The 72,089-nt window shown below is 45.7% G+C and overlaps 2 protein-coding genes across 2 annotated transcripts; both read left to right on the forward strand.

Annotated features, from left to right (window-relative positions):
* Window positions 1–22,581: 22,581 nt before the first annotated feature.
* Window positions 22,582–24,808, forward strand: LOC311229575 (green-sensitive opsin-like; the record flags this gene model as incomplete). Its single annotated transcript, XM_084315651.1, has 5 exons — window positions 22,582–22,945; window positions 23,067–23,235; window positions 23,467–23,632; window positions 24,260–24,499; window positions 24,698–24,808. The coding sequence occupies 5 exons, from the start codon at window positions 22,582–22,584 to the stop codon at window positions 24,806–24,808; spliced, it is 1,050 nt and encodes a 349-aa protein (XP_084171777.1).
* Window positions 24,809–50,736: 25,928 nt separating this feature from the next.
* On the forward strand, window positions 50,737–52,820 carry LOC311229576 (green-sensitive opsin-like; the record flags this gene model as incomplete). The annotated part of the gene is made up of 5 exons (XM_084315652.1): window positions 50,737–51,100; window positions 51,227–51,395; window positions 51,575–51,740; window positions 52,091–52,330; window positions 52,710–52,820. The coding sequence occupies 5 exons, from the start codon at window positions 50,737–50,739 to the stop codon at window positions 52,818–52,820; spliced, it is 1,050 nt and encodes a 349-aa protein (XP_084171778.1).
* Window positions 52,821–72,089: the final 19,269 nt, after the last annotated feature.

Genomic DNA, 72,089 nt, shown 5'->3' on the forward strand with positions numbered 1-72,089 from the left:
CAGAAGTTCCTTCTGCTGCTCAAAACTGAGAGTCGGTACCCCAGCTGGCTTGAGAACACCTTTCTCCACCAACTCTGCCTTCAAACTGGCCTTGACTGCCACTTTTGACAGTCTAACAGGAATCTCAATCTCATACTTCTCAGCAATCGCTAACAACTGCTCCTTAGTACACTGATCAATCAGTTCCACTGATGGTGACTGCTCAAATTCCTCCACAACAGGGGTCATAATGTACCAGTGGCTACAAACAAACCAAACTGTCGGGACCATGAAGCGTGAACACCAATAATAAGACAGTCTGATCCAATGAACCTCCCCACCCTGACTAACTACAGGTCCTAACTAACTAACTAACTACCTCAAAACCTCAATCTTCGTGCCACTACTTGTAGGGGGTACTGATGCACTAGAACTCTCTGGGCAGAAAAAGTACCTGTTATACAGCCACTCCCCTGAGCCAGAGACGTGCTCCCGAGAGGACAAAAGCGCCAATGCCAGTGCCTGTCTCTGCCCACGATTTTGCGGCCGCCTAAAAAAGAAAATACCAAGACAAGTCCCCCTATTGGAAACCTGCCCTCTTCGCCTACCTGGGGATTTATGGTTCCCAAAACACACAGACTGTATTATTAAGGCATCAAACCCCAAAGCCACAACACAAGCAATAACAAACAAACAAACTGTAACCAAAACAAAACAAACAAAACAATAAAACAAAATAACAAATCTCTACTACAAGAAATCTGCACAAACAAACTGCTACTCTCCCCCAAATCCCAAACAACAAACACCCCCAAGAACAAATCACGTGCTAACTCCCCAACACTGGCATACAAATAATTAGGCCACAAACAAACTAGCCAACAGGCTACCAATACTAGTTGCAAACCTTAGGTCACAGACACTAGCCCAATTAAGCAGCCTAATTACTTCCCAAAATAGCCCTCCTGTACTCAGACAGAGCCCAAACAAATTGTCCCCACAGGACCCTAAATACCAATGCCAGCCAAATTACACAATACCAAATGCTAACCAAACTACAAATACCAAATGCTAGCATGAATCCAACCAAAAATGCAACCACACTAGACCAAATACAAACAAATTCACCAACTCCTACAAAAAGGCCCTACAAACGGACTGAGCCCCCAATTTGTCACAAACAGGTAATTTATGACAAATAGGGAGTCCACATGTGATAACAATTTAACAAAAAATGATTTATTTAAACCTATCTAAGCAAACAACAGCATAAGCACATGAACAATGGAATGTTTTGTATTAGAATCAGTGGTGAGTGCAGTGGGTGGATGAGTGAGTAAGTATGCTGTGGTGTGTGTTTGGTGTAAGTATCAGTGTTACAATATGTGAAAGGATGCAGCTTGGGTGTTGGTACAACCTGTGCCTGGGAGTGGAGAAAGCAGACAGAGAGGGAATTAGACAGAGACACATATATTCAGGTGCAGGCAGCTCTGCTCTGCACAGGTGAGTCTCATACAGTTAACGAGCCACCCACTCCACCATGCTTCCTTCCTGGTGAGTCAGGCCATGTCCTCACGTATATGGATATTTTGCCAAACGCACATTTTATTCCACGATTGGGCCTCTCATCCACACGTAAAGGGTGTTTTCAGAGATATAAACGGAGACTTTCTTAAACGCATTTTAAAGTGAAGATTTTCCAAAATATCCGTTCAGTGGATCTGTGCAGCCACTGTAAACGCATAGTCTAGATAAACGATGACGCCACAGCTCACTACGCATGCTCAGACTGTTGTTCCATCCATGGCAATACAATAGGCGCCCGTAGCCTTGAAGCGCACAGAGGCAATAAGATGGACAGCGCCTGGTGCTGAAATGACAGACAGAAATAGCATGTAGTTTTTTCCCCCTCGAATGTATATATTTTCTCTTATTGATCTCTGCCTCTTAAGCAGTACTGTATATTTGTATATCTTGTATATCATTCATGAATGTCTAGATGTAACAGCTACTGTATACTCCAGTGCCGACAGATTCGGCCATCAGACGCTGCTTGCGTGTAATAGGGATGCATCTGTTATTTAGTTATACTGGACATTTTTGTTTACATAAGTAGATTTTTTGTTTCTGTTTATTTATTAAGTTCATATAAACCATGTTTCGAACGTTTTTGAGGTTGTTAAACACACGCTTTTGATTTATTTAAGTGGCGAGTGGCGTTTTTTTCGTCCGCTTATTTCTCGAGAGATATCATACAATGTCATGTTGAGACCTTGAGATCACAATATCGCGATTCCGAAACAAAATAAGGCAAGGCATTATCACAAACTGTAGCAAAGATATTTAATGTTTTGCTAAACATGTCTAGTTTTGCGCCCTGCTTCAGTTAAAAGCCAAATTGCATGCACTAAATTCAGTTAATAGACTCGAGACAGAAGAGGTCTGCACCTGATGCGCTCTGATGTTGCGGATAGTTGAGGATGTTGGCATCACGCGTGAGTGGTCCCTGAATGACCTAATAATAACTTAACATTATTAGTTGAATAGTTACTGTACAGGAATTACAGGAATCATTTGAATATGTGAGTTACGTGAATATAGCTTGCCCGTGGACACAGACATTCATACGCATTAACAGCTCGACATTTGGTCGTCTTGTACTGTAGAGTTACTCAGCAGCAACTCCACCTCGTCATCTGTCCATAGAAAGGAATCACGTTTTGCTGTCTGTTTCGCCATAACTTCTTTTTTTGAGAGGTTTTTCTGTCACTACAGGATTTCAATTTGTAGTTGCCGGCGCCAATGAAAATCAGCTCACTACGCATGCTCAGACTGTGGCGGGCCGTAATAATATCTTGCCCGTCAGATTGTTTGGCGAATATTACTTTACTATTTCTCTAATATATATCAGACCGACTATGTCCTAAAAGAGAAACTACCACCACCTAAAACATCCTTATTACACCTTGTTTTATCCATATAGGCAGTAGCGCTTTGAAATAATAATAACTTCGGTGGATAGCGCCTGTGTTACGTATTACTTTCACATGGTGGAGGGATACTTACTGTCTGTGGTGCATATTCACATTGTGGTTAAGTGTGCTGTCACTAATTGGTGGTTTAATTGACACACTGTTTCTTCCTGTTTTGCTTGTGTTTAAAATGGCCGCTTTTTAATTGATCACAGGTGTGGTGATGAGGCACCACGCCCTACAAATGCAGAGTGCAGGCAGCAGTCAAGTCTCCCCCACTTCACAGGAGATGTCTCAGCGCTCCAGCGTCTCACCTGCTCTCATTATTTTGTTGTACATTCGGCTTGTCTGGGAGTCTGGAACACCCAGCTCCCACTATTTCTGTCCATTTAGTTAGTTGTAAATAAATAGTTATTTTTGGTAAACTTTTGTCCAGTGTCCTGTGTCCACCACGTCGCATTCAAGGCCTTGACGAGCCATATGTTAGGCTTGAATGTAACATGGGGGCTCTAGCCGGTCTACAAACAGGTAAGTATGCTCTTAATTTATAATTTGATTTGACTACTGGTATGCTTTAAAATATTTAGTTTAGTGGACACCACAGGTAGGTAATTTCATTGTTTTCTGGCTGTTGTTAGCCTCCTGTGTACCACGTACTCCTGGGGCAGTCAAAGAAGTGATTGGTATATGATCTTTGGCTGGTAGCAGGTGTGGTTGAAGAAAGCTAGGTCTACAGTGCATTAGCTTTCAGTATAGGTAGGTTAGGGGGCCGGGAAATGTAATTAGTGTGTTAGGACCTGATGTAAGTGTTTTTGTTAGATTAGACATGTGGTGGGCCTAGCAGTCTTTCTTTTGACTGCAGTATAGGTTTTTTAGAAGCTATTTGTGAGTCAAATCAGATTGTATGGAGCACCTGTTTGTATTATTAGGATTTGTTTGTTGAATTTGTTTGTTGAGTAACAAGGGGTTTTGCCTCACTTGGTTTGTGTTACTGAAGAGCGTTTGTTCCTGTATTTTGGGATAAATGCCTACCACAGGGTTAGTCTTGTGGGTGGTTCGTCTCAGCAGAGGCCTGTAGCTAGTGTCCAGTAGCAGTGTCTGCTGTGATTCTCTAGTATAGGATCTGTGTGCATTATTGAGCTTGACCTTTTTGATCCAGTATGTGTTATGCCGTGTGTCTTAAATACAGTGTGATTTGTTTTGCGTGCTAACATATAATGCCGTGTTTTGAACTACTGCTTGTGAGTTTCATTGCGTGCTGTGTTATGCAGAGTATCTTCAATCACTGTCATTTAATTACGTGCTACACCTTTTTGTGGATACAGGGAAATTGGAGTTTGAACCCCAGGTCGTAGGAACGGTGGGTGAGTTGCTTGTGTTTTGGATACTGAACTATATCCCTTGTTGTGGATTGATTGTAGTATTGCCTTGTATTAGTAATTAATTAATTGGTTGATTAATTACTTAATTACTTAATCAACCAATATTGTTGTATTCATTTGTTGTCGTTTACTGAGGATAATAGACAATGACGTTGGACATTGATGACTTTGTTGCAGAGCCAACACTGGCTAAGGTAAGAAAATGTTCAAAGGATGAGTTACTACAGGTGGCAGCAAGGTTTTCAATAGACCTCGATGCAGGCCAGAAAAAGGAGAACTTGGTAGGTCAATTAATTGAGGAACTGAGTACACTAAAGGTTTTTGGTGTGGCTGCAGGTAGAACTCTGGAGGAGGAGGGTGAAGGCTTTGAGCTACCGCGTGGGCGAGAAGTGGAGCTTAGAACAGCGCGTGAGCTTGCAGCTGTTAACAAGGCAGACCGTGAGGACCTTGAAGCTAGTGAGATAAGGAGAGCAGCTGCAGCAGCTACAGCAGCAGCTACAGCAGCTACAGCAGCAGCTGCAGCCAGAGCAGAACGTGAGGCCCAGGAAGCTATTGAGGTGGCACGGGAGGTACGCGCCCAGGCAGCATATGACCGGGAGATGGCGATGCGTAATGCGGGTGGTGCTGGTGCTATACATGTGCATCGGGAGCCGGGTTTTGATATGGCTAGGCAGAAAAGCATGGTTCCGTTTTTTTTGGAAAGGGACGTCGATATTTTTTTTTTATTATTTGAGGACATAGCTGGCAGTTGTGGCTGGCCAGCAGATAAATGGACTATCCTCATGCAGAGTGCTTTGCGCGGTAAGGCACAGATTGTGTATGCGTCGATGTATCCTGATAATAAGGATTATGCTTTGGTGAAACAGGCTATTCTTAAAGCCTATGAATTGGTCCCTGAGGCTTACCGCCAGAAATTTCGCAATTTAAGGAAACAGAACTCTCAGTCTTTTGTGGAGTTTGTGGGGGAAAAGCGGTTGCTTTTTGACCGGTGGTGTGCAGCAGAAAAGGTCACCACAGTGGAGGAGATTAGGGACCTAATCTTATTGGAGGAATTCAAGGTGTATGGTGTATCTGAGGATATTGCTATGTACTTAAATGAGAGGAAAGTCAGGACCTGTTCAGCAGCAGCGGTCCTGGCTGATGAGTATGTTTTGACCCACAGGACGTCTTTTGAGAGACAGCATTATCCTGTGCATGATGAGGGGAGGCCAAAATGGACTCCTAATAGGCCTGCAGGGTCCAGTGCTGGGGGTAGTGGTAAGTTTAATGGGGCATGGGGAAGCGATGATGCCCGGAAGTGACAGGATTGTGGGAGTGCAGGACATGTGATGGGAAATTGCTATCGTTTGCACCCAGAAAAGCGCCCGTCTAACCCACCCAGGCCGGTGATGTTGATAAATGCACCTGTACGTAACCCTGTTGTTCTGTCTCCACTAGATGGCAAAGGAGTGGATGACCTTTACACACCTTTCAGGAGTACAGGGTTTGTTTCATTGACAGAGGGGGGTCCTAAAGTACCGGTGACAATTCTCCGTGATACTGGCGCATCCCAATATTTTGTTCAAAGTAGTGTCCTGCCCTTTACGCACCACTCTGAGTTGGGTGCAGGGGTTGTTATTGAGGCTTTTGGAATGCACACGATGAATGTGCCGCTGCATAATGTCTTTCTTGATTGTGCCCTTGTATCAGGACCAGTGGTGATCGGAGTGACGGCTGGCAAACTCCCCATGCAGGGGGTAACGTTGCTCTTGGGCAATGACTTGGCTGGAGGTAAAGTACTGGTGATACCGGAGGTGACATGCGTGCCAGATTCTCGAGTGGCGGAGCAGTATCTCGTGGGCTTCCCAGCCTTTACAGTGGCTGAGGCCACGGACGAATTGGAGGAGGAGAATGAGGAGGATGAGAGTGGGCAGGATGTTGCTACTTCATGTGGCACAGTTTCTGACATTTCATGTGGCACCATTCTGGTTGAGGAGGCTACAAGGCCAGAATTGGGCTGCCGGCCTTCCTACAGTAGCTCTGACGTTCATGATGTCTCACTTGTCAGCAGTGATGATCCCAGTATGGTCAGTGTTTCTGATATTGATTCATGTGACCACACTGACTCTCTGCCAGGCACTGGGTATGCTAGGTATGCTTGTCAACCTAGTTACCTGTGTCCTGTACAGCAGGAGCAGTCTTCACAACCTTGTCTAATGGGTGGCAACCATTTTGATCGTGACGTAGTTGATATGTGTGCCACCATTTTGTGTCATGACAATGTAACTGTGTGTGCCACCATTTTGGCTTGTGACAGTAGAAGCAAATCGGGCACCTTTTTGTCTCATGACGCTGTTGCTGTCTGTGACACCATTGTTGCTCATGACAGTTCTGATTTGGGTGACACCATTTTGGATCCTGACCACGTTATTTTTTGTGACACCATTTTGAATGGTGATCCAAGTGCTTTTGTGACCGATGTGTTGCTCTGTTCCAGGGATGGTGAGGACGTGCCTGAGGCGGTACATCCTGCTCTGGATGTTCGTGACTCACAGTCTCATGTACTGACAGTGCCAGGTGGGGAGGAGATGGGCACTGTGTTGGTACCAGGGGAGTGTGCTGATAATTTTCCTGTTGGTTGTCCGGAGCGCGATGAGTTTGTTTTTTCTCAAATGTGTGATTCCAGTTTGCTGTCTCCTTTTGACAGGTCGGTGTCGGTGGAGCGGCCTGTTGATGTGGAGCCTGTATTTTGTTTTCCTGTTTTCTGTCCTGGGTGCAGTGAGCTGCTGTCTCATGCTGACTCCGGTTTGTTGTCTCTGTTTGTCAGGTCTGTATCGGCGGAGGGACCTGTTGTCGTGAGTTTTTTGTTTGGTGGTGATGTGTTGGTGGGTGGATTGGCTTCTAGGCCTTGCGCCTCAGTAGGGGCTGAGTGGGGTTTAGTGGCCCAGATGTTTCCACTAGCTCCGCTCCATCCAGGCCCGGCTGGATACATTTTGGTGGGGTCTCGCTTGGGCGGGTATCAGGACGGGGTTGCTAAGCGACAGTGTCGAATGTTCCTCAGTAGAGCGCATTCGACGGAGTTAAGGGTTGTGTTCGACAGGGGCCGACCCATTGTCACTCTGTGGTAGTGGCTCGCTTTGTGGGTCACAGTTTTTTTTGTGTACAGTTGAGTGTGACTCTTGACCGGGGCTCACACTCAACACAGTACAGGCGCTGCACATGTTGGAGTGTGTGGTTGCATTTTTTTTTGGTACGGTTGGTAAGTATCCCCTTATTTATTTATTTATTTATGTTCGTTCTCTTGGTGATGGTTTCTTTGGGCTATAGTTGGGAGAAGAACATAAATCTTCGGTGTGGGGGTGTTACGTATTACTTTCACATGGTGGAGGGATACTTACTGTCTGTGGTGCATATTCACATTGTGGTTAAGTGTGCTGTCACTAATTGGTGGTTTAATTGACACACTGTTTCTTCCTGTTTTGCTTGTGTTTAAAATGGCCGCTTTTTAATTGATCACAGGTGTGGTGATGAGGCACCACGCCCTACAAATGCAGAGTGCAGGCAGCAGTCAAGTCTCCCCCACTTCACAGGAGATGTCTCAGCGCTCCAGCGTCTCACCTGCTCTCATTATTTTGTTGTACATTCGGCTTGTTCTTCCTTTTGCCTATAGTTTTGTTATTTAACTTTTGGAGTCTGGAACACCCAGCTCCCACTATTTCTGTCCATTTAGTTAGTTGTAAATAAATAGTTATTTTTGGTAAACTTTTGTCCTGTGTCCACCACGTCGCATTCAAGGCCTTGACGAGCCATATGTTAGGCTTGAATGTAACAGCCTGCGTGCTGAAATGTCATTCAAACTATCCTTACTTATATATGCGACGACGGCACCACACGTGAACAGTACAATGCAATTAATGAATGTCTTGTTGTAATTAGTATATATATATAGTTTGTGATAAGGACTCGCCATATTTAGTTTCAGAATCCATTGAATACATTGTCATTGTATCTCTCCGTCGCCCAGTGCACAGAAGTAAAGCATTAAATCGTGACATATCTAGATTGGTTGTTTACTCTGGACTGCATCTAATCCACCGCTATATCTATCTATTTATTATCTACTGTATGTATGTCAATATAGCCAATGGAAATGCTAGGAATGGTGAAGTGGGCTGGGTGAACCAATGGACAATTCCTATCATCTCTCTGTCGTCCTGAACGCTCGTATAGGATATCGCTTATCGCCAGATTCGCCACCTGCTGGCCCGCATGCTTGTTGGAGCAATTCATATGCGTTTGTGTCTGGATGGAGTTTTTTTTTTTAACACTGTGGTGTGGACAGGGATTTTATTTTAAACGGAGCCTGAGAATATCCGTTTGGCAAAAGATCCATATACGTGAGGACATGGCCTCAGACTCTCCATTAGCAGGTAGAGTGGGGGTCGTCACACTCCTTATTGCACAACAACCTATCAGATTTCCCAAATGGGAAAAGAATGGCATACATACATTGGGAGATATATCTTCAACAAACGGGGTTTCTGTAGCTATCAAGATATACATAACAAATTTAACCTCACCAGTTCCACATATTATATTATACAGTTATTAGCATGTTTGAAGGCTCATGGAGTCCCATTAAAGGTACCACTTGAGCACCACAGATATCACAAATTATTTTATGAAAGGGAGACATCGAGAGGTTTTGTCTCGGACTTTTACCGTCACTTACTTACATCTTCGTATGAAGTCCTTCCCCTAGACTCAGTTTGGAGGAAGGATATACCAGACTTGGAAGTAGATTTTGATTGGGCTGAAGTCTGGGCAAACGTTCAGCTATCGTCACGTAACCCGGATCATCAACAGATTAATCTTAATTTTATTCATAGGACTTACCTAACTCCTATTCGACTGAACCGTATGGGGCTTAAACAAGACTCTCGATGTTCCTTATGTACAAACGGTGATAATGGTACATTTATGCATATGTATTGGGAATGCCCGCCTGTTAAGATATTTTGGGAAGAAATAACCACACTATTATCAGGATTTTTGTTTATGCCAATACCTGTAATGCCTTCTGTATTTTTGCTGAATGATGTCTCTCAGTTATCACACTCTGTACTTGTAAAAAGGCTAATCTTTTCCGGTCTTACGGCTGCCAAAAAGCTAATAGCATCACGCTGGATTCAATCTGATCAAATGTGCCGGAGGGTATGGATTCTTAACTATCTTGATGTGATTTACCTAGAGATATCTACCGCACGAATTCTAGGTGTTAATGAAGCCAGCATAGCAATCTGGTTAGGAGTGGTGGAGAGGATAAAGCATTATATGAACTTTTAATCCTTGGTATCAAACGGAATAATGGATGTATTCAAGGGGGGTCCGGTGGGGGGGGGGGGGGGGGGGGGAAGAACGAGCAAGAGGATTTATGTGTTGTATTGTATTGTAATTAATCTGTGTATATCTTTAATCTTTAATCTACATCTATTTTACCGGGCTGTCATTATTGTTATTATTATGTCGGTAATAGCCTTGTGATTTATAGTGGATTTCTACTGTAAATGTTTGTATGTCATGTCAAAAATACAAAAAAAAAAAAAAAAAAAAAAAAAAGTATGATATTTAAACATGGTCCCCAAAATGAATGGAAGCGAATGAGGAGCCTGACCCTGACCTGGGAGGAATGGGGGTGTTGCAGCCTTGGGGATGTTTTAAAAATATAATTTAATATATAATATAATATAATAATTTGTGCTTCACCAAGAAATTTGGTCAGCAGCCGCCACTGCGTTACAACCCTAGTCCTCACCATACATATCAAATATTCATTCCTTTTCAGAATTTGAACCCCTTAAATATGTTTTTGTGATAATACCTGCAATTGTTTGGGAATAATTGAACTGAATATTTATTTATTATTTTAGGGTCCTCCTAGCACAATGTGCTCCTTTGCATATGGCTTTTCCGCACTTGGAGCAGGTCCTCGCAAACCAGCTCCAATGACCATCACCATGGCAGCAATGGCACCTTCTGCCATGTTAACACATCCTGCAGTCAATCGAATAACGCCAACAACGAGTTTACTCGTTTTTATGATCGTTATTTCCTTTATTCACTATTGGCATTCATAATTCATGCAGGAAGGCTCCGGGAGCCAGCTGGACCCTGTCTGATATTTCAACGCCTCAATACCGCCACCTGGTGGATTTCGGCCGAGTTGCACTCCACTCTAAACCGGATGTGGCGTTCTGTGCATCGGGGAAAATCCTCCGGCAGAGATATCTTATTATGTTGATCAAATTCAAGACAAACACTCTAGTGCATTTGATCGCTTTCGAGACGCAAGAATCAATATGCTTTTGGCGTTTATTGCGTCATACAGCTGTAAAGGAATGTGAATCACTACCCACTTTTAAAACCACTCTCAAGGAGCACCTACGGGAATGTACAGTAAATTACCAAGTATGGTTTTGTCAATATTCCAATGTACAGTTTTGCTTGTACAGTTGTACAGTGTCCCCCCCCCCACCCCTCCTACCCAACCCCCCCCAACCCACCCACCCAACCACCTCCAATGTACAGCCCCCCACCCACCCAACCCCACCCCACCTACCCAAGCTCCCCCAATGTACAGTTTTTACGTCAAATGTATGAACTCTCTTTTCTGGACTCTTTTTGTATCACAAACAGTACTGTATTTGCAAATCTGGTATGTCATAAATGTATAGATGTAGCAGTACTGTCTATCTGTATGTCATGTATGTCATATATGTACTGATGAATAAAAAATGGGGGACCCTGATGTAAACAAGACGAAAGTCTCTCTCTGGTCTGCATCCCCTTAACAATTGTCTGTATTGAGTTGTACTGTATTGTACCCATTCTGCAATCTGTTAATAAAGTTTTCAATCAATCAATCAAAGTCGATAATCCAATGTACAGTTACCCCCACCTCGCCTAACCCACCCCCCCCCCCCCACCCTGCCCCACCCACCCGACCACCTCCAATGTAGTTTCTTCATCAAATGTATATACTCTCGGGGGGCGGTCAGGTGGCGTAGCGGAGATTGCGCTCGTCACCAATGCAAGAGACTGCGGTCTTGACTCCCGGAGTCAGCATTGCCTTGGCTTGGGCTGATCGCTATACTAACTCATTTTGGCTGGGTTAGGGGGAGGGAAGCCGTGGGTGGGAAACTGGCGTTGTGGACAGCGATGCCTACAGGTCAGGTCTGGACGCTTGCTCAGTGGAAGCAGGGTGACCTCCCACGCGTTACACTTCACCAATGAGAGCCCTTGCTGCCAGGTGAGAAGAGAGCCACTGGCTGTCGCCGCACGTGTCGGAGGAAGCGTGCGGATACTTCAGGGTTCCCTTGTACCGACCAGTAGGAGAACATGCGCACAACAACCAGGTAGGGGAGGGGGGGAATTGGCACAACGACTAAATTGGGACGGGGAGAAAACAGAGAAAAATCGGAGAAAGAGAGATTTTTATTTTTTTTAAATGTATATACTCTCTTTTTCAAACTCTTTTTGTATCACAAACAGTACTGTATTTGTAAATCTGGTATGTCATAAATGTATAGATGTAGCAGTACTGTCTATCTGTATGTCATGTATGTCATATATGTTATGATGAATTGAAAATGGGGGACCCTGATGTAAACAAGACGAAAGTCTTTCTCTGGTCTGCATCCCCTTAACAATTGTGTGTATTGAGCTGTACTATATTGTACCCATTCTGCAATCTGTTAATAAAATGTTCAATCAATCAATCAATCAATCAATACAAACGGAAAATGGATATAGCAGATTGACATCAAATAATTGGATATTTTTTTCTCCAGACGCATCGGCCACAGGTAAGAGGAATCTAACGTTAATTCCAGCTCGATTGTCCATTTATTTCATTCCAATCCATCTGCTCAACATATGATGTCTTACTAAGGAAAGCCGTTACTGACAATCAAGGAATCATAAACGACCCCCCCCCTTTCCTTCATGCATGATGGAGCATAATGTATACCAAGCATATGCATTTGAATTTTTTAATATAGCGTGTATAGGAACAAAATGCCAATCGATTAAGTGTAATATGCGTCAAGGCCTATAACTCGCGTTCTAGGAATTACTGCTATACACTCCAAAAACATACTTATATTCACGACGGTACTAACATGACAATGTATGAATGGAAAAATATAACGTTCCCACATCCGGAACGATAGATACCCGATGAATGGGCCATAGTAATGTCGATATAGCTATAATATTTTAAAAGTTATAGCCCTGCAAAGAAGGTGAGCGACTCCATAGGCTTACAGCACTGGCAGAGAGTTGTATAAGATGGGCATACTGCGTGGCACAGAATGTGTTAAGCAGGTGGATGAGGTTGAGGCCTTGTTGTACCTGCATCTGCTCATCTTGACAGTTAGGATGAAATGAGCCCAGATCCAAGTGACACATATGTATTTACCTGCAATAGCACCTGTGTAAACAAAGCCAGACTATCCCAGACTTTTGTTTTGAGTCACTTTGTGTCTAAGCCTTTGAAGGTCCTACAAGATGCGTGATGTTTTTATTACTTGAAGGAGTGCATGTCTGAAAGTGTATCGGTCTCTGTGCATGTGCAAGATGAGGACTCATTACCGATGGGGCTTTGAACTTGGTAGGAACCCAATTATTCTAATTCTGAACTTTATTGTAGTTGTAGGTTCAAGTTTGTCATCTTGGAGCACCTACATTTACATTACATTTGACATTTTGTCATTTAGCTGACACTTTTATCCAAAGCAACTTGTGCACGTTCTGTACGACATGTCAGCAGGAAGGGTACAACTCTTACAACTGAGTAACAATGTTCATCAAACAGTGCTGACACTTGGGTGCTGCAGTGATGAGTGCATAGTAGTGTCACACCCTATGCCTGCCTGCAGTGGCGGACTGGGACACAAATTCAGCCCGGGACATTCAGACGCACCAGCCCACACACCGGCCCACGCACCGGCCCACGCACCGGCCCCGAAACCGGCCCACACAACGGCCGTTATGAAACACTTGTCCAGTATTAAACAACCCAAGGCTGTGGCTAAGGAGTCAACATCAGGGAGACCAAATCTACACACCGCCAGATGTGCACTCATGCACAGTGCACACACACACACACACACACAGAGACACACACATACATATACCGTTACTTCCTGTCATTGGCATATGTTTTTTTTTTTTACTAACATCTTAGTGCCTCATTAGCCTAGGGATTAAGGATACATGTGTTAGGACAGAAACCTCACAACATGAAGTATTAACTACACCATAATAATATTGAGGTTTTGATCCATAGAAAAGGTCTGTGCTACACAATTTCAGTTAGATTGGATTTATTGTCCTTTAATTTGGCACTCATGACATTAGTTGCTTGCCGTTTAATCAACACCGAAAGACCCCCCACTTCCTCCCAGACACCCATTCCAAGAGCTTGTTTTCTCTCTCTCTCTCTCTCTCTCTCTCTCTCTCTCTCTCTCTCTCTCTCTCTCTCTCTCTCTCTCTCTCTCTCTCTCTCTCTCTCTCTCTCTCTCTCTCTCTCTCTCTCTCTCTCTCTCTCTCTCTCTGTGTATGTGTCTCTCTGTGTGTGTGTGTGTGTGTGTGTGTGTGTCTCTCTCTCTCTGTGTCTCTCCCTCTCTCTGTGTGTCTCTCTCTGTGTCTCTCTCTCTGTGTCTCTCTCTCTCTTTCTCTCTCTGTCTGTCTGTCTGTCTGGACTGGGCTCTCTCTCTCCCCTCAGGGTCAGCTGTGCTGGACTGGGCGCTCTCTCTCCCCTCAGGGTCAGCTGTGCTGGACTGGGCGCTCTCTCTTTCCTCAGAGTCAACTGCATAAGAAGAACATCAGCAATCAATAATAATGGCTTGAATTCATACAGCGTTTTTCAGCCTTTTGAAAACACCCAAAGTAGTAGTAGTAGTAGTAGTAGTAGTAGTAGTAGTAGTAGTAGTAGTAGTAGTAGTAGTAGTAGTAGTAGTAGTAGTAGTAGTAGTAGTAGTAGTTTATTCAGTCATCATCTCACACAATACAATATACACCATCATTTAACAATATTTGATTTTACAGTGACTGAGAAGGTACAGACTGAAGCAATGCTTATATAGCCTATGCCTGTCCTATATTCTTAACACAAATTAAAAATTAAGACTCCAAAACAGTATTCTAAAAGAAAATAGCAAAAGAAAAACAGTATTATTCACCCTTGTAGTTTTCAAAAATAGCTTTACAAACCATTTTCTTAAAAACCAAAAGCGAATTACTCATTCTTAACTGTATATCAGCATTGTTCCACAAAGCGCTTCACAGAAACCATCAAGCATTAACACTCACAGTCTCACACAGTCATACGCTACTGGTGGTCGTGAGCAGCATCAGCAAACACAGCTTCCCTGTGGCAGACTGACGGAATCATGTCTGCTATTCAGCGCCAACCACCATCAACAACCTTCATAAATACATTCAACATTAATGGAATAGGCTAACTACCAACTTAGCTGTAGCAGTTAGCTGTTATATGCAATCACATTTGTTTAACTACGGGGTAGTAGTTGACCTAGTTGTTAGCTTAAGCTAGTTAGCTGTGGTTATCTACAAACATGTAGATGAGACTAATCGAGAACATGGCTAACTGTTGGGAATTCTAAGGTACATCTTATTTAAGCATGTAAAATGGCAACTAATCAATTCAATCAATTAGATTACCAATATTATATCAACATGAAAATTTGAAAGGGAACATAATAGTATTTTATTTGAGTATTTACTATTATAATATTAGTAGCCAATTAATTTGCAGCCCGTCCTAGGTTCTGATTGGCTCTCTAGGTTAGCACTTTAGCTTCTGATGCTGTGGTGGGCACTAGTCCTAACATTGCTAACTAAACTTTTAGTCAGAGAAAAAACGTCACGAGTCACGACTATTTACGTCCACGTGCTGTAAGGAATCAGGAATACGGAAAGCACATTGTCTTGTAATAGAATGACTGAAATCACTGCAAGAACTAGTATAGGCTAGCTAGCCCTCATGAACCGGCACACACCAACAGTAGAATATGCACTAGGCTACTGCACGCACCTGTCCTTCCACTTGAACTTCATCATCATTAGCAGCAGCAGCTACTCTAACGCCAGCCCTTCCTCTACTAAACATGTCTGTAATTTTAGAACATTGTTCTGCGTCTTTTACTAGCAATTCTAGCTTTTTCAGCTCCACCCTTTCTTTTTTTGCATTCTCCATTTCTGCGCTTCTAGGCCTACTCGCGGTTGGGAGGAAACGTGAATCTCATTCACTGATGTCTCATGTCTCATTCAAGACTGGCTAACAAAAGCATGTCTTTCACTTAACACCAAGAAAACAGTGTGTATGATGTTCACAAAGTCACCAGTAGAGGTCACTCACTCTAATGTGTTTCTGGGAGAGGCGGAGCTGGACATTGTACATTAATTCAAGTATCTTGGGGTCACATTGGACTCTACATTGACCTTCAAAAAGTAATGTGAAGAAAGTGACAAACACAGTCAAGTTTAACATCGAAAACTTCAGGCAGATCAGGCCCTGCCTGCCAGTTAATGCTGCAAGGATGTTTCTGCATTCAATGATTTTATCACACATCGAGTACTGTTTTATCAACTGGTCTCTTTCATATGTCACTACTCTTACACCAATAGAATTACTCTACAAAAAAGCCATAAAAGTATTTGATAGGAAACCAATTTCATTTCATCACTGTAATGTTTTAGAAAAACATAACATGCTAAGTTTCGAGAATTTCCAAGTTTTCAAATATACTTGCTTCATGTACAAGGTTCTGCATGGACTTGCCCCTCCCCCATTGAATGAGTTCATCCAACAGAAAGCAGACACTGGCATTACCACCAGGGCCATCAGTAGAGGGGACTGTAAGGTGCCTTTTCGGTATACTACCATTGCAAAAACTGTGTTCTCTGTTAAAAGTGGTAACTACTGGAATAGCCTACCAGTTGTGATTAGAGAGTGCCCTACATACTCCATGTTCAAGACCCATCTTAAACTGCATCTTAAGGCAAACCAGAACTGTGATCATTTTTAATCTGATTTAGTTTATGCAACTTGTTTATTGATTTATTGCCGGCCCACACACTGGCCCACACACCGGCCCACATAATGGCCCACACACCGGCCCACATACGGCCCACACACTGGCCCACACACTACACCGGCCCACACACTACACCGGCCCACACACTACACCGGCCCACACACCGGCCCACACACTGGCCCACACACCGGTACACACACTGGCCCACATTAGTGGCCCATACACCGACTCACACACCGGCCCACACACCGGCCCACACACTGGCCCACATTAGTGGCCCACACACCGACTCACACACTGGCCCACACACCGACTCACACACCGGCCCACACACCGGCCCACAGACTGGCCCACATACTGGCCCACACACCGGCCCACACACCGACCCACATACTGGCCCACACACCGGCACACACACTGGCCCACATTAGTGGCCCACACACCGACTCACACACTGGCCCACACACCGGCCCACAGACTGGCCCACATACTGGCCCACACACCGGCACACACACTGGCCCACATTAGTGGCCCACACACCGACTCACACACTGGCCCACACACCGGCCCACAGACTGGCCCACATACTGGCCCACACACCGGCCCACACACCGTCCCACATACTGGCCCACACACCGGCCCACACACTGGCCCACATTAGTGGCCCACACACCGACTCACACACTGGCCCACACACTGGCCCACACACTGGCCCACACACCGGCCCACATTAGTGGCCCACACACTGGCCCACACACTGGCCCCAAAAAAAAAAACAAAAAAAAAATATATATATATAATTTTTTTTTTTTTTTCTTTTTTTTGACCAGCCCACTTTGGTTCCGGCCCATCGGGATTCGTCCCGAACGTCCCGATGGCCAGTCCGCCACTGCCTGCCTGTCTACTCTCTCTAATTACAGATGCAGATCAGGTGTGCTGATTGCTGCACCTCCTTAAACCTGGCGCAGATGTCATCATGCTGCCAGATCGTAGCTTAGTATTACCCAGTCAGTCATAGTTCTTTTTTTTTATCTACTTTTTCTCTTCCTTTTTCTGTGATTTTTCCACAATTTACCTCTCGTGCCAATTCTCCCTCCCCTGTCTTGATCGTTGCTCGCATGTGCCCCCCACTGGCCGGTCGTAGGGAGGATAGAAGCCCATCACATGTCCCCTCCGATACATGTGGAGGCAGCCAGTCACATCTTTTCACCTGCCAGCGCGGACTCTCATTGGCGAGGTGTAACATGTGGGAGGCTCACATTGCCCCCGCCATTTCCTGTCTTTGCTGTGCAGGCGCCCTGACCGACCTGTAGGAGTCGCTGTTTACAATGATCAGACTACCACCCATCGACTCACCTCCCGCTGGCTCTGCCAATTGAGTTATATGACGAGTTAGTATAACGGCCGGCCCAAGCCGGAGGCAACGCTGACAGCCGGATTCGATACCGGTGTCTCTTGCGTTGGTGACGAGCGCAATGTCCGCTGTGTCAGTCAGTTCTTTGCTCTTTTCTAGTTAGTAGTATTTCCGTGTTCCTTGTCTCTTGTCTTACCCGTTCTGTCTCTCCTTTTCCCAGTCCCTCATCTGGCTCCCCGTGCTCTCCCTACTCCTGGATCCCTTGCCTGACCTCTGTCTGCCTGACGACTCTCCCTGCCTACATCCCGGACCGTATGAGGAACTCGCTACCGTGTATGACCCACCGCTGGCTGCAGGGGCGTCGTTCTGGTATGGCAAGGTATGGCACTCGTCATAAGATTTTTTTTTCTTTTTTTACAATTTCTTTAATTGATTTATATTTCGAATGTCAACATTATGAACGAAGCTTCGAACTATTCGGTACAGCCCTAGCATGTTTTGATATTGTCAATTATCTCACTTTTACTAGGTGACTTTTACTGTGACTAACTGAAATATGCCCCAAAAAAAAGGAAAATGGACATACAGACGTTTTTTAATCAAAGGGCAGCAGAGACAATGGCTTAGTGATTATAACAGTGCAGTTAAGCATTCGGTAACCCATACTTTTTGTGAATGTGTTTTTGATACTACATTCTGTTGAACACACACCTCAAAACCGTACCTAAGGAAAATTGGCTCAATTGCAAGAAAAGTTATAGACAGTTATGATATTACATTTTGCATAATTCGTATGCAAAATATTGTGGTTCCCTGCTTTAGTCTGTTGACACATTTCTATACTAAAAATGCTTGTGTAGTCATACCTAAATGTCATATAACTGAATTGTATAGAAACAACTCACCAAAAGTGACTATTGCACAACTGATTTGACAAAAAGATTCCACCAAGGGGGGCCAGAGGATGTAGAGCGGAGGGGTCTTGAGGGTGTGTAGTTAGAGACCATTGACCGGAGGTAGGCAGGAGCCGATATGCCAGGTCGAGGACCTTGAAGCGAATTTGTGCAGCGATGGGGAGCCAGTGCAGGTCCCTAAGAAGCTGGGTAACATGGGCTGACTTTGGTAGGTTGGAGATCAGCCGTGCGGCTGCGTTCTGAATGAGTTGAAGAGGCTTGGTGGTGGTGGTCGGTAGCTAACCTGAGGGAAAAAAGGATCCAACTTATAAGTGGAGAGTGCAAGAGGGGTGTATGCAGGGTCTTTCTGGGCGTGTCAAACAATTAATATTCTGATTACATGCTTTTGGTGATGTAAACACAGTTCAGCTTATTTAGCGTATACCTACAGTATGTAAACAGTTGATTTGAAATATCCAATCTGAAATCCAATAATCCACTATTGGAATACAGTACATCACAGTAGTGGAATACATCTTAAATAATCAGTTCAGCCTTCCAATTATTTTAATTTGCACATTATTCAGAATAATAGGTCAAGTCATTTTACGAATCTCAGTCTAGTTTAAGTATACTTACACTTATGGAAGAAGTTAACATCTAGGCTAACCTTTCAGTGATCATTCTGAAACACTAACACTTGTGCAAGGTGTTCATGGAGTATTCCCCAGAATGGTCTGTAGTTAACAGGTCAAGTTGTGGCAGGACAGTCCTGGCGGCTTCAAGTTAAATGGACATGTAGGTCAAGGTCGCTTGACCACGTGGTGGTAATTCTATTTTTACTTAGAGTCAGCTCGTTTCTGCCATTAAGTACTGTCCTCCAATAGTAGCAAGAAGTTTTATACAGTATATACTGTATTTCAAATAATGACTTTATATATTTTTGTGTATGTTGTGTCTCATGACTGCAACTGTTGATGGTCTGCAGAATACAAAAATGGGTCTAAGACCTTTAATGAAAACAATGTACCATATAGAAAACTGTTGGTGCCCATGTCCAACTAGATACCAATGTGATGAATACTAAAGATGATTGTATCCTCTGAAAGTACACGTAAAGGTTGCTTTATTATTCTTTTTATTTCGTTATATTACTTTACAGTAATAAATCATTTTACAAACCACTGTACACTATAGCTAATCCTTATCACAATTACTTGTTCCAGGAAGTGTAGTGTAACAAATTATACACAACAAATTGCTCCTCTTTGAATAGGAAGATGTGCAGTTAAATATCTGTCTACTGAAAAACATGCATCAGATCATGACTTCATAATACACCCCCCATCCGGCTGTGTTAACCTGTTCCACCCATACCGGTCCCGAAATGACATCTGGTCATAAATCAATATTTTTTTGACTGTTGTATAAAATTAGCGATTTTAATTTCAAACATATTCAAGTATTAATATCACTAACATGTCACAATAGCATGTAGAATGTATATTATCATCAATACGTTAGTTTAGCAATAGGTTAAAAGTGTCATTAGATAGATTTAACTTTTCGATTTGGACAAGTCTAGTCGCGAGGGCGACTATTTTGGATATTTTTTAACCATGGGAATTGTAGTCTTTTTGCGGCCATTTTGTAGAGGACATGCATAGCTGTCGATCAGCGTTGGGATTTTTCAGAACTACACTTCCTGGAAGATTCTATAGGGGTATAGTTTCTCTTCCCTATTGTTAGCATTTAGCAACAATCAGATTTGAAATCAGTTTCAAAATGGCGTCACTCTGGCCAGAATAATAAACCTACTGTACGTGCATACAGTAGATTTCATTATCTGTTCTTATGCACGCCTGGTGATACTAAATCCATATTGAACTCGGGCATTTGAAAGATAATATATGTATATATATATAAATGTGCGAATTGGCTATAATAAGGTAATTTATAAGCCTCCTATTCTATTCTATAATAATATTTGCATTGGTCCGGATGGGAGAATTCAGTACTGTATCTACAGAACCTTCTGTTTAATCATCTTCCCTTTATTAATTTCCTTAGATTTTATGATCTCAAGAAGGTACTGTCAAGTCAAGTCAAGTCAAGAGTTTTAATTGTCACGGCATACAAGTATACAATGAAATGCGGCTGGTCTTGCCCGCGACGATGTGCAATACAGTGGTACAACATATAATAGAATCCAATAAAAATACAGTGGTACAACATATAGTAGAATCCAATAAAAAACAACAGTGCAATAAACAGGTGCATGGTGTGCCATCTCGGTATCTGTACATAGTATTTACAGAGCATATAGGACATGCTAGGTAGCTTTAGTAGTGCAATACACTGTTCCTGATGTTATACTAATTTAAGTGGCCTTTCCTCTGGCCATAAGTGTGCGTGTGTGCGGCATGAGTGTTAAAGTGGCTGCTAGTGTGTGAGCGTGCTCAGCGTGCGTGTCGTGTATGTGCTAGTGTGTGCTTGTGTGTGGATAGTTCAGTTTCTGTGTCTCTCAATGTTCATTGTTCAAGGCTCTGATGGCCTGGGGGAAGAAGCTTAGCCTAAGCCTCTCCGTCCTAGTAGCTGGGGTTCGCAGGCGTCTGCCTGACCTCAGCAGCTGGAACAGGCTGTTATTGGGGTGGTGGGGGTCTTTCATTATCCTGCAGGCTCTGGATTTGCACCTCTTGTTGTATAGAGCCTGCAGGGGAGGTAGCGCAATACCCGTGGTACGCTCGGCTGAGCGCACCACTCTCTGTAGGGCCTTCTTGTCCTGTGCCGTGCTGTTCCCATACCAGGCAGTGATGTTTCCGGTCAAGATGCTCTCTACAGCTCCTGAGTAGAAGGACTGGAGTATCTTCCCCGATACTCTGAACTTCCTTAACTGTCTCAGGTGGTAGAGGCGCTGCTTCGCTTTCTTTACTACTGTGTCTATGTGTGTTGACCATGTCAGATCCTCTGAGATGTGGACCCCCAGGTACTTGAAGCTGCTCACCCTGTCCACGGTAGCCCCGTTAATCATCAGTGGTGTGTGTGTCTCCTGCTGTCCTCTCCTATAATCCACAATCACTGAACGAGATCAGTGGCAGTTTTTAATGTTTGGTCATTATTAGCATGGTGTTATTCACTGTCAAAGATGCAAAGAGAAATCATAATTCATATTCTCCTTTGTTTCATCACAACTTAAGCAAGCCTATGAATGAATGACCTTTATTTATATAGCACCCTTCACAGCACGAATACACAGGGTGCTTTACACTACAGCTTAATATAAAAACACAATAAAACAAAATCAGAAATAAATGACAACAACAACAAACAGCAGTTAAAACAGTGAAACCAGATAGAAAAAGTAGAATAAAAGAATTTGGATAAAATCATGAGTCACTAATTAAAACAAAACTATAGGACAGTGAGGACAAGAAAAAGTGCCTATGTATGACCAAAGGCCTGTCTGAACAAATGTGTTTTTAGTTGTTTTTTAAAAGAGCTTTCAGAGGGGGCAGTTTGCAGGTCCAGGGGGAGAGCGTTCCAGAGCCTTGGTGCTGTCACCTCGAAGGCTCGATCAAGCCTAGTAATAGACACAATATTTCTGACACATTCCCTGAGGTCCATAGATGTCCCTAGATACCAATAATATGCTAATTGACCTTGTAGAAGTGGAGCAATATTCCAATTACCTAGGTATATATTTTAGGCGGATTTTCACCACGGGTGGAACAGGTTAATAGGCTTAAACTTAAACCCAGCATAATCTCCTTTAGATAAGTTGTAAATTCTGCCTGAAGGTATAAAACCTGACCCCTGAGACAGGTTTACCATACAGTTGATATACGCTGTACTCACACCTCCAGACTAGCAGTACACGGTCTGAGAATCCATTGAAGCAAGATGCAGAACGGCACAGAGGGGAATAACTTCTACGTTCCCATGAGCAACAGGACTGGGCTTGTGAGGAGTCCTTTTGAATACCCACAGTATTACTTGGCAAGTCCCATGGTGTTCTATTTACAGGCTTTCTACATGTTTCTCCTCATCATTTTCGGCACCCCTCTCAATGGTCTGACATTGGTGGTCACAGCTCAAAACAAGAAACTCCGGCAACCTCTTAACTTCATTCTTGTCAACTTGGCCGTCGCTGGATTGATCATGGTCGTTGGTGCATTCGGTGTTACCTTCATAACTGCTCTGAATGGCTACTTCATTTTTGGACCAGTGGGCTGTGCCATTGAGGGAGGACTGGCTACATTAGGAGGTATGACATGAGAACATGTATCACTGTTGTAAATGCATATTGTTGTATTATAATGGTAAAATGTTAGTACTTTAATGCTCAAGCTCAAAATGTCTCACTAAACACTTCATTTCAATTACAGGTCAAATTTCTCTGTGGTCATTGGTAGTGCTGGCTGTTGAGAGATATATTGTTGTCTGCAAACCCATGGGCAGCTTCAAGTTCAGTAACACTCATGCTGGAGCTGGAGTCGCTCTCACCTGGGTCATGGCTGTAGCTTGTGCTTTCCCTCCATTCTTCGGCTGGTCCAGGTACTTTGAAAGTAGCGAACACAAAGTACTTTTCTGTGAAAATGTATTTTTGATTTACCTGTCACCCCACAGTATCATTGACATGTTAAATATTAGCTACAGCTGACTGTAACAGGACATAATCAAATGAACCCTTGCTTCCCCAGAGCTCAACCAGTGTTCACCATGCAGTACATTATGTGATTTGCTAATAATTGCGCTCTATTGTCTCCATGTTTTATTCTCCAACAGGTACATTCCAGAGGGAATCCAGACCTCATGTGGACCAGACTACTACACCATGGCCCCAGGATTCAACAATGAATCATATGTACTGTACATGTTCTCCTGCCACTTCTGTTTCCCCGTCTTCACCATCTTATTCACTTATGGAAGCCTTGTCCTGACAGTCAAAGCGGTAGGTTCCTTATTTATACTTTCCATCTATTAGTCTTCCCCACTGGGCAGTCTCAGTGCCGGCCTTAGAGCATCCACTCAAATAACATAAGATAAGATATTCCTTTATTGATCCCCTTGGGCGAAATTTGGGTGTCACACCAGCATGGGGGAAGGGGGAGAGGAGGTACAGGTATTGGCAGGGTAATAGTAGAAAGACATGAAAAAGGATGTTGGGGTCATGTAGGATCACACTGGCTTTCCTGAGAGTCTTCTGTTCATTAAGTATACAGTATAGCGTAGTGGACAAACACAATTGACCCTCTTCAGCAAATGGTGGGCTTGGTCAAACTACTGTTATGATACTGAACTAGTACTTCTCACAACCCTCTGATTCACTGGTTTACCACCTTGTCTTTTGCTGTGCATCAACACTTTCAAAACAAAATTATTATTAATTATCACAATCTACAGACAATGGTGTGACTAATCTAATAATAATATATGTTGTTTTTCTTTTTGAAGTTGCCATGACCCGACTTTGGGTCCCAAAACAGCCTGTGAAATACTCTGCTCTAGGTGACACTGTATATTATACACTGTAGTGTGAAATATAGTCTGACTGTCTGCTCTGTTCAACCCATTTTAGGCTGCAGCTCAGCAGCAGGAGTCAGAATCCACCCAGAAAGCTGAGAGGGAAGTCACACGTATGTGCATCTTGATGGTCTTAGGCTTCCTGACTGCTTTTCTTCCATATGCCAGCTATGCTGCTTATATCTTCTTCAACAAGGGAGTTGCCTTCACAGCTATATCAATGGCCATCCCTGCTTTCTTCTCCAAGGCCTCAGCTGTGTTCAACCCAGTCATCTATGTGCTGTTTAACAAACAGGTCAGTCAGTCAGACTGTAGTGGAAATCCAACTGAATTGCAACATTCACATATTACTATGCTATACTATTCAACTATACTATAATTGGCCATTCTTGCTAAAAGCAGAGCATCTCCAGCCTTGGCATCTTGAAACAGATAATAGAACATATAACAAAACACATTGCTCTGTATCTGACTGCTGTTTCTTTCTTTTCAGTTCCGTAACTGCATGATGAGCACTGTTGGAATGGGTGGCATGGTTGATGATGAGAGCTCAACATCCAGTACCAGCAGCAAGACAGAAGTCTCCTCAGTTTCTCAAGGATAGAAGAATCTCAAGTGTCCTCTGTGTCTTAAGAATAAATATGTCCTCACACCTCTGGACATTTTCCCTCCTGACATCTACCTGATTCTGGACTGAAGAAAGTTATTTCACCAAATGGACATAAGCACAATATTTGATCTGCAATGAATGGACATAGTCATTCCAGTATACACATCCAAACTGAATTTTGCTGTGTACATTTCTAAATTTACCACTGGTGTGACATTGCATTTGCTTTGGGATCAGAATGGCAGTGAATCGTATGTGAAGTGTGTGAGTGTGTTTGCTAATCCTCCAAACCACGATCATCTGAGTCACCACTGAGACACGACACGTTGAAAACCTTTTGACAACCAGTGACATAGTACACAATTATCAGGAGCAAGATCTAGCAAGCTGGATCATCTAAACATTTCTACACAAAAGTGTATTGCTTTGTTTTGTTTTTCAGAGGTGGTAACAAATGTTTGGATGTGATTCATTTGTAAGTATCAGATCTGATGCAAAATGAAACTGTATTTTTATGTCATTGAGGGACTAGCATATTTGCTGGTCCATGTCATAATTTTCTGTATATATTTTATAAATAACAAAAACCTCTAGGTATAGGTGAATAAATGCATGCATGAAAAGACTCATTTGTTATTGTATACATTGGTCCATTATATATAATAATACTCTGTATTCCTATAACACCTTTCATACACAGGAGGCAGCTCAAAGTTCATACATGGCATTAACCTCTTCCACCCGACGGGACCGATACCGGTCCCAAAATGACATCACGTCATAAATCAGTCTCTCTAGACTGTCTGATTGATTGATTGAAAACTTTAATTAACAGATTGTAGAATGGGTACAGTACAGCTCAATACTCAATAATGAGCGGCACAGTGGTGTAGTGGTTAACACTGTCGTCTCACAGCAAGAAGGTCCAGGGTTCGATTCCCGCTTGGGGACCAGGTTTCCATGATGCCAGGTACTCAGGTGGCGTCTATTCTTTCCCTAATACATTTCCAGTTCCGCGTTTGCCTTCTGCAATCTGATTGGCCACTGACTTGACGCCCAAACAGCGCGTTACGCTAATAACGTATTGTTTTCATCTCTCTATATTTGTGATTCCATCAACACAACATAAATGTTCAAAACACGACAAGACAGTTTGCATCACTTCCCACGGTTCTCGGCACTTATTCTACCGGTAGTGCGGTAGTTGTTGCCACGGTATTGGGTCTTTGGCTGAATACTTCATTGGCGTGGAAGAAGAACACTAATAGCGGTGTGTGGACCATCCCGCGAGCCCCAGACCACCGTCCCGCGGCCCCAGGCCACCGCCCTGCGAGCCCCAGACCACCGCAACTTCTGTTTAATCACCTTCCCTTTATTAATTTCCTTCGATTTTTTGTACACATGATCTCAAGAAGGTACTGAACAAGATCAGTGGCAGTTTTTTATGTGTGGTCATTATTAGCATGGTGTTATTCATTGTCAAAGATGCAAAGAAAAATCATAATTCATATTCTCCTTTGTTTCATCACAATTTAAGCAAGCCTAGTAATAGACACAATATTTCTGACACTGTGAATGCATTCCCTGAGGTCCATAGATGTACCTAGATACCAAGAATATGCAAATGGACCTTGTAGAAGTGGAGCAATATTCCATTTACCTAGGTATATATTTTAGGCGGATTTTCACCACCGGTGGAACAGGTTAACCCCTAATTGCTCCCGATGAGCAGGTTGGCACCTTGCATGGTTGCCTCCGCCGTCGGTGTGTGAATGTGTGAGTGAATGGGTAAAATGTCAGGAACAAATTGTAAAGCCCTTTGGATAAAGGTGCTATATAAATGCAGCCATTTACCATTAACCATTTTAGTGCCGGGACCTCATCTTCATCCCCTGTTTTACTGTTTTAGGGTGGAGCTTTACAAATTGTAAAGCGCTTTGGATAAAAGCGCTATATAAATGCAGCCATTTATCTATCCTTATGCTCCTAGTTAGGACGAGTGTGGGGCTAGGACCCTCCCCACTTCCGATGGTCTGTAAAGGACCTCAGGGGGTACACGTTTGCTTTCCGTCCATTAGTCCAATAGGCAAAGCAATACGTGCAGCCAGTATGAAATAATGAAGGCTATATCATATAACCCTAGTTATATTATCATACTGGCCAATCGCGTCTCGCTCTAGCCATAATGAGATATCTCTTATCTCCAGCACCTACTGTGCTCATGAACAAACAATTGCACTCTCATGCACATGACCAGGTCACGCCCTACTATATGACGCCGGACATGGTCACACTCCCCCTTCCTCTTTTTTTGTTTCCAACATGGACGCTGCAGTGCACTCCATGAACTAGTTGTTATGAAATGCAGAGAGAAATTACACAATGTTGGGTTTTTGCCGGAGATTCACCAGCCCCTGGAATCTTCTCGGCACATCCTAACAGCGCATCGGGCCTGTCCTGGGTTTCCTCGTCTCGTGACAGCGGACCGAGGGACGTCGCGCGGCGGGTAGCTGTCGGGCTAGGTCGCGCACAGGTAGGGCCTGCGCTGCCAGGCATTAATGCTAATATTTGTGATACTGCTCGTTGTCCCGTGAGACAGCCGAGTTGTGTATTGGCGAGAGGGGCAGAATATTTGGGAAAACATGGTCGTCATGACTCTGTTTTGGGTGTTTTCCCAGCTATCCTAGTGCGCGCGGCTAATGCTACAATGCTGGGTCTCCGTTCTTGTTCCCCGCCGAGGGCTGTCTTTTCTAAAAGGTCTTCCCTCCTCTTAACCATTCATGCTGACGGTCAATCGGTGTCTACTGTTGGGAGTTTTGACGGGGGCTTGTTTACCGTTTCATGGGTGGATGGGCTGAGGCCTAGGGCTGGTGTGCTTTTTGTGAATCTATGAATTGTGTGCGGGACTGGTGTTTCTCTGGTCTGCATCCCCTTAACATTTGTGTGTATGGGCTAGCCCATTCTGCAGTGTTAGTGGTGTTTTCGTTCATTTATTCATTTACCCCTTCATGGGTGCACACCACAGTGGAGGTTGCTGCATTCCTACTAGTGAGGCAGTGCTTCACTAGTAGTATTTTTTTGTTGCAGCCACCACTGGTGCTCCATGCTTGTGAAGCAGGTGGCATCAGTCCTTTGCCTCTGACATGGTGGAACGGTGTCCTGCCATGAGGAGAGTCGGCCCGGCAGGTGGTTGGTGGGCTGTTAAGCCTATACCGCCACGGTATAGAATTAGCAGCGACTAGTAACATTGTTCGAATTGCTGTTTTTTCTGGTGTCGGGTGGCGGGGCCTTAGGGCCAGCCGACGTCGAAACATCGCGCAAGGTTTTGAGGTTATTAGCTTTGACCTAGCCGCAAGCTATAACCGCAGGGAGGGCTAGGATGCTGTCAATGCTTGTTTACAGACATCTTGGTTGGTATTTGACCTAGGCCCAACACCGCCTCACACTGCGCAGCCAGAAGTGAGGGCGCCTCCTCGCCAGCGGCTGCGGCGAGGCCCTCAACCAGCGGCCATGTTTCCACCGCCTGAGGTACCCTGGACACAAAGACAACAGGTGATCGCAAGGCCGGCAGCCTTGGCGGCCGAGGGATCGGCTACATTAGATGAGCACGCCCTAAAAAAAACATCTAGCTCGCTCTCCGGTCACTCCCCCCCCCCAACACCAGCGGGATAAGGGCCTTCGATGAAGCGCAAGCAGCCCCATGTTTCGCTTCTCATGGGGACAGGGGCTGACACCCTGTTGCTGGCTAGGCCTGGGTCTGTCCGTGAGAATGTTGTGCTGTCAAGCGGCTCCCACGCCACACGTTCTGCGTCTGTGTTTGGTGAGCCTGGTGTTGTGTCTGTCAACAATAAAGGTTGTCAGCGGGGGAGCTCGAGGCTCTTGGGGTCGCAGCGCGAGTTCCCCCTGCCCCGCCCTCGCCAGGCCGGGTATCACGTTAGTGCCTCCCACGGCCGGAAGACCGGCGGTGGTCTGGCAGGCGCGCGTGATTTGGGTGGTAGTAATATCACTGCAGGGCTACGGTGTGTAGGAACCCACCCTATTGCGCAGTGTGGGGACCTCACGCCTTGCATATCCAGCTGTAGAACAGTTCCTCAGCAATCCATGCCGGGGAGGTGTTCAGTGGGGGAGCTTTTTGTCACCCGTGTGATGTCAGCTTCCCCCGTATCAAATCGGCCCTTTCTGTCGGGGTCCCCCCTTGGGTGCGATTGCCTCGTTGGTTGTCAGGGTCAGGGTCCGATATCCCGACTCCGCGAGACACCCTGTTCGCGTGGTTGGCGGGTCCAGGGTTGGCAACGCACAGCGGGTGGGACCGGGCCGCCTATCTACGGTTCCTGGCGGACCAGCGCCAAGTGGCGGCGGGTGCGCTTGGGATTGTCATCACATATGGCTACAGCAGTGCCATATGTCGAGGTGGATGGAGAGAACGCTGAGGCGGGGACTTGTGTTTACACAACCCCAATATTTTCAGGTTTGGTACAGACCTTATTGTCGGGGTCAACAGCAGTGACAGCTCTGGCCGACGAGATCCAATCTCTGTGGGCGAAGCAAGCCATCGTCGTGGTCCCAAAGGAGGACGCAATGTGTGGCGTTTCCTCCCGGTATTCTCTGGTGCTCGAGAAATCAGAGGGGGGGGTGTCAGACCCATACTGAACCTGTCCCATGGAAGGTTCAGAATTTTGACCGTCTCCCACCTGTTAGGTGCTGTCAGGTGGGGGCCTGGTTCTCCTCCATAGACCTGTAGGATGCGTGTTCGCATCCCGATCTTCCATCCTAGGGCTTACCTACGCTTCCTTTGCAGGGCTTAGCGTACGAGTACCAGAGGCTGCCGTTTGGCTATGGTGTTGGTGACGAACGCAATCTCCGCTACGCCACCTGACCGCCTTCCTTGGACTTTTTCTAAGCTCAAGGTCTATATGGGCATCCCTCTCGGAGCGGCGGCGAGTGATTGGGTTATCGGCGCGCTCGGGAGGTTCCTAGGACGGTTACGGCGCTGTCCATGATGCGCCTGCTGCTGGGGTCCCTCTTGGCCTCCTCTTCAGGGGAGGATGCAGAGGTGGTTTTTTCCGGTATGGAAATGGACCCGATGTGAGACATATGGAAGCGGCTGAAGGTTCCCATGTCAGTACTGGGGGACCTCCTCTTCTGGGGAGGGTCTGCTGCCCTCACCTGTGGGGTTCCCTTGGGCAGCAGGCTGTCACACGTCACAGTCTTCACCGACACCTCCCTCATGGGATGGGGGGGGACGTGTCGGACCAACGCAGTAGGGGGCAGCTTCCATGCTGCCCGGTCTGCGCTACATTCAATGTGTTGGGATTGAAGGCAGTCCTTCTGGTCCTCAAACGGCTCGACCACCTTGTGGTGGGCAAGCATGTTTTGGTCAGGACGGACAACACGACATCAGCGTCGTATATTGTCAGACAGGGTGGAGTGCGCTCCCCCCGTCTGCACCGGGTGGCGGTCGGGCTCTGGCTATGGGCTCTGCCTGAGGGCTCTCCACATCCCCGGCAGGGTGAATGTGGGTGCAGGTGTGATGTCGCGGGGCGGTCCTCACCCTGACGAGTGGGGATTATGTCCAGACATAGTCGGGCAGGTCTGGGACCGATTCCGTGGCCGTCCGGGATTCTGTATGCTTTCCCCCCCTTACACCTGATAGCTCAGCTGTTGGGGCGGGTACGTCGTGAGCGCGGGACTTGGTCCTGGTCGTGCCGGGCCGGGGCTCAGCTGTGTGGTCCCCGGCCCTGATTCAGCTCTGTGTGGCCCCGCCGTGCCCTGTTCCGTGGTCACCGCGGGCCCTCTCTCAGGCACGCGGAACTCTGTTCTGCCTTCCTGTTCTGGGGAAGCCTCTAGGCTTGGCTGCTGACAGTGTGAATCTGGTGGGGATGCGTCTTGACTATTCTGTGGTTAACGCTATCCGGTACGCGCGCGCTCCGTCCTCTACCACGGCTTACGCTGGGGAGTGGCGTATGGTCGAGTGTGGGGGCGGAACGTTGTTCAGCCACCCTCTCGTGGGACGTTCCTGCTTGGCGCTCTGCGTCTCAAGCCGGTGGAACGTTCTCTGTCTCCAAGTTGGGACCTCCAACTGGTCCTCGCCCGGTTGTCTGAGGCCCCGTTGAGCCTCTTGAGCAGGCGCCATTGGAGCAGCTGTCTTTTAAGACTGCGTTCCTGCTGGCCGTCAACTCCGCTAAGCGTGTGGGTTAGCTGTGTGCTCTCTCGGTGCGGCCTGAGTGCCTGTCTATTCGTGCCAATAGCGGTGCGACTATGAGGCCTAATCCAGTCTTCGTGCCAAAGAATATCCGGAGCTCTTTTCGCTCCGGGGATATTGTGATTCAGGCGTTTCATCCGCCTCCTCACGCTAGTGGGTTAGAGGCGAGCCTTCATCTGTCGTGCACTGTCCGTGCTTTGGGGGTTTACCTCAGTCGGACTTGGGATCTCAGGGCTGCCGATCAACTTTTTGTTTGTTACGGTGGCCCTCGCGCTGGTAAGGCACTGTCACATTGGTTGTGCGAGGGCATTGCCTTTTGCTACATGTTGGCTGGACAGGCCTCGTGGAGTGGCGGCCTCTGCCACCTTGTTAGGGGGGGCCTCGGTGGAGGACATCTGTGATGCGGCCTCCTGGGTCCCTTCGTTAAGTTTTACCTCATGGGCATGACTGGGGGTTCTGTCTCCCAGGCGGTTCTGAGGTCTGGGACCTCCCCTGCATCCCGCCTGTCGGTGGGTTAGCAGGGGTGTGTGGGTGTGTGCCACGGGGTGATGTGTCACACGTGGTCCCGCCTGTACTGTGCATTTTTTGGGGTCTCTGGTTCCCTCTTTTTGGCACTTTGGTGGAGTTGACTGCCTCCCCCCCTTCGTTAGGATGGGCAGGTGGACGGGACTCCCCTCCCCCCTGGTAGTAGGGTTTGCGGGCCCTCAGGGGGTACACTTGTCGGGCCACGCGTCTGCTCTGCCCCATATCTCATTATGGCTAGAGCGAGACGCGATTGGCCAGTATGATAATATAACGAAAGGTTATCCTATAACCTAGTTATATGAATACTGGCTGAGCGTCTCGCTCTTAGCGCCCTGAGGTCCCTTGGTTGGGTTTTCAGTGTTGGAAACTTTTTCTGAGGAAGGGGGAGTGTGACCATGTCCGGCGTCATATAGTAGGACGCAGGGGCGTGGCCTGGTCACGTGCATGAGAGTGCAATTGTTTGTTCATGAGCACAGTAGGTGCTGGAGATAAGAGATATCTCATTATGGCTAGAGCGAGACGCTCAGCCAGTATTCATATAACTAGGTTATAGGATAACCTTTCGTTATATGATTACTGGCAAAGCGTCTTGCATTTTTAGCCCCGAGGACCCCAATTAGAGCGTGTGTTATTGGAATGATTGATTGATTGATTGAAAATTGGATTAATGTCCGCCTTGTTTCGAACTGGTTATGCTTAGGCCCTCTTTCGAAGTCGCCCTCTTTCGAAGTCAGTTATGCTTAGAGTTTGGAATCAGGGCTGGTGGTCTATCGCCCTGCTCTAAAGATAAACTCTAAGCATAACCGACTTCGAAAGAGGGCCTAAGCCTAACCAGTTTGAAACAAGGCGGACATTAATAAAATTTGCAATCAATCAATCAATCAATCAAACCAATAACCCACGCTCACTGCATTCTTGCCTTGAAACAGCACACCTCTGAGCTGCTTCCACACGGAGGCAACTTCTCTTTTTTCTTTTTGGAACAACTTTTTCTGCGGATGGTTTTGTCAATAAATCTTCAATTAATGAGTGTTTATTGTATCACAATAAGGTTGGCTGAATTTGGCCATTGTATAAAAACATTACATCACACGACAGAGTGTGTTATAGAAATTATATCACGCCTATGGGGGTCTAACGACCCGCGGCTGCGCCTCGGGCCTAACAACCACCCATAGGCGTGATCTAATTTCTATAACCCACTCAGTCTCGTGATGTAATGCTTAAGTAAGTAAGTAAGTAAGTAAGTAAGTAAGTAAGTAAGTAAGTAAGTAAGTATTTATTTATAAAGCACCTTTCATACATGTCATGCAGCTCAAAGTGCTGTACACAAACATACGCATATATAAAGCATCACATTAATAAGACAAGAGTAATAAAAGTACGGCAATAGGCAAAGCACAGTAAAATAACATTTCAGTAAAAGATCAATACATAAAATAAAAAATTTAATAAAAACATAATAATAAAAACATTTCAATAAGATACTCGCTTTCCCTAAGGCATGGTACACTATTTGTAAGCTAGACTGTATAGGTACGTTTTTAATTTTCCTTTAAAAATGTGTATGGAGCTGGCGTTCCTGATTGGTGTTGGTAGTGTGTTCCATAGTTTTGGGGCATAGTTGGCAAATGCCATACTTCCGATCCTCTTTTGGTTTCTGGGTGTGTCTAATAAACCTGTAGTGGATGACCGTAGCGTTCTTGAGGGCAGATAACTAACTAGGGAATTTGCTATGTATTTTGGGCCTTGCTCATTAAGAGCTTTATATGTCAGGAAAAGGACCTTAAAATCAATTATATGAGTTATTGGCAGCCAGTGCAGAGTGGCTAGGACTGGAGTGATATGTTCTCTTCTCTTTGTACGAGTTAGTAATCGAGCTGCAGAGTTTTGGATAAGCTGAAGCTTCCCAATGGTTGCTTTCAGAAGACCAGTGAACAGTGCATTACAATAGTCAAGCCGGCTTGAGATAAAAGTATGAATCAGTGTCTCGGCTTAAGTATCTGACCTTGAAAAAAGAAAACACTGTGCTGCCCTTTTTCTAGATGTCAAAAGCATTTGACACAGTTTATCATTATCTTATACATGCCAATGAAAGATTAAAGATACATGTTATTCGTTCTGAAATTAACCCTCAAAAAAGGACTCAATCTGTATCCCTTATGTACAAAAGTTTACATGAAATTAAGACTGCCATAGAAATATTACCCATTCATGTATCATTCCATTCTAATTATTTGTATGAATACTATTAACTTCAGTCCTCACCAAACATATCAAATATTAATTCCTTTTCAGAATTTGAACCCCTTCAAGTTTTTGTGATAATACCTGCAATTGTTTGGGAATAATTGAACTGAATATTTTTTTTATTTATTATTTTAGGGTCATCCTAGCACAATGTGCTCCTTTGCATATGGCTTTTCCGCACTTGGAGCAGGTCCTCGCAAACCAGCTCCAATGACCATCACCATGGCAGCAATGGCACCTTCTGCCATGTTAAGCAGGTGGATGAGGTTGAGGCCTTGTTGTACCTGCATCTGCTCATCTTGACAGTTAGGATGAAATGAGCCCAGATCCAAGTGACACATATGTATTTACCTGCAATAGCACCTGTGTAAACAAAGCCAGACTATCCCAGACTTTTGTTTTGAGTCACTTTGTGTCTAAGCCTTTGAAGGTCCTACAAGATGCGTGATATTTTTATTACTTGAAGGAGTGCATGTCTGAAAGTGCATCGGCCTCTGTGCATGTGCATGATGATGACTCATTACTGATGGGGCTTTGAACTTGGTAGGAACCCAATTATTCTAATTCTGACCTTTATTGTAGTTGTAGGTTCAAGTTTGTCATCTTGGAGCACCTACATTTACATTACATTTGACATTTTGTCATTTAGCTGAAACTTTTATCCAAAGCAACTTACACGTTCTGTACGACATGTCAGCAGGAAGGGTACAACTCTTAAAACTGAGTAACAATGTTCATCAAACAGTGCTGACACTTGGGTGCTGCAGTGATGAGTGCATAGTAGTGTAACACCCTATGCCTGCCTGTCTACTCTCTCTAATTACAGATGCAGATCAGGTGTGGGGAAGCTCTGGGAGCAGCTGATGTACATCTGTGTGCTGATTGCTGCACCTCCTTAAACCTGGCGCAGATGTCATCATGCTGCCAGGTCGGTCAAATGCTTCCACACGCTTGCTCCCCCTGAGAGAGAGAGAGAGAGAGAGAGAGAGAGAGAGGTTTTTTCGAGTGGTGCTGGTAATGGCGTCGGTGAGAGGAGGAAGGCACGGAGGAGGGTTGGACCCGGTCGCTCGGAGAGAGGAAGCGGAGTCGAAGCAGGGCGGGGGACGGTCTGAGGATTGGGAGGAAGTGTGTCGGCGGATGGACGAGAGCATAGACGAGAGGATACTGGCGCGGAGTTTGGAAGTTGATGACAGAAAGTTATGCGGAGAAGTGGAGGCGGCACCGGAGTGGAGGGTGGGATCCCGTTGTATAGCTGACATTTCGGGGGAAGGCGCGAGGTACCCGGGGGTTGTTTCCTGGATCGACGGTAAAAAGTGCCGGGTCGTGTTAGACGGCTTTATTGGTTACGAGGAGGTGGATGTGGCCGCCTTGCTGATCCATGATGAACTGCTTTCGCCGCTGGGAGCTGGGGCGGGTAGTGAGAGCGAGGGAGGTGTCAGTAGGGACGGGGATGGTAGTGACAGGGGAAGGGAGTCAGATGGTGAAAGTATGGAGGGGGGTGAGAGCGGGGGAGAAGGGTGGAGTAAGGTGGAGAAGAGGAGCAGGGACAGTGGGAAGGGGATAAAGAGGAAGAAGGGTAGGGGAGATAGCTCGAGTGGGTCAGAAGGCGAGGGTGTAGGTATTGGTGTTGCAGAAGTGATTCATATAGTGGTTAGGTTTGAGGGGAAGGGGGGAGTGCGGAAATTAGGATTTTTCGAATTGCCCAAACTCATAGGTAAGCAATTAGGGGAGGTAAAGTATGCGAGAGTTTTGGAGGATGGGAATCTGGCCGTAGGGTGTGTTAGTGTGGATCAGGTGGAGAGGGCTAGGAAGATGAGGAGCATTGGAGGGGTGGGTATAATTAAGGTTGTGAGAGTAGGGGAGAAGAGGGAGGGGGGGTGTAAGGGGGTGATAGCTGGGGTTTCGGTGGAGGTTAGCGTAGAGCAGCTGGTGGAAGAGTTGGGGAGAGATGTGCGTAATGGGAAAGTTAATGGTGCAGAAAGGATGAAGAGGGGGGCAGATAGGGTAGTGACGGAGACGGTTGTGATTAAGTTTGAAGGTGAGGTTGTTCCAAGTAAGGTGTATGTAGGGAGTGGGGTGTATAGGGTTAGGGAATTTGTTCAGAGTCCTCTGAGATGTTACAGGTGCCAGGAATTTGGTCATATAGCAGTTTCATGTAGGAAGGGACAGAGGTGTGCTAGGTGTGGCGGGGAGCATGACTATGGGAAGTGTGGAGAGGGAGTGAAGCTATGGTGTTGTAGTTGTGGAGGGGAGCATAGTGTAGCGTTTAGGGGGTGTGAGGTGATGAAGAGGGAGGTAGTGGTTCAGAGTGTTAGAAGGGAGGGTAAGTTATCGTATGCAGAGGCGGCTAGGAGGGTAGGACAAGGAAGTCGAGTTAGGGTGCAGGGGTTTGTAGAAGGGCAGTTGGCAGAAAGGGTAGGGCAGGAGGATAGAGAGAGGGTGTGGGAGGAGAAATTGAGTATTGTGGGCTTCGTGGCAGGGGTAATTAATACTGCGGCAAAGATTGAGGGTAGAACAGATAGAACAAAGATGATTGTTAGGATAGCGGTTCAACATCTGGGTATGGAAGGTCTGACATTGGAGGAGGTGGTTAGGGAATTGAATAAGGGGGCAGCGGGTGACCAAGGTGTACAGAGTCAGGCAGCAGGGGGCAAGGAGTGTCTCGCAGAGGGGGGCTCAATTGGGAAGTAGCAGCATTAGTTGCACTCCAAGAAGGTGAGGGGAATTAGGTTTTGTAGGAGGTAAAGGATACCAGTAGATGGCGGCACATACCCTAACAAGTGGTCGGCCACCGTTAAACCTCAATAAGAAGAAGAAGAAGAAGATCATGCTGCCAGATCGTAGCTTAGTATTACCCAGTCAGTCATAGTTCTTTTTTTTTATCTACTTTTTCTCCTCCTTTTTCTGTGATTTTTCTCCCATCCCAATTTACCTCTCGTGCCAATTCTCCCTCCCCTGTCTTGATCGTTGCTCGCATGTGCCCCCCACTGGCCGGTCGTAGGGAGGATAGAAGCCCATCACATGTCCCCTCCGATACATGTGGAGGCAGCCAGTCACATCTTTTCACCTGCCAGCGCGGACTCTCATTGGCGAGGTGTAACATGTGGGAGGCTCACATTGCCCCCGCCATTTCCTGTCTTTGCTGTGCAGGCGCCCTGACCGACCTGTAGGAGTCGCTGTTTACAATGATCAGACTACCACCCATCGACTCACCTCCCGCTGGCTCTGCCAATTGAGTTATATGACGAGTTAGTATAACGGCCGGCCCAAGCCGGAGGCAACGCTGACAGCCGGATTCGATACCGGTGTCTCTTGCGTTGGTGACGAGCGCAATGTCCGCTGTGTCAGTCAGTTCTTTGCTCTTTTCTAGTTAGTAGTATTTCCGTGTTCCTTGTCTCGTGTCTTACCCGTTCTGTCTCTCCTTTTCCCAGTCCCTCATCTGGCTCCCCGTGCTCTCCCTACTCCTGGATCCCTTGCCTGACCTCTGTCTGCCTGACGACTCTCCCTGCCTACATCCCGGACCGTATGAGGAACTCACTACCGTGTATGACCCACCGCCTGTCTGACAACCCCGCGCCTTGCTCAAACCCCAAACTACTTGAGTATCCGATTCTGTATATGACTTCCCGCTTGTCTGACTACCCTGCTCCATCTCTTAGCCCCTGGACAGTACGAGTATCCCTGTGGCTTTACCAACCACTGCTTGGACATTTATACAATAAAGCACCCGTCTTTTGGGTTATACCATGTCCTGTCTGCTGTCTCTGTGTTTGCACATTGGGTTCCACTAGTTCAGTCGTGACAAGTAGTAAAGACATATTAGTATAGTAGGATGAGTGCATGATAGTATAAGACAGTAAGAATGTGAAAAAGGGTGTTTTTAGTCGACGGCGAAAGATTGATCAGGTTTCGGCTGTCCTAACTGTGGTGGGAAGTTTGTGGAGCGAGGACCGAGAATAGCGACTTCTCTTTGATGACCCTCTCGGAGCTCGGATAGGAGTGGGTCTGAGGCGGCCAGAGGATGTAGAGCGGCCTGGTCTACAAGATACACTACACGACCAAGGTACCCATGTACATGTCAAAATACTTCCCAAAGGTCAGTGAATACCACGATCACAACACCAGAGGGAGCTCCACAAATCATGTTAAACCCAGATTTGGCTCAAACAAGGGACTAAACACATTTTGCAATTATGCCACATCAATGTGGAACGCCCTACCCAAAGCTGTAAAGGAATGTGAATCACTACCCACTTTCAAAAACACTCTCAAAGAACACCTACGGGAGACTGCAATTCGAAACTGGCCCCTGTAAATGTCCTAACCCAACCCCCTCCAATGTACAGTAAATTACCAAGTATGGTTTTGTCAATATTCCAATGTACAGTTTTGCTTGTCCCCCACCCACCCACCCCTCCTACCCAACCCCCCCCCCCCCCCCCCCCCCCCCACCACCTCCAATGTACAGTTTCTATGTCAAATGTATATACTCTCTTTTCTGGACTCTTTTTGTATCACAAACAGTACTGTATTTGCAAATCTGGTATGTCATAAATGTATAGATGTAGCAGTACTGTCTATCTGTATGTCATGTATGTCATATATGTTATGATGAATTGAAAATGGGGGACCCTGATGTAAACAAGACGAAAGTCTTTCTCTGGTCTGCATCCCCTTAACAATTGTATGTATTGAGCTGTACTGTACTGTACCCAGTCTGCAATCTGTTAATAAAGTTTTCAATCAATCAATCAATCAATCAATCAATCAATCAATCAATCAATCAGCTTCTCCATGCACTTCATGGCTATGGGTGTTAGGACCACTGGACGATAGTCATTGAGGCCTGTAACCCAGGTCTTCTTGGGTCATGGCACAATGGTCATCTCTTTGAAGCACACTGGAACGACGGCCTGCTGCAGTTATGCATTGAATATGTCGGTGAACACAGGAGCTAGCTGGTCCGCACAGGTCTTAACCTCTTAACGTTCGGCACATACACGGTACGCCACGCCCTCGTCTGCCGGCTCCTCGCTGGATTCGTTGCCGTGCAACCAGTACATTGTTGGAAAGTTGAATTTGCCGCCTTTTGCATTTTTATAAACTTTGGACCTGTACTACATAAGACTCCACGCTATGGAACCAATATGTTTTCCAGCTCCTACCTCTCAGCTGGAACCCAAAAACAGGCATCTGGCAACAAGTCAACACAAAAGTAAGGAGCAAATATTTTATTTCAATGTGCTCAAACCTCTGTTTCTCTATTACATTAGCACTCAAGTGATTTTTTTAAAGAGACAAGACTCATACATGTGCTATAAGTATAAAGTATAAAAATCGCAAATGACTTTGGGTATGCAGTCGTCAGGCGTTTTATGCCAAGCGTGGGGTAAGCTTAATGGGTTAAAGATACGGGGTGAACAACTGCCTTCCCTGCTTTCACCTTGAAGTTTCTGCGGACCTCTGCCTTCCCTGCTTTCACCTTGAAGGTTCTGCGGACCTCTGCCTTCCCTGCTTTCACCTTGAAGGTTCTGCGGACCTCTGCCTTCCCTGCTTTCACCTTGAAGGTTCTGGGGACCTCTGCCTTCCCTGCTTTCACCTTGAAGGTTCTGCGGACCTCTGCCTTCCCTGCTTTCACCTTGAAGGTTCTGCGGACCTCTGCCTTCCCTGCTTTCACCTTGAAGGTTCTGCGGACCTCTGCCTTCCCTGCTTTCACCTTGAAGGTTCTGCGGACCTCTGCCTTCCCTGCTTTCACCTTGAAGGTTCTGTGGACCTCATACTCAGACAGTTGTAGTATGTAGAAAATCAGACTGGATCACAACAAAGAACTTACCTGAAGAGTTATTGAGAGACAAGCGGTGGGGCCAGGGAATCCGACAGGCCCTGGAGCACAGAAACAAAAGAAGCCGCAAGCGGGGGTTGCGTGGAGGCCTGCTTGTGAGGGCACACCGTAGGGGGTGGACGCCAGCCCTACCTACCAACGTCCAAACAAGACTGACTGACAAACTCGACTGTAGAATCACTAGAGTAGAGGTGGATTGGATAGGGGGGGATGTCAGGTGAGAGAGACGAGGTAAGGGAGGGGGTGGGGTGAGTAAACAAGATGGAGAGGGTAGGCTTGGGCGGGGGGGTTGGAGGTGAGGGACAAAGGGTGTGTGAGTGGGGTAGGGGTAGACTTGGGTATTGGGCTGTCTGTCAGGGAGGGGGTAATTACAATGAGATGGCGGGGGATACAGTTATTCCACAAGGTGGAGGTGGACCTCCCACTATCCAGGACATTTACACCAGGTGTTGCAGGGCCAAGGCTAAGAGAATAGTCAACGACTCTAGCCACCCAAACAACTGCCTCTTTGCACTGCTACTGGAGTCTCATGGCCAGTACAGAGAGACTCGAAATGAGCTTCTATCCCCATCAGGATGCTCAATGACTATGCAACACTAACCCATCCATTCTTCATTCATTGCACACACATCCACATGCACACACTCACTTTAAACATTCACCTTAATTTAGACACTTTAAACTCTTTTTAACACTACACCATATTTTATCTATGTATTACTAATAATATTTGCACTACATATCTACCTACAGTAATCTTTGCATTTTGTTGCATTTTGTACTTTAGTTTTGTATATTGTATATTTTGTATAGTGTTTGGTCTTTATTCTTTTTACTTTTTTACTGTATGAAACACAATCTCAGGAGGGTCATACAGAATCAAGCATTTCACTGTAATGTACATGTACCTTACAGGTGCAGCTCAATAAATTTGAATATTGTGGACAAGTTCATTTATTTCAGTAATTCAATTAAAAAGGCTAAACTCTTATAGGTTATAGATTCATTATTACACACAACGTGAAATATGTCAAGCCTTTATTTGTTTTAATTTTGAAGATCATGGCTTACAGCTCATGAAAACCCCAAATTCAGTATCTCACAGAATTAGAATATTGTGAAAAGGTTCAATATTGTAGTCTCACGTTGACCCACTCTAATCAGATAATTAACTGAAAACACCTGCAAAGGTTTCCTGAGCCTTTAAATTGTCTTTCAGTCTGGTTTAGTGGGCTACACAATCATGGGGAAGACTGCTGCCTTGACAGTTGTCCAGAAGACAGTGATTGACACCCTCCACAAGGACGGTAAGCCACAAAAGGTCATTGCTAAATAAGCTGGCTGTTCACAGAGTGCTGTATCCAAGCATATCCATAGAAAGTTGAGTGGAAGGAAAAAGTGTGGTAGGAAAAGGTGCACAAGCAACAGGGACAACCGCAGCCTTGAGAGGATTGTCAAGCAAAGCCTATTCAAGAATTTGGGGGAGCTTCACAAGGAGTGGACAGAGCATCAAGAGCCACCACACACAGACGTGTCCAGGACATGTGCTACAACTGTCGCATTCCTCGTGTCAAGCCACTCCTAAACCAGAGACAACGTCAGAAGCGTCTTACCTGGGCTAAGGAGAAAAATAACTGGACTGTTGCTCCAAAGTCCAAAGTCCTTTTTTCAGATGAAAGTAAATGTTGCATTTCATTTGGAAATCAAGGTCCCAGAGTCTGGAAGAAGAGTGGAGAGGCACATCATCCAGGTTGCTTGAAGTCCAGTGTGAAGTTTCCACCGTCAGTGATGATTTGGGGTGCTGTGTCATCTGATGGTGTTGGCCCACTGTGTTTTCTCAAGTCCAGAGTCAACGCAGCCATCTACCAGGAGGTTTTAGAGCACTTCATGCTTCCTTCTGCTGACAAGCTTTATGGAGATGTTGATTTCATTTTCCAGCAAGACTTGGCACCTGCCCACACTGCCAAAAGTACCAATAACTGGTTTAATGACCATGGTATTACTGTGCTTGATTGGCCAGCAAACTCGCCTGACCTGAACCCCATAGAGAATCTATGGGGTATTGTCAAGAGGAAGATGAGAGACGCCAGACCCAACAATGCGGACGAGCTGAAGGCCACTATCAAAGCAACCTGGGCTTCCATAACACCTCAGCAGTGCCACAGGCTAATCGCCTCCATGCCACACCGCAAATTGATGCAGTAATTTGTGCAAAAGGAGCCCCAACCAAGTACTACGTGATCATACATGAACACACTTTTCAGAATGCAGACATTTCTATATTAAAAATATTTTTTTTATTAGTCTTGTGTAATATTCCAATTCTCTGAGATACTGAATTTGGGGCTTTCATTAGCTGTAAGCCATACTTTTCAAAATGTTAACAAATAAAGGCTTGAAATATTTCACTTTGTGTGTAATGAATCTATAATATATGAGAGTTTCACGTTTTTATTGAATTACTGAAATAAATGGACTTTTCCACGATATTCTAATGTATTGAGCTGCACCTGTATATGTGACAAATAAAACAAAACTTGAACTTTATATAATTTTGGCTTTGGATAAAAGCTGCTCTCTTTATAGATCTGTCAAAAGTCAGCTTCTAGTATTGCATGTGATTGGTTTCAGGATTATCCATCTTCTCTAGGCATCAGTGTGTGAAATCGGGTCCTGCTCAATCTGAATTATTGTCTATAACTAAAGGTGTGACGCAAGGTTCAGTGTTGGGTCCTGTCCTTTTTACTATTTATATTAATGATATTGTTTCTTCTTTGAATGACTGTCATGCCCGTATGTGGACGATACTATTGTGTACTGTATCACTGACACTGTTCAGTTGGCCACTAAGAACTTGCAGATTTCATTTAATGTTCTTCAGGATGTTTTTCATAAATCTTAAATGAGTCCTCAATGCTAGTAAAACTACGTTTATGCTGTTCTCCAGAGCCAGAAATGTTGATTATGAAGAACTACATATATCTACCGTAGGTGGTTCTAACATTGAGAGAGTCACTGAGTATAAATGTCTTGGCTTGCGGCTCGATGAGAAATGTTCATTTAAGTTCCATGTGGATATTCTGCGACAGAACATTGGCTTCCTGTACATAAATAGATCTACCACCAGTCAACACAAATGCCTGTCACAGTGGTTGTGCAAGGGCAAGTCCCCCCTGCAGGGATCAGAGCGCACGGCTTCTTCTGCCCTGCTCAGAGGGGTCATGGTGGAGGACATTTCCGCCTCTTTCTGCAGGCTCTTGGTCCTCTCCGGGTCCTTTCACCAGGTTCTATCTGATGGACATAGCTGCAAGTTCTGTCTCTTATGCTGTCCTTAGTGAGGGGCGACAGTGGCTTAGGAGGTAGAGCAGTCATCTGGTAATCCGGAGGTTCCCGGTTCGATTCATGCTCCTCCCGGGCAGCGTGTTGAAGTGACTTTGGGCAAGACACTTAACCCCTAATTGCTCCCGATGAGCAGGTTGGCACCTTGCATGGTTGCCTCCGCCGTCGGTGTGTGAATGGGTAAAATGTGAGGAACAAATTGTAAAGCGCTTTGGATAAAAGTGCTATGTAAATGCAGCCATTTACCATTTACCATTTTAGTGCCGGGACCTCATCTTCATCCCGTTTTACTGTTTTAGGGCGGAGCTGCACCCCGTTATGCACAGTGTCGGTGAACAAATTGTAAAGCGATTTGGATAAAAGCGATATATAAATGCAGCCATTTATCTATCCTTATGCTCTTCGTTAGGACAAGTGTGGGGCTAGGACCCTCCCCACTTCCGATGGTCTGTAAAGGACCTCAGGGGGTACACGTTTGCTTTCCGTCCATTAGTCCAATAGGCGAAACAATACGTGCAGCCAGTATGAAATAATGAAGGCTATTCTATAACCCTAGTTATATGATTACTGGCAAAGCGTCTTGCATTTTTAGCCCCGAGGACCCGTCCATTTTTCGAATGGAATTCTGTCTTAGACGGGTGAGCATGGCCACTTCAGCTGGTTATATACTAGGGAGGTGGGCGTGGCTAGGGGTTATTTCAACCAGCGCCCACAGGTACATTAGTCCAATAGGTGAAGCAAGGTCCTTTGTCAGTAATCATATAAGCTTTGTTCTTATTACAATACCTATTAACTAACTATTTAAGCTCAAAACCTTTCTTGGCAGGTACTGGCGGTGAGCAGATTAAACACTCAGCTCAGTGACCGGGCCAGGTCACCAGCAAGCTGACAGTCCTGAAGTCAGACAAATGCTATAAACACCCTCGCCGCCACAATAGAGACAGATTAACAAAATGACTGGTCTCATAGAGAGAACCAAAATAAAACAAAAAACATGGCCATCCTCAAGAGCAACACATGGACCAGCACTAACCTAACCCCCAAATATCCAGAGAAGAGAAGCAGACAAACGTATTGTTGCCATTTAAGCTGCTTCCCATCCCCCATCATCAACCCCAAACTGCTAAATAGAGACAAAAGGGAAACCAAACAACTGTGTGATACTCCCAAACTTGATCTTTTGTTAACACTCCAACAGGGCAAGTCAACCAAACCATGCAAAAACAAAAGATGAAATAATCAAAGGCCAATCAAACAAACATAAACATGGCTAGATCTAGGTCAAAGTCAAATAAACTACAAAAGTATATCACTACCAATCAAACGTATGGATGAGCCCTCATTTTTGTCACACACAGACTCAAAAGTAAGTGACCAAAAGGGGAGACCACACATGAAACAAGGTTCAACAAGGTATATTGCAAAGTAAATGTATAAACAAAGTCATGGAGTGTGTTAGAGGAATAGAATCAGTGGTGAATGCAGTGTATGTGTGAGTGAGCATGGAGGATGATGTTTAACAAAAGTTAAACAAACTGAAGAAAAAGGTGGATGTTTTCTAAAGAGAGAGAGAGAGAATGTTGGCCCAGGCTGCCCAGGTGAGCCTCATCAGCTGATGACCCTCCCAACTCTCCTAAAATGCCCAAATGCTCCGCTTCTGACAGCGGGAGATATTAGGAGCACTTACCCCAAACAGTTTCTTATGACTCAGCTCTATCAAAACAACAAGGGACACAGCACTGAGGCCTGTTGAAAAGAAGAGACCCTCAGCCAACGCAGGAAGCTTGGCCCCGGAAACTGTCTATTGGAAGGTCGATACATCACGACTTAACAACCAAATAGTGCATGACAGAAATGTGTGGAGTGGAGTGCAGTGCAGTGTATTTGTAGTGATTATTTCACCCCATATTTGTAGTTGCCTTTCACCTCATTTTTATATAGCTTCAGTTATTTCCTACCTTACCCTGTCAGTTGGGAGGTTGAAGGGAGTAGGCCAAGTGCTTTGTCAAATATTGTGAAATGTTAGAACAAAGAGAATATTTCTGCTACTACAGCCGTGTCTTGGTGTGTCTGAGGGATCTGTGTGATAACTTACCTGTAGCCTGTCACATATGCAGGGTCTTTCTGGGCAATGTCAAACAAGTAATATTCTGAACACAATTAAGCTTATTTAGCGCCCTTGATTTTGAAGAATACTACAGCAACATTTTACTTCATTACGTACAGTGTGTTGTACAGTTGACAAGTCATTTTAGTCTCAGGAGTCTCAGGTTGGACAAGAAAGGTAAGTATATATTGTATACTTATGGAAGATGTTAACATCTAGGCCAGGGGTGGCCAACCCGCGGCTCGCGAGCCACATGCGGATCTTTGCCCGTCAATGTGCGGCTCTTCTATCCATAACATTTTTTTTTTAACTTTTTTTTTGTATGTCACTCATTCAATAAGGACGTAGAATAAACATTTACTTGTAGATACAGTACTGAATTCTGCCATCTTTTTTATAATGTAAATTTCTCCACCATTTTTCATCGTATTGCAACACCGTTTTTTGCAAGACGTTCACAGAAAGGTAGAGAAACTAACTGCGTTCTGTTTTACGGCAATAACATTCAGGTTTGTGGGAAATAATCCCAAAAAATAAGAGAAATAAAAAAGTAAATCCAGAAGTCAGATGATTGACTGGGGCTGGTGTGAGCTGGGTAGGCTAGTTTTTCTAAATTCGAAAGCCCTGAGTCTCTTCCTTCAAAATACTACACTCACTTTTGGCTGTGCCACTTCCTCCTGTCAATATGCGCCGGTTTCCGACTCAATGCCCTGAGATTTCTATAATCTTATATTTCACTAATAGTTAAAATAATTGGTAAACAAACGTAATTCTGAAAATATACACTTTTACTGTATATCTCGGGCTTAAGAGGTTAACCCTGTGAGGCCAAAATTAAACCAGTGTCTGACTGGTTGGCCACCCCTGATCTAGGCTAACCTTTCAGTGATCATTCTGAAACACTAACAATTGTTCAAGGTGTTCATGGAGTATTCCCCAGAATGTTAACTAGTTAACTGGTTAAGTTGCTGCAGGACAGTCCTGGGGGCATAGGCAGCGGGTAATGAAGGCTAGGGTAGGCTAAGCCTTCCCAAATGTTATGCTGGGAATTTAGAAAATTATATATAATATATGTGCACAGCATTATATAGGCTACTATATTGTGTGTGTGTGTTGTCGCTGCAGCCCCCTGGTGACAATCAGGTGATAATTCACCAAGGTGATTATGGGTAGGCTTAGGTTGCATTCCATGTAACCAATCACATCCTATTGTTGAGATGTTGCTTTATCTTGGCAAACACGGGCTTGCTCTATGAGGGCATGATGAGAGTCAGAGTTCATCAAATCGTAGACACTTTTTAGAGCTACTGGATGGAAATAAGACAAACGTCTTTCTCAGGTCTGCATCCCCTTAACAATTGTGTGTATTGAGCCGTACTGTATTGTACCCATTCTGCAATCTGTTAAATAAAGTTTTCATTCATTCATTCATTCATTCATTCATTCATTCATTCATTCATTCATTCATTCATTCATTCATTCATTCATTCATTCATTCATTCATTCATTCATTCATTCACTGTATGTACATTGTTTTCAAAGCATGATGAGATCCAAATTATGAAAAACATTTCCGTTTGGCTCTGTCATTGCCTGTCGGCACCGCAACTTGTCTTTCTCAGCAATGAGGCGCATCTGTGACTGGCTAAGAACAACAATGCGCCAGGAGAGACGGTCAACTCTGAGTCTGCTTTACATTGAAAGTGATCTCACAGACACACTTAAAGCAGAAGAGATAATTGATGCCAAGACAAAACGTTGCAAGGTAAGACAATGGTTAATCATATTGTATGCCTTCATTTGAACACTTAATTTGAACTATATATTAAATGAGTGGGGCTTGCTGTAGTAGCCTAATGGGTGTGTGTATTGTATGAAGTCAGAACCATGGACAGCACTGCTTGCAGGTGCGAGCGCAAGCAAAAAAGGAAAAAAGCCTTAAATGCTAGGGAGATCGACAGAAATTAATATACTCCCAACTATAGCCTCGCCTAATGTTCGCCTATGGCTGGGGGCCTCAGATAAATGGATTAATTTATTAGCCATAGAGGGTAGTTGTGGTCCAGCCACGTGGTTATCTTGTAATTCTATTTTTAAACACAATGGGCAGTAGATTATTGTTCCTAACACATCTTTTATTGTTTTTAATGACATATTTTTTGCTACTGATTCCAGTGACTGTGTTGTCCTGGTCCTTTTAGACCTGTCGGCTGCATTTGACACGGTGGACCATGAGATTTGAATTGCCCGCCTTGAACAGTGGGTGGGCATCAGAGGCATAGCCGGGTTCAAGTCCTACCTGGCAGATCGATCTTTTTATGTTAGGCTTGAGGACTCTGTGTCCTCTACTGCCCCCCTATTGTATGGTGTACCCCAGGGCTCGATACTTGGCGCTGTCCTTTTCTCTATTTATTTATTGCCCCTTGGTTCTATCCTCAGAAAGCATGGCATCCCTTTTCACTGCTACGCTGATGACAGACAGATTTATATGCCACTAAAAAAGTCTGGCTCCTTTTCCATAGAGCCGCTGACCAAATGTCTGGATGGAATTTAATTGTTTAAATCTTAATGATAAAAAGACAGAGGTCATGGTATTTGGTGGCCCCTCTGTGACCTCACTGCTAGACCTGGGTTCGCTGGCACAACATGTCAAACCAATAGTAAAGAACTTAAATTTGACAGCCAGACCAAGGCTGTGGTCAAATCAAGCTTTTTCCAGTTAAGGCAGCTGGCCAAAATTAAGCCCATCCTACAGGCGCAGCATTTTGAAGCAGTAATCCATGCCTTTGTGACTACTAGGCTGGATTACTGCAATGCACTTTATATAGGGGTGAGTGGATCCTCGGTGGCTTGCCTTCAAATGGTGCAGAACGCTGCTGCGCGTCTTTTAACACTTTGAGTGCCAGCAGGGGGGCGCACGATTTAGCGCTTGAGTGCCACCACCCACTTCAATGATAGCGCTCTCATATTTGCAAACGCATAAACTACGTCTTAAATTATGTGTATAATCTGGCCGTCGCTTATCAATGACTTGTTTGCAGTCAACATTGTCGAAACGGATTGTTTTTTAATCGGTTAATTTCCGTTTTATACCATTTTGAAAAACTCTAGTTTTTTGAAAGTTTCAGGAAAATATAAAGATTCTGTGATAAACGCCCTTTACTGGAATATTCTGGAATACACAAAAAACATTGTAATTTTTCGGCCTATTTATGAATCGTTTTCAAATAAACGCTAGATTATCGATAGTATGTGTACTTATGCACGCTATAGAAGCGGGCTGAAAAATTGATTATCTCATTTCCTGATCAGCACACACACACACACGCACACACACACATAGGGCACACGTTGACGTAAAATAGTAAAATAGATTCCTTACCTCAGATCAGATGTTCTCCAAAAAGATTATTCCAATTCCTGATCGCCATTCCAAATATCGATCGCGTTTATTGATCCAACGCTGGGTACTGGAAATATGTATTCCACGCTGTTCTGGGGCTCGGCAATGAATCCGATCGTCTTGGGTGACTTGCCTGAGAAGTAAAATGAGGAAGCAGGATTTTTTCCCCCATGCGTTTCATTCAATCCATTCCAAAGGGGTGCAGTACCACAGGGAGAGACGATAGGGGGCGGTATTTTCCCAATGGAGCTCAGAGAGAGTTTGCAGCACTAACGTGAGGCTAGATTGATGAAATATTAATTCAAATCGCTAATAAAAAAAAAAGAGATTTCTCGTCCGTGGCACTCAACGGTCGGCATGAAATAACGAGAATTCTCGTCCGTGGCACTCAAAGTGTTAACTGGCACTCGTAAATATGACCACATCTCACCGATTTTATCCTCACTCCACTGGCTCCCTGTGCACTTTAGGATTCATTTTTAAAATTATTTTATTTGCTTTTAAAGCTCTTCATGACCTTGCCCCACCCTACCTCTCTGAGCTGTTGCAGTTCTATACACCTTCTCGCTCTCTCAGGTCAGCTGACCAGCTGCTCCTAGTAGTGCCTAAAACTAGGCGTAAGCTCAGGGGGGACCGTGCCTTCTCTGTTGTTGCCCCCAAAATGTGGAAACGAGCTGCCGCTGCAGATTAGGCAGGCCTCATCACTGTCCCATTTTAAAGGCCTCCTTAAGACCCACCTTTTCTCGCTGGCTTTCGACACCATGTAGATTGTTGATTTTATGATCTTATTGTTTTACTGTGTTATTGTTGTATCTTTTTTTTTTTTTTTTTTTTTTTTCTACTTTTTCTCCCCCATTTTTTCTATTTTTATCCCATCCCAATTTCGTATTATCCAATTCTTCCCTCCCCTGTCTCGAACGTTGCTAGACCATGCCTCCCACTGGTCGGCTGCAATGTGGACAAAGCCTTGCATCTCGTGTCCCCTCCGGTATCGTTTTGTTACTGTGTCCTTTGCTTTAAAATATTTTTAAGTACTCTCATCTATTTAAATCTTTATGTTTAATGTTTACCTTTTTTCCCTCCTTTTTGGTACTCTTGTTCTTTTATCTATTTTTAGTGCTGCTTATAGTTTTTTTATGCTCCCTCTGTACAGCACTTTGTGCCCCTGTGGCTGTTAAAGCGCTTTATAAATAAAGTTGGATTGGATTGGATATTGTAGAAACATGAATGGTGCCACATGTCCTGTCGTAATTAGCATACTGTACGTATAGCTGGGTAAGGACTGGGGTGAGTTCTGTCCTTGAGGCATTTGCATTTGACAGCTCACTACAGTAATGACATCCCGGTGTGCATTAGGAAATTAGATCAAGTTTCTGTAACGTAAGTTAACCCTCATGTTGTGTTACGAATTGGCACCACTGACCGTTGTTAGCGGGTCAATGTTAACCCGGGGTCTAACTCAGTCCTGACCACGAAAAAGAAAGGAGTATCACTCAATATAGTTAATACTACATCCTAACTAACATTATATGCATTCATAACCCTATAATCCCATTGTAATTTGATTTTATGGCCGAGACACATCATGTCCCTTATTTTTAAGATGAAAATGAGGTTGTTCAATCATAATATACTAAATGTGAAACCCATAGATAATAATGTTTTCTGACTATAATAGAAATATTAGAATATAACTTCTGAAAAAAAGTTTAGTATATTTATAATAATTTTATTTATTTATATTTAGTATTTTTATAGTTACCTTGCCGGGTCAAGAATGACCCTAACACCACAGTCGTACCTTTTTTTCTGCAGATACCTTCAGAATTTTCAGAAGAAATGGTGAAACATAGTTTTGCTGTGCTTATATATGTGTTGTGGAGGATATCATAAAGCCTTGTTCTAATAAAAATCAATTACATGGTAGTTATTACATATTATAACCTTGAAACGGGTCGCTGGAGACCCTAACACCACATGTACAAGTTAAGTACTGCCCTCTAATAGCAGTACATTTTATACAGTATATACTGTATATTTAAATTGATGTCCAATGGATGGTGTTAACAATTAGGCTTAGACTCAACTTCTTAAACCCATTGTAATCTTGTTTAGGTGATTTGTTTAGCTAATTTGTGAATGAAGCCTGAAGGTATAAAACTTGAACCTAAGACACAATTGGCATACAGTGCATCTACGCTGTACTCACACCTCCAGACTAGCAGTACACGGTCTGAGAATACATTGAAGCAAGATGGAGAACGGCACAGAGGGGAAGAACTTCTACGTTCCCATGAACAACAGGACTGGGCTTGTGAGGAATCCCTTTGAATACCCACAGTATTACTTGGCAGATCCTATGGTGTTCTATTTCCAGGCTTTCTACATGTTTCTCCTCATCATTTTCGGCGGCCCTCTCAATGGTCTGACATTGGTGACCACAGCTCAGAACAAGAAGCTCCGGCAACCTATGAACTTCATTCTTGTCAACTTGGCCGTCGCTGGATTGACCATGGTCGTTGGTGGATTCTTCATTACCTTCATATCTGCTATGAATGGCTACTTCCTTTTCGGACCAATGGCCTGTGCCATTGAGGGAGGAGTGGCTACATTAGGAGGTATGACATGGGAACATTTATCACTGCTGTAAATGCATATTGTTGTATTATAATGGTAAAATGTTAGTACTTTAATGCTCAAGATCTAAATGTCTCACTGAACACTTCTTTCACATTCAATTACAGGTCAAGTTTCTCTGTGGTCATTGGTAGTGCTGGCTGTTGAGAGATATATTGTTGTCTGCAAACCCATGGGCAGCTTCAAGTTCAGTACAACTCATGCTGGAGCTGGAGTCGCTCTCACCTGGGTCATGGCTGCATCTTGTGCTTTCCCTCCATTCTTCGGCTGGTCCAGGTACTTTGAAAGTAGAGAACACAAAGTGTCATTGACATGTTAGACATTAGCTACAGCTGACTCTTGAATCAACCCGTGCTTCCCCAGAGCTCAACCAGTGTTCACTATGCAGTACATATTTATTTGCTATGATTTGCTAATATTGCGCTCTATTATCCCCATGTCTTTTTCTCCAACAGGTACATTCCAGAGGGAATCCAGACCTCATGTGGACCAGACTACTACACGCTGGCCCCAGGATTCAACAATGAATCATATGTACTGTACATGTTCTCCTGCCACTTCTGTTTCCCCGTCTTCACCATCTTCTTCACTTATGGAAGCCTTGTCCTGACAGTCAAAGCGGTAGGTTCCTTATTTATACTTTCCATCTATTAGTCCTTCCCACTGGGCAGTCTCAGTGCCGGCCTCAGAGCATCCACTCAAATGCTGTAAAGAGGATCTGTGGGGCCATGTAGGATCACACTGGCTTTCCTGAGAGTTTTCTGTTCATTAAGTATACTATACATTATAGTATACAGTATAGCGTAGTGGACAAACACAATTGACCCTCTTGAGCAAATGGTGGCCTTGGTCAAACTATTGTTATGATACTGAACTAGTACTTCTCATCTGATTCACTCTAGGTGACACTGTACTGTATATTATACACTGTAGCCTGTGAAATGTAGCCTGACTGTCTGTTCTGTTTTTAGGCCGCAGCTCAGCAGCAGGAGTCAGAATCCACCCAGAAGGCTGAGAGGGAAGTCACACGTATGTGCGTCTTGATGGTCTTTGGTTTCCTGACTGCTTGGCTTCCATATGCCAGCTTTGCTGCTTGGATTTTCTTCAACAAGGGAGCTGCTTTCACTGCTCTTGGAATGGCCATCCCTGCCTACTTCTCCAAGGCCTCATCTGTGTTCAACCCAGTCATCTATGTGCTGTTTAACAAACAGGTCAGTCAGTCAGACTGTAGTGGAAACATTCACATATTACTATGCTATACTATTCAACTATACTACAATTTGCCCTCTCCCACTCCAAGAGATATAACAATAACACTACAACAATAATCCATTGTTTAAAATCAAATACACAACCAAAGCTAAAGGTAAATTAACTAATTGCAACAGTTTTCAATTCATATGAGAATATATTTCCTGGTTCAGAGCTGATTGCATTATTACAAAACAGGAATTTGAGTGAGGGAGCCTAGACTTTGTGTCCAATTCTTGCTAAAACAAGAATCTCCAGCCTTGGCATCTTGAAAGACATAATAGAACATAATAACAAAACACATGTATCTGTATCTGACTGCTGTTTCTTTCTTTTCAGTTCCGTAACTGCATGATGAGCACTGTTGGAATGGGTGGCATGGTTGATGATGAGAGCTCAACATCCAGTACCAGCAGCAAGACAGAAGTCTCCTCAGTTTCTCAAGGATAGAAGAATCTCAAGTGTCCTCTGTGTCTTAAGAATAAATATGTCCTCACACCTCTGGACATTTTCCCTCCTGACATCTACCTGATTCTGGACTGAAGAAAGTTATTAAACTTTGACCAAATGGACATAAGCAAAAAAAATTGATCTGCAATGAATGGACATACTCATTCCAGCATACACCTCAAAACTGAATTTTCTGTGTACATGGCTAAATTTACCACTTGTAACTGGTGTGACATTGCATTTGTTTTGTATGCTAATCCTCCAAACCAAGATCATCTGAGTCACCACTGAGACACAACACTTTGAAAACCTTTTGACAACCAGTGATAGAACACAATTCTCAGGAGCAAGATCTAGCAAGCGGGATCATCTAAACATTTCTACAATAAAGTGTATTGCTTTGTTTTGTATTTCAGAGGTGGTAACAAATATTTGGATGTGAATAATTTGTGAGTATCAGATCTGATGGAAAATGAAACTATTTGTATGCCATTGAGGGACTAGCATATTTGCTGGCCCATGTCATAATTTTCTGTATATATTTTATAAATAACTTCTAGGTTAATAAATGCATGCATGAAAAGACTATTTTGTTATTGTATACATTGGCCGATTATATACTGTATAATAATAAGGATGCAGCTCAAAGTGCTTTACATACAAGCCATTAAAACAATTACAAATAAATGTGACAGTAGATGTAAAGTAGAAAACTTCTAAATGGTTCCTACATGTTTTCAAAGTACTTGCACTTTCTTTGGCTCAGTGCGTATAATATCAATCAAGTGTGTAAGTTCATACACTCAAAATGATGAGTATAAATTCATCAAATTAAAGGGGTCATGCATTGTTATTCCTTGCATTATTTGGGCAACTTTACACAATTCCTGTGAGTCTATGGAACACATCTGTACGTTTAAAAAAAAAAAGTATTCATTGTTTTATATTTCTAATGAAGTACTCAAAAGCATAATTTTTCAGCCTCAGGATTTCAGGCTGTTATTGGATGGGCTCCGCCCATAAGCGCTTTGAGTGACAGTCACCCACACAGCGTGATACATACGAGAGAGAGCGAGAGAGAGCGAGAGAGAAAACGAGCAAACGAGAGAGAGAGACAGAGACAGACAGAGAGAGGGAGAGAGAGAGGAGAGATGCGTCCCCGACACACACGCAGTCAAGTTTGTGTGTAAATGCTCCGACGAGGGAGAGAGACGGCACACACACATTTTTACACACACTCCTGCACACGGTCCCGCCAGTCCCTCTCTCTCTCCCTCTCTATCTGTCTCTCTCCCTCTCTATCTGTCTCTCTCCCTCTCTATCTCTCTCGCTCCCTCTCTCGCTCGTTCTCTGCTGTCTGTCGGACTCTGCACTCTGTTTGAGGAAGTAATCCACTCGCTCTGTTGAGCGAATTGTGGGCGGTGACTACAACCACAGAGCCAATCAGCTCAATCTGTGCCATATTCACGTCAGCAAAACAGTCAAATCAGAACGGCTTAGTTGAGTGAGGGAAGATCTCGTGAACTCGAGACTAGACTGATGAGTCAATCATCATTAACGACACAGACCACATTGATATAATCCCCCATTGCTAGGAAACAATGCTAAACACTGGAAAAGGCCATTTATAATGCATGGGACCTTTAAATTATAAATTATTGAGCCACAACAGAAAAGCAGAACTATGTTCTGTGACAAGAAACACAATTTAGGTTGTAGCACAGCAACATCTGATTTACAGTTAATGTAATTAATTTCAAGTACTTTCACAGCCTTGAGAACACCTGTAGGAACCCTGGATATACACCGGCAGCGCAACACAAACAAAAAATGAAAACCATCTGTATGTATGAGGGGCAAGATTGGGTCAGGAGGTAGAGCAGTCATCTGGTAATCCGGAGGTTCCCGATTTGATTCCCGCTTCTCCTGGGAAGCGAGTCGAAGTGTCCTTGAGCAAGACAATTAACCCTTAACTGCTCCCGATGAGCAGGTTGGCACCTTGCATGGTGGTCTCTGCCGTCGATGGACCTTAAGGCTGGAGGACCGTAGGCTGGAGGACCATAGGCTTGAGAACCGTAGTCTGGACGACCGTAAGGCTTGATAACCAATATACAGTAGCAGGTAACAATTTTACCCAGCTTTCCCCAGTCTCCATACTAGCCTGCACATATTAAGGAATGCAACATTTCCATTCTATTGATGGATATTTACATAAGGCCTGAGTCATCTTGGATGTAAATGGAGTGCCTCTGTCAGAATTTATGGTTTCTGAAATTCCAAATCTTGGTATTATTTCCTTAGCAAGAATCTTAACCAAAGTCTCTGCAGATCTTTAGTGCAGGGGAAGGCCTCAGCCCATAAGATATTAGCCTAAAAATACTTTTGCAGTACTGGAGGACCATAAGGCTTGATAACCGTAAGCCGGAGGACCGTAAGCGCATAGTCTACATACAGCTACAATCATTCCTTGAACACAACAACATCCATGACAAATTCCAATCTGGCTTTAAACCACGACACAGCACTGAAACGGCTCTCCTCCGTGTCTTAAACGACCTGATTACAGCTGCTGATGCATGAAACTCATCCCTACTATTACTCCTTGACCTCTCAGCCGCCTTTGACACGGTAGATCACCACATCCTTATAGCTCGCCTCAAGCATTACGTAGGCCTTAGGGGCCCCGTCTTAGGCTGGTTCCGGTCCTACCTGAGTAATAGGACCTTCTCTGTCCAACTCGGTGATCTCACTTCCTCTGTGGCCCCCCTCACCTGCGGGGTGCCCCAAGGCTCGATATTGGGTCCCACTCTCTTCCTCCTATACATACTCCCCCTAGGCCAGATCTTGGCAAAACACAATATCTCATTCCACTGCTTCGCCGATGACGTGCAGGTTTACCTCCCCTTAAAGCCCACCCAAGGGAAGACGTCAATAGAACCACTGCTTGACTGCCTGGCAGAAATCAAGTGCTGGATGTCCGAAAACTCCCTGACATTGAACGAAGGGAAAACCGAGGTCATTGTTTTTAATAGTGCCCCCCCGCCCCCCCTCATTGACGCACTTGGTCCCCTGGGCCCAAACCTCTCCACCTCTGTCAGGAACCTCGGGGTCATCTTCGACAGCAATTTTAAATTCGATAGACAGGTCAGCGCCGTAGTTAAAAACAGCTTTTACCACCTTAGACTCCTGGCGAAGACAAAGGCATACCTCTCCCAAAGTAACCTAGAGACGGTGATACATGCCTTTGTCACCACCCGCCTCGACTACTGCAATGCTCTGTACACGGGCATCGACAAGTCCCTCCTCCGCCGCCTACAACTGGTGCAGAACGCAGCCGCGCGCCTCCTCACCAAAACAAGAAAACACGAACACATCAGCCCAGTTTTGGCCTCGCTCCACTGGCTGCCTGTTAGCTTCAGGATCGATTTTAAATTAGCACTAAATGTTTTTAAATCATTAAATGGCACGGCTCCCTCCTATCTGTCCGAGCTCCTGCACCGCCACACCCCCCACCGATCCCTCAGATCAGCTGACCAGATGCTATTGGTGGTACCCAGAACCAGGCTCAAGACTACGGGAGACAGAGCTTTCTCCACCGCAGCGCCTAGATTGTGGAACAGCCTCCCCCTCAGCGTACGGACTGCCCAGACCGTACAGGCTTTTAAATCACTCTTGAAAACCTACCTGTTCTCCTTGGCCTTCCCCCCTACTTAACCACCACTAGACCCCTGGCCCTTCTATCCTCTTTGTTTTACTGTGTCCTACCAGTTTTTATTACTTTCATTGCTTTATTATGTTTTTAATCCTATATCTTGCACCATATTGTTTTGTTTTTGTTGCTTTCATTGCTTTGCTATGTATTTTTTTCTTTCTTTTAATCTTATACCTTGCCTCACACTATTTGTTTTTTTTATCAACTTGCTTGTGAAGCACTTTGGTGTCAGCTGCCGCTGCCTGGAAATGTGCTATACAAATAAAACTGACTTGACTTGACTTGACTAAGGCTTGAGAACCGTAGGCTGGAGAACCATAGAATGGAGGACTGTAAGGCTTGAGGACCGTAGGCTTGAGAACCGTAGGCTGAAGAACCGTAGGCTGGAGGACCGTAGGCTGGAGGACAGTAGGCTGGAGGACCATAGGCTTGAGGACCGTAGGCTGGAGGACCGTAGGCTTGAGAACCGTAGGCTTGAGGACCATAGGCTTGAGAATCGTAGGCTGGAGGACCGTAGGCTTGAGAATCGTAGGCTGGAGGACCGTAGGCTGGAGAACCATAGGCTGGAGGACCGTAAGGCTTGAGAACCGTAGGCTGGAGGACCGTAAGGCTTGAGAACCGTAGGCTGGAGGACCGTAAGGCTTGATAACTGTAGGCTGGAGGACCGTGGGCTAGAGGACCATAAGGCTGCTTCACTAACCTTCCAGGGGTTCAGGGATTTGACCAGGACCAGGTCTATCAGGTTAAGGGGGTGTGTTGGTTTCTCTGAAGGGATAATAAGAGAGCTAGACACCATAGATGCCATCGGTATAATCACAGATAATGGTGTCCGACCATGTCTCCTTTGCCATGCACCCAGGGAGCAGGAAATGGTATTGTTGTGGCATTGGGAGTCATTCTAATTTCGCCAATATACAGTAGCAGGTAACAATTTTACCCAGCTTTCTCCAGTCTCCATACTAGCCTGCACATATTAAGGAATGCAACATTTCCATTCTATTGATGGTTATTTACATAAGGCCTGAGTCACCTGAGTGCCTCTGTCAGAATTTATGGTTTCTGAAATTCCAAATCTTGGTATTATTTCCTTAGCAAGAATCTTAACCAAAGTCCGTGCAGATCTTTAGTGCAGGGGAAGGCCTCAGCCCATAAGATATTAGCCTAAAAATACTTTTGCAGTACTCTGTAAAAAGTAAGCGTACAGTATTATACAATGGCATGCAAATTTCTCGATTCTGATTGGCTGAAACAGTCAAGTTAAAGTGGGTATTTGTTATAACCCCTGCTCGTGGTCCCAAGACCCGCCCACAACCGAATTACAATCAATCCGGCTTGCGAGTTTTTAGAACTGAAAGCAAGATGGCGGACAATAACCTTACGAATGGATATGTTGACAGCGTCATAACGACTAAATAAAAAACGATTCTGTCACGGCGAATGTGTTAGTTTCTTACACAATGTTGGATTATGTAATTGGTGGGTCATGAGTCATTGTGGAACAAAATAAATATCGCGTGAATTGATTTATTGATTGATTAATTGCAAATTTTATTAATGTCCGCCTTGTTTCCAACTGGTTAAGCTTAGGCACTCTTTCGAAATCGCCCTCTTTCGAAGTCGGTTATGCTTAGAGTTTATATTTAGAGCAGGGCGATAGACAACCAGCCCTGATTCCAAACTCTAAGCATAACCAACTTCGAAAGAGGGCGACTTCAAAATAGTGCCTAAGCTTAACCAGTTGGAAACAAGGCGGACATTAATAAAATGTGCAAAAACAGCGCACCTCCCAGCTGCTTCTATAGAAAGTAGGTTAAAAAAAATATTCCTCCTATAGGGCAAAGAAAACGTATATATTTTTTTACCTACTTTCTATAGAAGCATCTAAGAATGAAGTTCTATAGAAAGTAGGTAAAAAAAGAAAGAAAATAGAAGTTGGATGTGTTAGTTTGTTGGATGTGTTAGTTTGTTGGATGTGTTAGTTTGTTGGATGTGTTAGTGAGAACAGTTGGATGTGTTAGTTTGTTGGATGTGTTAGTGAGAACGAAAGGTTATCCTATAACCTAGTTATATGAATACTGGCTGAGCGTCTCGCTCTTCGCCATAATGAGATATCTCTTATCTCCAGCACCTACTGTGCTCATGAACAAAACAAATGCACCCATGCACCTGACCAGGCCATGCCCCGGCGTCCTCCTATAAGACGCCGGACATGGTCACACTACCCCTTCCTCGGAAAAAAAAGTTTCCAACATTGAAAACCCTACCAAGGGACCTCAGGGCGCTAAGAGCGAGACGCTCAGCCAGTATTCATATAACTAGGTTATAGGATAACCTTTCGTTATATAGCATTACTGGCAATCGCGTCTCGCTCTTCGCCATAATGAGATATGGGGCAGAGCAGACGCGTGGCCCGACAAGTGTACCCCCTGAGGACCCGCAAGCCCTACTACCAGGGGGGAGGGGAGTCCCGTCCACCTGCCCGTCCTAGTGAAGGGGGGGCGGCAATCAACTCCACCAAAGTGCGAAAAAGAGGGAACCAGAGACCCCTAAAAATGCACAGTACAGGCGGAACCACGTGTGACACAACACCCCGTGGCACACACCCGCACACCCCTGCTAACCCACCGAGAGGCGGGACACACGGGAGGTCCCAGACCTCAGAACCGCCTGGGAGACTGAACCCCCAGTCATGTCCATGAGGTAAAACTTGACGAAAGGACCCGGGGAGGACCAGGAGGCCACAGCAGAGATGTCCTCCACGAGGCCTGCCCTAACAAGGCGGCAGAGGCCGCCACCCCACGAGCGGAGTGTGCCCTGACACCCCCAGGGGGGACCTGTCCAGGCAACATGTAGCAAAGGGCAATGCCCTCGCCAGCCAATGCGACAGGCGCTGCTTACCAGCGCGAGGGCCACCGTAACAAACAAAAAGCTGATCGGCAGCCCTGAGATCCCGAGTCCGACTGAGGTAAACCCCCAAAGCCCGGACGGGACACGACAGGTGAAGGCTCGCCTCTAACCCACTAGCGTGAGGAGGCGGATGAAACGCCTGAATCACAATATCCCTGGAGTGAAAAGAGCTCCGGATATTTTTTGGCACTGGATTAGGCCTCAGAGTCGCACCGCTATTGGCACGAATAGACAAGCACTCAGGCCGCACGAGAGAGCACACAGCTCACCCACGCGCTTAGCGGAGGTGATGGCCAGCAGGAACGCAGTCTTGAAAGAATGCTGCTCCAAAGACGCCTGCTCAAGAGGCTCAAACGGGGCCTCAGACAACCGGCCGAGGACCAGTTGGAGGTCCCAACTCGGAGACAGAGAACGTTCCACCGGCTTGAGACGCCGAGCGCCAAGCAGGAAACGCTTCACAAGAGGGTGGCTGAACAACGTACTGCTCTCAAACCCCACATGACAAGAGGATATAGCCGCGGCATATACCCTCACTGTCGAGGCCGACAGTCTACCCAAAATAGACTGAAGGAAGGAAAGGACAGCATCCAGGGGGCAGGACACCGGGTCCCAGCCCCCCACCTTACACCACTCTTGAAAAGTATGCCACCTACCCACGTAAACTGCGATAGTGGAGGGAGCACGCGCGTTTCGGATGGTGTCGACCACAGAAAGGTCAAGACCCATCCCCTCCAAACTCACCCTCTCAACAGCCAAACCATCAGCGGCTGTCCCAGAACAGGGAACAGCCACAGAGACCCGTGCGCCTGAGAGAGGGCCCGCAATGACCAAGGAACAGGCCACGGCGGGGCTACCAAGAGCAGGATCAGGACCGGGAACCACACAGCCGTGCCCCGGTCCGGCGCAATCAGGATCAAGGTCCTGCGCTCCCGACGTATCCGCTCCAACAGCTGAGCTATCAGATGTATGGGGGGAACCAGAATCCAGAGTACAGAATCCCGGGCGGCCATGGATACATCGAGAAGGCATCCACCCCCAAGGGAGGATTGTCCCCCTGACTGACCGAAAACCATAAGGGGCACTGGTCGCACACAGATCCACGTGGCTTCCCCGAACCGGTCCCAGACTTGTCTGACTATGTCTGGACGTAGTCCCCATTCGCGCCCACATTCTGCTTGCCAGGGATGTGGAGCGCCCTCAGGCTGCGCAGATTGAGAGACGCCCATAGCCAGAGCTCGACTGCCGCCCGGTGCAGACGGATGGAGTGTACTCCACCCTGTCTGTTGATATACAACGCTGTCGTCGTGTTGTCCATCCTGACCAACACGTGCTCGCCCACCACCAAGTGGCCAAGCCGCTTGAGGACCAGAAGGACCGCCTTCAATTCCAACAAAATATTCTAACCAACATAAATGGCATAGCCATTCTCCCCTACTCAATAACAATGCACTCCTTATTGATATGCAGTGCAGACCGGGCAGCATGGCACATCCAGCTGCCCCCTACTGCGTTGGTCCGACATGTCCCCCCCCATCCCGTGAGGGAGGCGTCGGTGAAGACTGTGACGTGTGATAGCCTGTTGCCCATGGAGACCCCGCTGGTGAGGGTACCAGTCCTCCCCCAGTGGTCGAGATCCCCTAGTATTGACATGGGAACCTTCAGACGTTTCCACTTGCCTCTCACCAGGTCTATTCCCATACTGGAAAACCACCTCTGTATCCTCCTCATGAAGAGGAGGCCAAGAGGGACCACAGAGTGAGCAGATGCCATCATACCGAGTAGGCGCATCACGGACAGCGCCGTAACCGTCCTGCCAGGATGGAGCCCCCTGAGCCACTCGCCGCCGCTCCCTCATGGGCCTTGAGCTTAGAACCAACCCCAAGTACTCCACCTGTCGACTGGGAAGAGGAGTACTCTTCTCCCAGTTCACAGCAAAACCCAGCTTGGTGAGGAATTCCACCACCAGCCTGGTATGAGACCTGGCGACCTCCTCCGACCGGCTGAGGAGCAGAATGTCGTCGAGATAGAAAATAACTCGTATCCCCTGACGACGTAGAGGCTCCAGCGCGGTCTCTACGCACTTGGTGAATGTGCGGGGGGCCAGAGAGTAGCCGAACGGCAGCCTCTGGTATTCGTACGCCACACCCTGAAAAAGGAAACAAAGGAATTTCCTGTGAGGAGGGAAGATCGGGATGTGAAAATACGCATCCTTCAGGTCTATGGAGGTGAACCAGTCTCCCACCCTGACAGAGTTTTTCAGGTGTTTGATGGTCAACATCCTGAACCGCCTCGCCACAATCATCCGATTGAACGCAGACAGATCCAGAATAGGTCTGATACCTCCCGATTTCTTGGGCACCAGAAAATACCGGGAGTAAACGCCACACATCGCGTCCTCCCTTGGGACCACGACTATGGCTTGCTTCGCTAACAGAGATTGTATCTCGTCGGCCAGAGCTGTCACTGCTGCTGACCCTGACAACAAGGTCTGCACCAAACCTGAAAACGGAGGGTGGGGTTGTGCAAACTGCAACACAAGCCCCCACCTCAACGTTCTCTCCATCCACCTCGTCAAGGGCACTGCTGTAGCCATATGTGATGATAATCCCAAAGCGCACCCGCCGCCACTTGGCGCTGGTCCGCTAGGAACCGTAGATAGGCGGCCTGGTCCCGCCCGCTGTGCGTTGCCAACCCTGGACCCGCTAACCGCGCGAGCAGGGCGTCTTGTGGAGTCGGGATATCGGACCCTGACACTACCAACGAGGCAATCGCACCCAAGGGGGAACCCCGACAGAAAGGGCCGGTTTGATACGGGGGAAGCTGACATCACACTGGGTGACAAAAGCTCCCCCACTGAACACCTCGCCAGCATGGATTGCTGAGGAACTGTTCTACAGCTGGACATGCAAGGTGTGAGGCCCCCACACTGCCCGATAGGGTGGGTTCCTACACACCGTAGCCCTGCAGTGATATTACTACCACCCAAATCACGCGCGCCTGCCAGACCACTGCCGGTCATCCAGCCGTGGGAGGCACTAACGTGATACCCGGCCTGGCGAAGGCGAGGTTGGGGGAACCCGCGCTGTGCCTCAAGAGGCCTCGAGCCCCCCTGCTGACAACCTTTGTTGTCGACAGACGTAACACCAGGCTCACCAACCACAGACACAGAACGCGTGGCGTGGGAGCCGCTTGACAGCACAACATTCTCATGGACAGACCCAGGCCTAGCCATCAACTGGGTGTCAGCCCCTGTCCCCATGAGAAGCGAAACGTGGGGCCGCTTGCGCTTCATTGAAAGCACGCGGTCCGCAACCAAAGGAAACAAATCAGAGCCCTTATCCCGCTGGTGTTGGGGGGGGGGGGTGACCGGAGAGTGAGCTAGACACAGCTAGACGGCGACGGTTTTTTAGGGCGTGCTCATCTAATGTAGCCGATCCCTCGGCCGCCAAGGCTGTCGGCCTTGCGGTCACCTGTTTTCGTTGTGTCCAGGGTACCTCAGGCGGGGGAAACATAGCTGCTGGTTGAGGGCCTCGCCACAGTCGTTGACGAGGCCGCGCTCTCACCTCTGGCTGCATGGTGCGAGGCGGTGTGGGGCCCAGGTCAAATACCGCCTGCGTTTCCGCGGAAAGACCAAGGAGTCCCTCCGCGGAAAGGGGAGCCCTAAGGAGGAGAAACCTTTTCCCCAAGGGAAGACTGCTCCAACCAGAGATGCCTGTGAATAAGAGTTTATAGCATCCTGATCCTCCCTGCGGTTATAGCCTGCGACTGAGTTAAAAGGTCTATAACCCCAAAAACACGTGTGATGTTTTTGGCGTCGGCTGGCCCTACAGCCCCTCTACCCGACACCAATGTGGACAGAAAAACAGTCAAGTGAGCAATGACACTGGCCGCTGCTAAATTCCATCCTGTGGCGGTATAAACATCATCAGCCCATACCGCCACCTGCCGGGCTGACTCGCCCTCAGGCGTCGGCTTCCGGGTGGGACACCGTTCAACCATGCCAGGGCAAAGGATCGATGCTACCTGGCTCTCAAGCCAGGGCACACCTGCCTTGCGCCCTGTTGTCAGTCCATTCACCCATAAAAAGGGTAAATAAGCCTCAGCAAAACCCCCCACATTAGCTACCGACTGACCTTCATCAATGAACCGGTTAAGAGGAGGGAAAAGTGGTGACAGCCCACGGCAGGGAACAAAGGAACAGTGACCCAGCATCGTAGAATTAGCATTAGCCGCGCGCTCCAGGATAGCTGGGAAAACATCCAACTCAGAGTCATGACGACAACGTTTACCCAGATATCCTGCCCCTTGCGCCAATACACAACTCGGTTGTCTCACGGGACAACGAGCAGTATCACAAATGCTAGCATTGATGCCTGGTAGCGCAGGCCCTACCTGTGCGCAACCTAGCCCGACAGCTAGCCGCCGCGCAACGTCCCTCGATCCGCTGTCACAAGACGAGGAAACCCCAGGACAGGCCCGGTGCGCCGTTAGGATGTGCCGAGAAGATTCCAGGGGCTGGCAAATCTCCAGGTGCTGGAGATAAGAGATATCTCATTATGGCGAAGAGCGAGATGCGATTGCCAGTAATGCTATATAACAGTTGGATGTGTTAGTTGAGAGACAGTTGCACTTCTGAGCTGCTTCCACACGGAGGCAATTTTATTTAGGGAACTGGGGGGGAAATTTGCTTGAATGATGCCAAAGGAATGAACTGAGTAAAACAAAACAAAACTAACTCAGTGAGGAATATACGTATCTACCTATACACAAACACAAAGGTCAAAATAAAAACTACTCCTCACTACCTACACTAACTAACCAAACATATGTCCAAAACATACAATGAGTGGCATAACTCCTGACCTAGTGTGTCTAGACCAGCCATTCTCAACCAGTGGTACTTGAGCCCCCTGCTGGTGGTACTCTGAGAGATCCCTGGAATCTCAATGTTTTTCAAAAATGAAATAAAACTAACTTTAAAATCAATTGTAAAACATGTTGTACAGTAATACTATCAAAATACTACAACAAATGAAAATAAGCTTGAGATAATTGAAATTAGGGGGAGGGATTTGCAAGGTCAGGGACAGGAACGCTGCATGAGGCTAGTTAGGCTTCATTACTTGGATAAAATTGTGAAGTTGATTTATGTGTGTACGCCCCAGCGTTTCCGTTAGCCGGTAATTACCGGTATTTGACCGGCAAAATCTGTTTAAGTCCGACATATTTAATCTCTCCGGTCATAGTGTCCGGTGAAAATAGTTCCCTCTGGGCACAGTTTGATTATTTGAATTGTATTTGGATGGGCTGGAGTTGGGTGGCCTATGCGATGAACGAAACAATCATTGCGTTTGTTGTCGTTGCTTCGCTCAGCGAGAGCTTGCTGCTGGATTTGCGGAAGGCATGCAGCTACAGACCCACAGAACCCACCAGCTTTGCTGGCACAGTGCGGTCCCCAGACCTGGAAAGCTGCTCTGCGGGTCTGCAGCTGGATGCTTCTTGCAAACTAACTGCGGCCGGCTCGCGCTGATAACAGCTTTCATTGTTGGACCGGCTGCTTGGTGGAGCAACGATGAAACGAATGTAATGAATCGTTCGTCGCATGGGCTATTTAATTTTGGCCTGTTTTGGTACGGTTCGGGTGGTCAAGTTGTGCTTGGAGGGAGTTGTTTTCACCGGACATTATGACCAGCACCAAGTCGTTGGGAGGTGGAGATATACATCACGCAAACCCACGATAATGTTGCCGTCTCTCTCTGCAAAATTTCTCAGTTCTTCGCTTGATATAATTAATACAAATGTCCAATATAACGGAATTCGTTAGCTCATAAAAATGTGATTATAACAGACTGCTGTTTAGTGTCGGACCGACTGCCCACATACGCGGTCTATTTTATTTCAAGTCAGCAGCAGCACGGAGTATCGAGGGACTTATTTTATTTGGAATATATTAATGACTGTATACGCAAAAGTAGCCTCGTTTTAAGTATTAATATTATAAATCTACATGCCTTGAGGATGACATTCTTTATATAGCCTGCCTATCAATTGTTTTAAAGCTCAGTAAACTATGACCGGAATTAATCTCATTTGTCCGGTAGATTGAAATCTTGCAGGTCACGGAGACCGGCAACAATTTTTTCTAACGGAAACCCTGGTACGCCCTCTGACGTATATCCTCTCTCTCTCTCTCTCTCTCTCTCTCTCTCTCTCTCTCTCTCTCTCTCTCTCTCTCTCTCTCTCTCTCTCTCTCTCTCTCTCTCTCTCTCTGTCTCTGTCTCTCTCTCTCTCTCTCTCTCTCTGTCTCTCTCTCTCTATCTATCTCTCTCTCTCTGTCTCTCTCTCTCTCTCTCTCTCTCTCTGTCTCTGTCTCTCCACACAGAGTACACAGTAGACACAGTACAGAGTATACGTAGTACATAGTACAGAGTATACAGAGTACAGAGTACACACAGTACAGAGTATACACAGTACAGAGTATACACAGAGTACACAATACACACAGTACAGAGTATACACAGTACAGAGTATACACAGTATAGAGTATACACAGTACAGAGTATACACAGTACAGAGTACACACAGTACAGAGTATACACAGTACAGAGTATACACATATTACACAATACACACAGTACAGCGTATACACAGTACAGAGTATACACAGTACAGAGTATACACAGTACAGAGTACACACAGTACAGAGTATACACAGAGTACACAGTAGACACAGTACAGAGTATACGTAGTACATAGTACAGAGTATACAGAGTACAGAGTATACACAGTACAGAGTATACACAGTACAGAGTACACACAGTACACAGTACAGAGTACACAGTGCAGAGTATACACAGAGTACACAGTACACACAGTACAGAGTATACACAGTACAGAGTACACACAGTACACAGTACAGAGTACACAGTACAGAGTATACACAGAGTACACAGTACACACAGTACAGAGTATACACAGTACAGAGTACACACAGTACAGAGTACAGAGTATACACAGTACAGAGTACACGCAGTACAGCGTACACAGTGCAGAGTATACACAGAGTACACACAGTACAGAGTATACACAGTACAGAGTACAGAGTATACACAGTACAGAGTACACACAGTACAGAGTATACAGAGTACAGAGTATACACATAGTACACAGTACAGAGTATACACAGTACAGAGTATACACAGTACAGAGTATACACATAGTACACAGTACAGAGTATACACAGTACAGAGTATACACAGTACAGAGTACACACAGTACAGGTCTGCCTGAGCCTTATATAGATGGAAGGTAGTGAGCCACAACCACTAATCACACACACACACATGCAGAGAGAGAGAGAGAGAGAGAGAGAGAGAGGATCTACGTCAGAGGCATACACACATAAATCAACTTCACAATTGTATCCAAGTAATGAAGCCTTAACTAGCCTCATGCAGAAGTCCTGTCCCTCACCCTTTGCAAATCCCTCCCCCTGGCCTCTCGTCCAATGTCCTGTCTCCTGCTGTGCCACGTGTCCTTCCCCCTCCTTCCTCCTCCCCCTGCCCCTCCCTGTGCGCGCAAGAGAGAGAGAGCAAGAGAGAGAGAGAGAGGCGGCGCCGGCCCATAGATTGATGGCACGTGCACGATTAGCTAACGTTACAAGCAGGCTAGTGATGACTAGCCGAGGGATGTCGGAAAAGTGGCAGAAGATTTCTTCACAAGAAAACGTGATGCACTGAATATGTGCAAGTCCACGATTCAATCCTGCAGCCAGGAAGGCACAGGAAGTCTCGTATCGTGCCAGCCTCCGCATAACGAAAGCCGGTAAGCCACACACTATACCGACTGAAGTGAACACTTGTTTCTCAAAGCCTACCGTCTCTTCTAAAACGGACTACAAGTGTTTGTTGATTTAGTCCACATCACTTTTTATGCTGGTACTGCCGGATTAGAGAGAGAGAGAGAGAGAGAGAGAGAGGAGAGAGAGAGAGAGAGAGAGAGAGAGAGAGAGAGAGAGAGAGAGAGAGAGAGAGAGAGGGGGATAGGGGGATAGGGAGATGAGATAGTGTGTGTGTTTGGATGAAATACTGTACAGTTATTTTGTTCATAAAATTCTCATTTGCTGTATGAGAATGATGGTTATTATTATGTTATTAATGTTCTCACTGTGTGTGTATTGTAGGATATTGTGGATATCATGAAGAACGTGCTCAGTCAACCGAGATCCAGTTAATAGTTATTAGCCAGACAGATAGAATATAATACAAGATAGTTAGATACATGGCTGAGGCTTCCAGCTGAAACGACCTAGGTCTAGAAGGCCGATTGTTGTCGGAGGAGCCCTTTATAGTGTTTTTTTTTTTATAACTCTTTATTTTTGAGTTTTACATAAACATTATACAGAACAGTAATAATATGACAACCACCACCACAGGACAGACAGACAGACAAGACTCACAGGACAGGACCGTCTATATAAAGGCAGCCCAAGAGTGCTTCCGCATTCGCCTGATTGGCCCTGGTAACGCCCGCAATGCGCATTTTCTGCTTTGCCACTGCCGAGACGCGGAAATGGAATACATATTTATCCAAACGAGGACCAGATTCACGCATAACGCCATAACGTTATCGCGCGACTGTACATTGTAACGTTAACACAGCCCAGCTGTCAACTGTACATTGTAACGTTATGTTATTTCGGGCATTCATAACGTTATTTCGCGCAACTGTACATTGTAACGTTAACACAGTGCAGCTGTCAACTGTACTTTGTAACGTTATGTTATTTCGGGCATTCATAACGTTATTTCGCGCAACTGTACATTGTAATGTTAACACAGCCCAACTGTCAACTGTACTTTGTAACGTTATGTTATTTCGGGCATTCATAACGTTATTTCGCGCGACTGTACATTGTAACATTAACACAGCCCAGCTGTCAACTGTACTTTGTAACGCTATGTTATTTCGGGCGTTTTATTCATAACAAACATTGACGCGATTCCGCCAACACATATGTAATATTAATAGGTTTTGCTATGCATAGAATAACAGAACAGATTGACAGGTGGTGACAAAGCACTGGGCATTTATTTAAAATACATACATACATACATACATACATACATACATACATACATACATACATACATACATACATACATACATACATACATACATACATACATACATACATACATACATACATACATGTCCACAGCTGTGTGTGTGTGTGTCCATAGAACACCGGCTAATGGGTGCACAATGTACACACGCGCCCAGTGCTTTGTCACCACCTGTCAATCTGTTCTGTTATTCTAATATAACATATGTGTTGGCGGAATCGCGTCAATGTTTGTTATGAATAAAACGCCCGAAATAACATAACGTTACAAAGTACAGTTGACAGCTGGGCTGTGTTAACGTTACAATGTACAGTCGCACGAAATAACGTTATGAATGCCCGAAATAACATAATGTTACAAAGTACAGTTGACAGCTGCGCTGTGTTCATCTAGGCAGTGGCAAAAAAGAAAATGCGCATTGGGTGCGTTACCGGGGCCAATCAGGCGAATGCGGAAGCACTCTTGAGCTGCCTTTAATATAGACACGGACAGGACAGTGTTGTATGGTGGGGGGGGGGGGGGGGGGGGGGGATGTATTTGCTCTTGGTGTGTCGGGTCTGTTTTGATTGTGCCATGGCAGTCTTTACACATCTAACGGCTCATATGTTGTCCATTTCGACCAGCGTCTGTCGTATGTCTCGGCCTTCATTGCCCTTTATAGTGTTTACACTATGTTTACACTCATATGATAGGTCAAACGAGTGGGGGGGGGGGGGCACAGGATAGGGGACAAGAGCTAAGGCAGGCCCTAACCAACAAAATCAGAGCGTCCGCTGCCTCGCTCAAAACCAAACTCGACACCCTCTGGACGACGGTTAACGACCATGCCGAGCGTCTGACCTCCGTGGAAGACGGTTTAAATACTTGGACTGACAGGGTGGACGAGCTAGAGGCTAGGTGTGCGGCGCTAGAAGAGAACGGCGACAAGCTAAAGGCTAAGCTAACTAACCTTGAGTCCTGCAGCCGCCGGTCTAATATACGCATATTGGTTACTGGTTGAAATTCTGGGGAAGGAGGTCTTCCCTACACCACACGAGCTGGACCGGTGTCACCGGGCCCTTACTGCCAAGCCAGCACCCGGCTCCAGGCCTAGAGCGGTTATTGCTCGCCTACACCACTATCGTATAAAAGAGAGGATTATCTGGGACGCACAGAAGAGGAGGGGAACGCTGAAATACAGAGGGAAACCAGTCCTAATCTTTGAAGACTACTGCCCCGAAGTCGTGGAGCAGCGTTCCCGCTACAAAGACGTCATGGCCCCCCTCTACAAGCTAGGACTCAAGCCGTTTCTTCAATTCCCTGCGAGACTTATCATCACGGACGAAGACGGGGCGAGAAAACATCTCTCATTGCCTGAGGACGCCGTGGACTTCTTGAAGACCCGGCGTGGAGGGGCCCCAACACCGGCCTCACCAGTACCAAATGCGGTAGTAGCTTGATTTTGGGCCGTTAGCACCTCGCTATGGCTAAACGCGCCGAGCGTCATATCACTCTATATTTCTTCATTCATATGGTTGACTGTGTGATGTTAAGTGTCGCCTGGATGCTTTCTTTTTCTCGGCGTCTGACTTAAGGGGGGGTTGGCCTGGTCTGTTTTGTATAACTATTACATAATGGCACTTTATTTTGTTTGTTTTTTACATCCACTATATGCCGGGGAGCTAAGCGCTAGCTTTGTTTAAATGACCTAGGACTTCTATGCGTGTCACTTACGCCTCTTGGCCAGACCCTAATGTCCTTTCTACAGCTGCAGCAGCGATATGGTCTATTGAAAACGAATTTTTTTAAATACTTACAAATTAGGCAGTTTATCACCAAGGACACCTCACTGTTAATTAACATTTCCACCTCGCAGGTGGAGAAAGCCCTCTCCTTGCAGATTCCTAAAAAACAAATATCTATTTTCTATAGTACTCTAAATGTTATGGATAGTGTTGTCTGAGGAGAGGAGAAGGTCCCAGGGACAAGCGAACCCTCACAGTACCCCCCCTCCAGGGACGGCTCCCAGACGTCAAAAGGGACTGCCTGGGAACGGGCCGGGAGCCAGGGAAGGGGAACACAGGGAGAGTCCGAGGGAAAAAGTCAGGACGGCCAAGGCCGGGACGAGCGACACCGGGGCAGGGGGGCGGCGACAGAAACCCAGGAGGGGCACAGGAGAAACGGGGCAGAGGAACGGGGAGGAGAGGGGAACAGGGACACGGTGAGGGGGGCTCGAAGCGGGGACAGAGGGCCTGTTACGGACGGTGTCCTTATGTGTATATATATGGGAGTAATGTATGTAATCTGTTGTGTATATAGGCATGTTTTGTTTGTTGTTGTCTTGTCTCCCTCTGGTGTCTACATATCCCACTCTCAGGTTCCCAGTTGCAGCAGCAGCTGGTCAATCAGCAACTCAGCCCCGGTGCAGCGGCAGCTGAGACTCGTTCTGCAATCAACATCCCCTCTCCCTTCATATACCCTTTGTGTTTCAGTGTTAGTCAGCTCCATGGTTCGTTTGGTCTGTGTGCTGTGGTAACTATTCTTGGTCTGTGTGGGGGAGCCCTTTGTGTGTTCTGGTAATAGAGCTGGTGAAGGCTCTGGCACTTTGTGCTGTTAGTTTAGGAGGTGTGTTTAGTGTTGTGTATCTCTATTATATAAACTGTATCTTTAGTGTTGTATCTTTGGTGTAGAGCTGGTACCTGAAGCTCTGGTTCATTGCATTGTGTTTAGGAGTCTTTATAGTTTGTGTACATTTCTGTTTTGTTCCTAACCCGTGTATATTTATTCCTCGTCACCCAGCCTATGGTGATTGTTTTGCTTTGTTATTAATCTTTTGTTTCGCACACAGGGACATTGAGGGCAGGAAGATACCCTGGGGTCTACATCTGCATCACGTAGGAGAACTACTGTTAAAAGACACCAGTTTAGAGTGAGCACCACCTCCTGTACTTTGGGGCATCCGCGCATGTAAAGGGGGGGGTGGGCTTTTGTTTCCTTTTGATATTATTTGGTGCTCACTGGTAGGTCCTCTTTGCTCTCTGTGTTGCTGATCCTTATTTGTAAAATAAATATTGTTATTTACAATCTGTCTCCGGTGTTTTGTGTCACTGCACCCTCACCTATCCTGTCTGTGGCCTAGTGTTGCGTCTCCCCACGGGGGCACGTAACATAAATGGGGGCTCGTTAGTGGGCAACAGACATTTGGTGTTGGTGTGCGGTGGGCACGTTGGTTAGTTTGGGTTTTGGGTGGTAGTTTGTTGGGTGTGTTTTTGGTGTGTGTGTGCACTGGTGTCTGGGTAGGGATGTCGTCTATTGGGGTGGAGGAGTTCCTGGGTGATCCCTCGGTTGATCGTTTGGATCAGTGTAGGAGGGAAGACTTGTTTGCCATTGCCTCGCATTTTCAGGTCGCCCTTGCTAAGAGTTTGGCAAAGGCTGACCTGAGAGAAGAGGTGGTGCGCATATTGGTGTGGAACAAGGTGCTCGGTGTCGGTGAGGGAGCGTCTTTTGTTTCTTCCCCTCCAGTCTCAGACGAGGAGCGGGAGGGCG

Source organism: Notolepis coatsorum, assembly GCF_963971535.1.
Source record: "Notolepis coatsorum genome assembly, chromosome: 6".
Taxonomy (NCBI): Eukaryota; Metazoa; Chordata; class Actinopteri; order Aulopiformes; family Paralepididae; genus Notolepis; species Notolepis coatsorum.